This window comes from Prosopis cineraria, unplaced genomic scaffold (genome assembly GCF_029017545.1).
Source record: "Prosopis cineraria cultivar Desert tree isolate PC_DT_omini unplaced genomic scaffold, ASM2901754v1 PC7, whole genome shotgun sequence".
NCBI classification, from domain to species: domain Eukaryota; kingdom Viridiplantae; phylum Streptophyta; class Magnoliopsida; order Fabales; family Fabaceae; genus Prosopis; species Prosopis cineraria.
In genome coordinates, this window is record NW_026555338.1 from 8563250 (window position 1) to 8635338 (window position 72089).

The 72089-nt window shown below is 33.2% G+C and overlaps 3 protein-coding genes across 17 annotated transcripts; all 3 read right to left on the reverse strand.

Annotated features, from left to right (window-relative positions):
• Window positions 1-4824: 4824 nt before the first annotated feature.
• On the reverse strand, window positions 4825-12280 carry LOC129315561 (4-coumarate--CoA ligase 2-like). 2 transcript variants are annotated; one of them, XM_054959353.1, is made up of 6 exons: window positions 11009-12280; window positions 7795-8005; window positions 6787-6932; window positions 6053-6120; window positions 5766-5868; window positions 4825-5191 (listed from the first exon to the last, which is right to left on the reverse strand). In XM_054959353.1, exons 1-6 carry the CDS (start codon window positions 12089-12091, stop codon window positions 5066-5068), a joined length of 1737 nt encoding a protein of 578 aa, XP_054815328.1. In that variant the 5' UTR covers window positions 12092-12280; the 3' UTR covers window positions 4825-5065. The 2 variants fall into 2 exon arrangements, with proteins under 2 accessions (XP_054815328.1, XP_054815329.1); XM_054959354.1 differs by having other exon boundaries at window positions 7795-7993; window positions 11009-12275.
• A 2696-nt stretch (window positions 12281-14976) lies between these two features.
• LOC129315768 (secreted RxLR effector protein 161-like) lies at window positions 14977-19987 on the reverse strand. Of its 14 annotated transcripts, none has more exons than XM_054959797.1 (5): window positions 19659-19987; window positions 19109-19151; window positions 18839-18940; window positions 16311-17197; window positions 14977-16061 (listed from the first exon to the last, which is right to left on the reverse strand). In XM_054959797.1, exons 4-5 carry the CDS (start codon window positions 16338-16340, stop codon window positions 15441-15443), a joined length of 651 nt encoding a protein of 216 aa, XP_054815772.1. In that variant the 5' UTR covers window positions 16341-17197; window positions 18839-18940; window positions 19109-19151; window positions 19659-19987; the 3' UTR covers window positions 14977-15440. The 14 variants fall into 14 exon arrangements, with proteins under 14 accessions (XP_054815772.1, XP_054815774.1, XP_054815775.1 ...); XM_054959799.1 differs by having other exon boundaries at window positions 19633-19987; XM_054959800.1 differs by lacking the exon at window positions 18839-18940.
• Window positions 19988-69607: 49620 nt separating this feature from the next.
• On the reverse strand, window positions 69608-69976 carry LOC129316451 (protein PXR1-like). The gene is made up of 2 exons (XM_054960878.1): window positions 69888-69976; window positions 69608-69833 (listed from the first exon to the last, which is right to left on the reverse strand). The coding sequence occupies exons 1-2, from the start codon at window positions 69974-69976 to the stop codon at window positions 69608-69610; spliced, it is 315 nt and encodes a 104-aa protein (XP_054816853.1).
• Window positions 69977-72089: the final 2113 nt, after the last annotated feature.

The window sequence follows — 72089 nt, forward strand, 5'->3', positions numbered from 1 at the left end:
TAACTATTTGTATACGTTAATATAACTATTTGAGTCTCATTACATGGTTAATAATTTTCGGGAGAAGAGCCATAAGTAGCACATGGAAGAGCCTCTGAGACTTAGTTATGTAGATCCACTACCTTTTTTGAGTATTTGATTTATGATTTTAATAATATTATTATATTGTCAATGCTAGGGCTTTTATCTATTAATAGTTATATCAATGTAATGATTGTGGAAATTGAATTAAGTGTCTATTTTAACTACTTGTTTATAATTTGCACTTGTTAGGAGCATAATTTAAATATATATATATATATATATATGTATGTATGTATGTTTTTGGCTTAATTGTATGTGGGAGCTTATAGTTTGTTTGAGATATTGTGTTGCGCAAACTCAAGTCAAATATTAAACACTTCTTTGTTAATTTTATTGATATAAATTATATTAAGTGGCTATAGTTATAGATATATGTGCATGAATAGTAACAAAAGTTGTTTTGTGTTATTTGGAGAGTTTATTAGGTGATTATAAGATTTTGAAATGCATACTAACTATTTCTAATTTTCTATTCCATTTTATTTATTTTGTTTTATTTTTTTTTTAAAATGAGATCATATGGGCCTTTCACACTTATTTTTATTTATTTTTGTTTTTTAAATGTTTGGGAATCCAAAATTTTGGAAATGGCAATTTAATGAGTTTAATTCTATTTACCATGGTAGTATTTATTTAGTTTAATTCTTTCTTTCATGGTAAAACATATTATGTTGTGGTAGTTATTTTAAAAATGTGAAATATTTTATAAAATTATAGTTTATCCCTTTTCTATCATGGTAGTGTTCTAAGTTAAAGAATTATTTAAAAAAATATTCTATTTGTCATTGTAGATACTTTTCTATCATGATTGGAATAATTGTTTGGAAAAATTTTTGAGAGGGTTACAAGAGGTGGAGAGTGATAGAGGAGAGATGGAGTCATGTAGATTGAAAATGTGAGTGAGACTGAGTGTACCGTATGTGAGTTAAGACTTCTTAGAGTTTTAATATTTTAATTTTTTATTTATGCCCCCACCAATCTAACAAATGACATTATATATTGATATTTAGACAAAAAAAAAATAATATTATACGTTAGGGCAAGTTGGGCCAATTGGTTGGATACTCTCGTGTTAAATTTTGCCAACCTAAAGATTGAACTTAGTCAAACCATATCGGGAAAATCATTCTAAGGTCCCGTGGAAGCAATCAAAATACACTAAAGTCCCATGAATTTATCAAATAGCTACCAGATCCCAAGGGACTTAAGGGTGAATAAGTCTGAAAATGAAATTACTAATTTGTCCTCTACCATTAAAAAGGAAATCTTGCTTGAACGTAGATCTCATGAAACCCATGATCAACGAAACTGAAGATTGATGCATATCCATGATTGTTGATCACGGTAGGATAATTTTCACTTCCCCATATCTATAATTATTGTCGTTGTCTTCATCTAAGCGAGGTGGGAGTGTTCATCCACGACTGTAGTATTTCATCGCGCAACAGAAAACAATACAATGATTGTTGAGCGAGTAAACGATTTCTCATGCGTTAATGATTTCATTATTGTTTAAGGGTAGCCTAATATTTTCTGGGTATGCTTACGATCATTTGATTTGCATAGCTAATGGGTATGGATTCATCTGGTGCGACATTAATACATTGAAAAATATCTGATACGAACAACTCTACATGTTGTCAATAGTGTATTCTTGTGTTGTCAATATACTATCGATAGTTGTCGATGCACTGTATTGTGCAGGATGACTTATAAGAATGCTTATACCATCGAAAAACATGTATTATGTTATGTTTTTTTCATATAGGAGACATTTTATATAATATTCTCAAGCATGTGATGCAAGCTTCTTTTATTAAAAAATCTCTATTATGAAATAACATTGCTTCTTGTCAATAGTGGATAAATGCGTTGACATTATGCTGTGTATAGTTGTCAATACACTGTGTGTGGTGTTGGTTGACCTATAAGATGACAAGTTCTTCTGGAGAACATATATTATATTTTTTTCCATATCGGGAACATTTTCAAAATTATGACCAAGGAAATATGCAATATGTTGGGGGGAGTGTTAGAACAAGAATAATAAAGGAACGGATAACGTATGAAGAGTTGACAAGAATGATATCATCAAATGAGTAGCACATACATGCTCTTGTTTAGCATGGCAAATGAGTGGAATACCTTGTGTGCATGCATGTGCAGTAATCAAGCTAGTTTATGGCAATGTGTATAATTTTGTGGATGAATGTTACAAGTTTATCGCTCAACAGAAGATATATGCCAACAACATGAGGCCGATAGTCATACATGACTATCCATGTCCATAAGCATTGACGGTGACAAATTTATTAACCCAAACCTGATTGAAGCTACCAATGACTATAAGGCCTTCGAGTAGGCCAAAGCATAAAGGAAGGGAATCTTAAATCCAAAACAAAAGGGTTTATCATTGTGCAAGATGCCATGAGACTGGTCATACCTCCAAGGCTTGTAAAAATTTTAATCCATGCTAGAAAATATCAAAGACAAGTGTACTTTTTTGTTAATGTATTTGGAATTTATTTTTTTGTTTATTGCACCTAATGTATCAGCACTTGTCAACGAAGAATGCATAGCTTGGCAATTAAGTGATAACTTGTAATCAATGGCCAACGGCAAGTAGTTAGTCAGTTCTTGTAACTAGTTAATTTTTAAAGGGAATTATTGCACTTAATGTATCAGCACTTGTCAATGAAAAATGCAAAGCTTGTCAATATAACGATAACTTGTAGTCAATGGCCAACGGCAAATAGTCAACGGGTTCTTGTAACTGGTTGATTTTTAAAGGGAATAACAGCACTTAATGTATCAGCACTTGTGTGGTCAACGGGTTCTTGTAACTGGTTGATTTTTAAAGGGAATAACAGCACTTAATGTATTAACACTTGTCAATGGCGAATGCATAGCTTGTCAATATAGTGATAACCACTTCTCAATTGCCAACAGCAAATAATCAACTTGTAACTTGTTGATTTTTAAAGGGAATAACAGCACATAAAGTATCAGCACTTGTCAATAGTAAATGCATAGCTTGTCAATATAGTGATAACCACTTGTCAATTGCCAATGGCAAGTAATCAACAGGTTTTTGTAGTTTGTTGATTTTTAAAGGGAATAACAGCACCTAATGTATCAGCAATAGTCAATAGCGAATGCATAGCTTATCAATAAAGTGAAAATCACTTGTCAATCACAGTTGGCCACTTGTCAACATTTAATTAATAAAACAAACTATTTGCCACATTTACAAATTTGTAATTACCATTCATAATAACATTGTTTAAGTTAACTACACGAAATAGGCTAACTATATAAAAGGACATGATTATCAATAAAGTTATATCCTAAAGTTCTATCAATAATCTTCTATTTCCTCTTCTTCCTTTCCTAGGATCTTTCTAACAAGGGCATGGCTTTGTGCTCCTTCATGTTGTTACAATGACTCAATAACCACCACAAGAATTCTATCTTCTTCTTATAGAGGTCATCCTGCACCACAAGTCATCATTATGAGGTATAACAGAGATTTTACAACAAAAGAAGCTTGCATCATATGCTTGAGAATATTATATAAAATGTCCCCTATATGAAAAAAAACATAACATAATACATGTTTTTCGATGGTACAAGCATTCTTACAAGTCATCCTACACAATACAATGCATCGACAACTATCGATAGCATATTGGCAACACAAGAATACACTATTGACAACATGTAGAGTTGTTCGTATCAGATATTTGTCAACGTATCAATGTCGCAACAGATGAATCCATACCCATTAGCTATGCAAATCAAATGATCATAGGCATACCCAGAAAGCATTATGCTACCCTTAAACAAAATAATAAAATCATTAACGCATGAGAAATCGTTTATTCGCTCAACAATCACTATATTGTTTTCTGTCGCACGATGAAATACTACAGTCACGGATGAACACTCCCACCTCGCTTAGATGAAGACAACGACAGTAATCATAGATATGGGGAAGTGAAAATTATCCTACTGTGATCAACAATCATGGATATGCATCAATCTTCAGTCTCGCTGATCATGGGTTTCGTGAGATCTGCGTTCAAGCAAGATTTCCTTTTTAATGGTAGAGGATAAATTAGTAATTTTATTTTCAGACTTACTCACCCTTAAGTTTCTTGGGATCTGGTAGCTATTTGATGAATTCATGGGACTTTAGTGTATTTTGATTGCGTCTACGGGACTTTAGAATGATTTTCCCAACCATATCCAAATAGTGTCAGGCAAGATTTTTAGGGTTTGGATCATGAATTTTTATTTTTTTTATTTTCTCAGGCCGAGTCATGCATCTTGAGCTCCTGAACATCCTGCATGGCACTAGATCCAACACAGTAAGTATCATCACACATTTAGCAATCTTTGTGTGAGATTAGAGAGGATTGAATACTCTAGATATCCTCCCAAGTATACTATTTTTCATCTGACTTTGGGAAAAGATACAAGGGGATTTGACGTAACATCTCGACTTTTGAGGTGGATTTTATGCTCCACCTGTATCAGGATCGATAATAATGATTTATGGATCTTTTATCACTTATATATCCGTTTTCTAACTTAGATTTAATCTAATATAAGACTTCACATCATCTTCAATATCCATATTTGACTTCTCCCGCCTCCATGAAATACCTGTACATGAGCTCATTACGCCTAATAGCTTGCATAAAAAGCATATATAAGAATATGGATGCATAAGCTCTGTAAGCGAAATTAATTTATTTCAAATGACATTACAGGGTACATTCAAATGTACAAGAGATAAAGGGGGAAAACTACTAAAAGTCTAAGAGTACAATGATCAAATGAATTATGAGCCAACCATGAAGCTATATATATAATGTATCCTGGATTACACATGCATCACATAATTTTTCACAAAAAAAACCCCATAATAGCAATAATAATTAAATAAAGGAGGACAATTCTGTCCAGCTAAAAAATTTCAAGGCGTTTGGGTGTTGTTGCCCTCTAGCTTTGCTCTCAGATCTTTTCTCAATATCTTCCCAGATGGAGACTTGGGAATTGCATGAACGAAGTACACTTTGTGCAATCTTTTGTAAAACACTACCTGTTCGGAGTAAATACACATTATTCTATTAAGGGTTATACACAAAATAAAATAAAAACAAAAAATAATTTTGTTCAGAGTAAATACATATTTTATTCTTTTATTTTGAAAAACTGTTTTGCAATATAAATTTTAAAACTACTTTTTAAAATAAAACAAAAAAATCATATGTTTGATTAGTGTTAATTTAAAAATTTAAAAACTGTTTTAAAATTAAAAAATTGACTAAAATGATAGCCACCTGCAATTAATAATACTGACTTATAATAATGATTAGTTAAAATTTATGTTTCTATTTTTTATTTTTAAAAACAAAAACTAAGAACAGTTTTAGAAATAATTAAATTCAAAATACTTATCCAAATGAATTTTTTAATTTTGTTGTTTAAAAAAAACAAAAAACTGTTTTTGAGCATAGAAACCAAGCATGCTTTAAAACTTAATTAACTCTATAAAACTATAAGAACTAGAATTTAAAACATTCAAATGCTAAAACTAAGTAAATAAATCAAACCCAAAATAAAAGGGCATGAATTATGAAGACCAAATAATTAAATGATCTCAGGGAACATACCCGTTTAGCTATGAATTCCTTTACAGCCTCTTCAGTAAGGTCAAAGCCATTTGACCTTACAATAAAAGCAACTGGAACTTCACCGGCAACCTCATCCTTTTGCCTGTTCAAGCGTTTAATTGATAATAATAAATTATATTTAACAATATTATTTTTCACATCAAGAACGGAGCAATGAATTTATTAATTTATTCTTTTTTATTCAAAGTGTTGATATTTAAGTAAATAATTAATCACACCATCTATATTAATTAATCAAGTTTTCACCAAAAGATATATATACTTACGGCACGACAGCTGCGTCTGCAATGGAAGGGTGACTTACAAGAAGGCCTTCAAGTTCAGCTGGTGGCACCTGAATGAACAGAGAATCATAACATTAAGAAGGATTCTTCTTTGTCAATATCTTTTTTTTTTAGCCAAACATATCAGCGTGAAACTTATTTAATATTAAAAATAATGATAAGTGGTCTCAACTTAAAATGTTACCCGACTTCGAATTTTAAGATCCTTTAATATTGCCATGCATTGTTTTGATGGAATTTTTCCCAATTTTTTTATTATAAATTAAATTTAAATATCTAAGAATCGACGAATATATATATATATATATATTGCCATCCCTAACTTATTAATGGCATTGGCATGCGTACTGTAGGGAGGTCAAGTGGTAAGCACGTGTTTCTTTTTTTTTTTTTTTGGAAACAAAAGCAGCTTTTTGTTTTGTTGTTAAATAAGTAGGATAGGGAAGATGAGAAAATAATAGATTATAGATATAGAAGTTGAACCCTAAAAGACAAATGAGAAAAAAAACAAAAATAAAAATTATATAGATTATAAAAATCCAAGTCAATAAACCAAATGAACCGATAAATTATTAAATTAATATTTTGATCAATTTAATAAAAGTTTTCATCTATAACGAGTTTCTTGATTACGTTTTTTTTATCATTAATCATTAAATTAATGATTTAATCAATTCAGTTTGCGTTTTCAAAAGCCTTCAAAGAAGAGGGATTACCTGGAAGCCTTTGAACTTGATGAGCTCCTTAACTCTGTCGACAATGAAGATCTCGTCGTCTTCGTCTACATACCCAATATCCCCTGTGTGAAGCCATCCCTCTGCATCTATTGTTGCAGCTGTCGCCTTCTCATCATTCAGATATCCTATATATTTATACATATAACATAAACAAATTAGATGAACAATTAATTTGGATTCTCTTTTTTTATATATTGACTGACCGATCTAAGGGATAACCATGCAACAGTACTTTTTTTCCATCAATAAGATTCCAATTTCCAATCTTATTTAAAACTTCTACCTCCTACTTTAGATTATAAGAATCAGATCATATCAGTTAGTTCCATCGGAAAGCCAATGAAACTGATGTTTTGGTTCGGTGGAAACTATAATAAAAACCTGCTGTTTAACAAGGGCTCCACTAATAATCAAAGAATTATGCTTGCTTAATCAGTGATGTAGAATTCAAGTTTCAAGTAACTGTGCAACTATGCTAATTACTTATTGGAAAAGTTTGCCGCTCTAATGGTCATTTCTCGGTTGATATGAATTAGTCAATTGAATTTCAGTCTAAATTTTGAGATTAAAAAAACAGAAAAAAATATGTTATAAGTATAACTCTCAAGAGAAAGCCCATCTCAAAGGAACTAATTTATTGAACTATGAGTATATTTACTTTACTCATATGACTCGCCAAAATATGACTCATGACAATACTATTTTATTTGAGAGTTGATGTTTTGAAAGGTCCATTCCATAGCTACACTTCATTCAATCTTTTGCTGTTTAAAACCCGTCGCAAGTAGTCTTTTCCTTGACATTGGCCTTCTAATAAGAGTATTAATGTTATGAGCATAAAGTCCCAAAAATAAAGCCATTCCAAAAAACTACTCTATTAAATAAGAGAGCTACTCACATTTTATAAACCCTGCCTTATTTTTTAGGCTCTTCATATGGGAGTGAAGGTGGATCTGGATTTAAGATAGGGATGGAAGGGTAACATACCTTTCATGATTTGGTAGCCTCGAATGCAAATCTCACCAGGCTGGTTATAGCCAAGAGAGCGACCAGATTCAGGATCAACCACTTTGAGCTCCGCATTTCTGACGACTGTGCCACACGACCCCGACTTTGTTGTGAATGCCTCTTTTGCAAAGCCGAGGCACATTGACAACACAGGCCCTGCCTCTGTCATTCCGTACCCCTGTTTATTTAGCTGCCCAATTTCAGTATTTACGTTTTCATTTATTTTTTTAACCAACGAAATTAATTAAACAGGATTTAATTCTTCACAAGATGAAATGCGAATTATGATTTTAGAAAACACAATTTATCTTACCAAAATAAAAAAAACTAATTTTGGAGAAATAAATATTCACGTGTTATATTTAAAATCAAAACAAGCGTATCAACTAATTAATGAGATAGAGCATTTCATAATTCTTTTTATCTCATTCTAAGAACGCCCTCCCTAGTTCTCCCTCAGTTAATAATGGCATCTTTCAGCAAGAGTTTTTAATCTTTAATATAAGTTATTTGATAAAGCATTAATTATATTTTTAATATTATTTGTATTTAAATTCATTAACCATAGGAGAGAAAATGTGATGTACATTTTAAAGAAAATTAAATAAGAATAAAATTAAAAATTTATTCTGTTTTAAAAGAAAGTTAATAACTTAACTCTTTTGGTGAGGCACTTGGATGTGATGATAAATTAAGACACTAGAACCCACACCAAGTTTCCCATGGACTACTTTTCTCAAGTTTTTTTAGGCGAAAACCACTGTTTTTAAGTTGGCCTATTAAGTTTTGTAAGGTTAGTCTGAGTAATAAGTAACTCAGTTTCACTCAAGTAAGGTCACAAGTTTGAGCTTTATGTATGCGAAAAACTTCCTTTGGGGGGCTTAACCATCATAGTTAGGTGTGCGACGCGAGTCAAATTTAGATTAGTCAGGGTGAAACTCTAGATACTAAGTGGACAACCAAAAAAAAAAAAACACTTCTTTTATCATGTATATTCAAAAACAACAAAACAAAATTTCAACTTCCGTTATCAGGATTTTTTTTTTTAAAGTATCTATCATCTGAATAGGAAGTCAACTCTACTATCAATCGACAACAATTCAATAGGTTGGTCTAGTTTCTTGATTTTCTTCAAATTACAAAGTCAAACAAATTGTATGTAGTACTTTACAACCAAAATAAATAATAAAAGCATTTCCATATTGTTCTAAAAATTAATTAATAGGTATTATATGTATTGACAAATTTAATGTTTATATGATTTTCTTAAAATTAAAAGTATTTTCTATCAATAATAAATCAAAGACGACTAATTTTCTTTCAGTTATTAAAAACAAAAGATAAACACTGTCTCAACTAGGCTTGTTTCATATACCAATATTAAGAATTGAATTTTTATCTAGTTACTTAACAAGGTGAAAAAATCCTTTGGCTAAATTGAGCTGGTGTTTCTAAGAATTTATATCGGAAAAACTTTGCCTTGCTTGACAAATTACGTCGACTTCTCTAATCTTAGTTGGCATCACGCTTAGTCCACGTACTTTACCGACCAAACTAAAGAAAGTTGGAGTATACGTGACCAAAATAATAATAATAATAATAATAATAATAATAATAATAATAAAAAAGAAAGAAAGAAAGATGGAGTATGAATTGAGAAAAGCTACACATCACTATCGTTCTCATCATATATACTACTATTTCTTTAATTTTTTATTTTTCAAGAAACATTAAACTTATCTACCCTTTCATTTTATTTTTCTACAATATGAATATGATTTAATTTGTTGATTTAGTCTTTGAGTACGATAGAAAGAAGGTGAAAAAGTTGACTATATATCTTGGTGTCAATTCTTTCCTATTATTTTGGCCCCAAAAAAAAAAAAATCCTTCCTACCAAACCAAAGCATGACAAAGTCAACAAACGAAAAACGTTAGTTAAAAATGACAAAAAGTTCCTCCTTGTTATCCTAGGCATGCATTTTACCTGAAAATTAGAAATCTTCAAAAATTTCAAAGATAATTGAAAATTATATACTTTTGGCCAAACATGATTGAAAGAAAAAAATAATAAAAATTGATATTTTAAGGAAATATAAGAAATATTAATAATATATTTAAAATTGAATTTTTTTTTTTGCATTATTAAAGTTAGTACTTGCATTTTTAAATTACTATTTTTAAGGTTTTAATCTCCTAACACTAATTACGTATACACTTTACCTCACTCTGCTTGTCACCAATGTCTAATGTCACGTAGCTGAAATTACTATTTACATATTAATTTAAAACATTCTCTAACATTTAAATAGATGAAACTATCATTTTAAAAAATAATAGTAATTTAAAGATACCAATATGCAATGTTATTAAAACCGAACTGGACTGGATGGTCCGACCGCCATTCGTTGAACAAAACGGTCTGGTTCAACTAATTGAACCAATTTGATATTTGATCCGGGTTGATTCGGATTGAACCGGCCGGTTTTGAGAGAACCGACTTTGACTCGAAAACTAAACCCAGGTCAACTCGGGTCAAAGCCAAAAAAATTTAAAAAAAATTAGGCTGAATTACTTAAATTCACAATTTCTCTTCTCTAATCACTAATTTTCTCTTTTCTTCTCTTCTCTAATATCTAATATCTCTTTCATGGCCCAAACTCAATTTTTAACTTCTCCTCTAACATCCGCCTCCAGCTCTAAAGATCTAACCTTTAGCATCAAGATTGAAAGCTTGTGAGTCATGACATGAAAGCATGCCTCTAGCTCCAACATTTTCCTTTAAGATCACAAGCTTGTATTGATATGCCTCTACCTCTAGCTTCAATGATCAAAGCATTTAGCTTTTGGGGTCAAAATTCCAAACACCATTAACAAATAATATTTTATTTATATAATTGCGCATATAAATTTTAATTTTTATATTATTAGTTCGACCGCCGGTCTCATCGGTTAAACCATAAAAACTGTGACTCATTGTTCTGTCCGGTTTAATATTCGGCCCAGCTTTCAAAATATTGCCAATATGTACTGCATGTGGGCAGTTAAGGTTAAATGTAGTTTTTGTCATCACGCATGAATTTCCTTATTTGCAGTTCCAGGCGGTCCATCGCTAGTGTACCATTAATTAATGGCTAACTAAATTAAAACTAGACGACGGTGATGTTCATGTGTTTGTATGGGTTGTTCTTACCTGACCCAAAACGGCCTGAGGCACTCTGCTTCTTAGAGCGTCCTCCAGCTCCTTCCCAAGCGGCGCCGCCCCTGACAGCACCAGCCTTATCGAGCTCAGATCGAAGTCCGCCACCATCGGATTCTTTGCCAGCGCCAGCACCAGGGGCGGCACCACCATCGCCACCGACACCTTATGCCGTTGCGTCAGTTCCAGCAACGCCCCTATCTCGAACTTGTGCATCAGCAACACCGCACTTCCCGCCCTCAGAGCGCACAACAACACGCTGTTGAGAGAGAATATGTGAAACAGAGGAAGCACGCAGAGCAACACGTCGTCTGGTTTCAGGTACAGGTTCGGATTCTCGCCGTCGACCTGTTGCGCCACGCTCGTCGTTAAGCTCTTGTGCGTCAGAATCACGCCCTTCGGCAACCCTGTCGTTCCAGAAGAGAACGGTAGAGCCACAGGATCGTCCGGGTCGATCTCCACCTCCGGCACCTCATTCTCGTCGGCCTCCGACACCACCGAGAAATGCATGCACTTCTCTGGCGGATCATCGACGGTGATCACCTTAAGCTGATCCTCTCCGATGTCCACGCCGGCCTGGTGATCTCGGAGCTTGCTAACGTAAGCCGATTGGGTGACAATCAGTTTCGCTTTCGCCGCACGGAACTGCTTGAAGATCTCGTCAGCAGTGTAGAACGGATTCGCCGCAGTGGCCACAGCACCGATCATGGAAGCAGCAAAGAACGACAACGCGAATTCGGCAGAATTCTGGAGTAGTATCATAATCACATCGCCTTTCTTGATCCCGAGTTTGGAGAAGCCAGCGGCAATCTTCCTCGACTGGAGGTGAGTTTCCGCATAGGAGTAAATTTTGCCGGTGGAGCCGACGATAAGGCAGGGACGGTCAGCGAATTGAGAGAGATTCTCGAAGCAGTAAGTGTGAAGAGGAAGATGGTTGGAAATAGGTATGTCTGGTAATTTTGACTTGAAGATATGAGTAGTTTGGGGAGAATCTGCAGAATTCGAATCGTTTGGAGCAGGTTTTGGAGAAGGAGGAGAAGAGAGGCCTGGGTTCTGGTGGGATTCAACAGAAATCATGGCTGGCCGACCAGAAAGAATAGAAAGGGAATGAACGAAGAAGAAGAAATCAAGAAGTAAAATGGAGAAGACGAAGATTGAATTGAAATAAATACGATCGACCTGGGAGGTGAGAAAACTGGGAAGAAATTAAATAAAAGTCAAAATTAAAATATACCCGAGAGTATTGGGAAGGGTGAGAGAGGGTTAGGTGGAGGAATGAGGGATGATAGAGAGCGAACGCAGTTAGATGGTATACGTGCCAAGTCTCACGTTCAAAACCAAGCGTTCAATTCTCTGCTGCATATTCTCCTACTTACCAACCTAACACCTTTTCTGTCTTCTTCTTCCCCCATCACTCCCAGCCAACATTTAATTAAAAACTTAACAAAATTAATATATATATATATATATATATATTACTCTTTATTAGAGAATAATTCACATTACTACTATCATTTAACATAATAGAGCCTAGCTAAGATAACAAAGTCTCATAATATCAATCTCAACCCAAATATAGCCTTTTTACAAATTTTATAAAAATATAATTAGAGGCAAGTAGTCTTTTATATTGGTTACACTTTAAGAAATGAACTATTTTTTTTTCTTCATTTATAAATAGTACTATTTGTTTTAAATTTTACATCTACTCATCATTGTGGTGAAATTTGAGACATCAAAATTTGATTTTAATGATATAATTAAAACTTTTAACTTGTAATTTTCCATATAAAAATTAATATTTTAACAGAGTGATGGTCTTAAGATTATTTTTATTTTCAATTTCGTATATATTAAAACAATAATTTATTAAACATATCAACATAAAATTATATTAAATATAGACCATCAAGCTTTGATCTGGATGGTTGAGATTGGTGCTTGAAACTAATTTCGCTAATAATAACTTTGAAAAGCGCCATAGATTTTTGTAATTATATTATTGCCTCAAGTACATATTTAAAATGAAATTTCCACGATTTTGTAGTTAACTATTAAATTAATATATATATATATATATATTTATAATTTGTGATTAAAATTAAAAATTTTTTAAAACTAAAATATTAAAAATTCCAAAAAAAAAATACAAACACTATTTGAAGAAATTTTGTTAATAATATTTAGGGTCTTGAAAACGCTTTGTTCTTTTAAGGAAATTGTCGGGGTCGCTTGGATACCAACAAAACAAAGAAAAATTATTGTATTATGAGAAGAAAATTAATTATTTTGTTCTTATAGTTTTGACTTAAATAAAATGAAGTCTCTAATGCAACTTAATTCTTACAGTTTTAACTTAATTAAAATTAATTTTTAAATTTTAAATTACTACAACTTAATTTTTATAATTTTAAATGTTTAAAATGTTAGTCCCTACATTTTAAAAAAAATAAAACTATAAGAAATAAATTATTTTTAATTAATAATTAAACAGTGAAAAATATAAATATCAAATAATAAATTTTTCCTATTTTAAATTTATATATTCTTTCGGTTTGGATGTGGCCATGATTTAGACTGAAAAAAAAAAAACATCAAACAATGTATATCTATATATATAATATTAATTATTCTGTGTCCTTTACTTCGGTGTCTTTTGATGGGCTAAGATAAAAATTCCCTCTCTCTTTCAAGTATAATTGGGATAGATCATTCATTAAAAAAAAAACGTTTTTTTTGATGAGTTAGATCTTGAGGGTTTATTCGGGGTCAGGGCATACCTCTTAATTGAATGAATATTTATAAAGACACTTATAAATATACCTCATTAATTAATTTATTTTAGAGAGAAATAAATATGCCTTACTATTTTTCTTATTAATTATCTTATTTTAGACGAGAATTGGCAATTCTTAGGCATTTTTATCACTAACTATTTTATTTTAAAGAAGAATAAATATCCCTAACTATTTTTTGAGCTAATTATCTTATTTTAAAGAAAAATTGACAGTCTCTTGTTATTTTTCTTATTAATTATTTTATTTTAAAGAGTAATAAATATTTCTTATTATTTTTCTTGCTAATTATCTTATTTCAAGGGGAAATTGATAGTCCTTTACTATTTTTCTCATTAATTATTTTATTTTAGAGAGAAATAAATGTCTCTTGCTATTTTCATTACTAGTTATCTTATTTTAGAGGAAAATTGATAATTTCTTGCTATTTTCCTTGCTAATTATTTTATTTTAGAGAGAAATGAATATCCCTCAATATTTTTCTTGCTAATTATTTTATTTTAAAAAATAATTGACTATCCTTCTTTATTTTTTCTTGCTAATTTTAAGTTGAGATATAAATGTAACATTTATTGCTAATTTGACATTTTAAGGAGAAATAAACAATCACTATTTAAATTTACTCGTTGATTTACATTTTCTTAGTAGTGATGACCCATCAACAAAGTTATCGCATTGGCAATGGGATTTGATTTATTTAATTATGATTTATAAGTTAAATCCTTACTAGCTAATTGGACCAACATTTGTTGGTATATTTGCTTAACTTTTGATTGGAACAATGTTATCTTAAGAGTTAAAAAAAATGGTGTTACATTTTTCTTATGATTTAATGTGCAATAATAACCCAAAAATATTGTGTTAATTATTGAAAGTTTGGGATATCAATCTCCTTTAGAAAAACTTACAGAGTGAAATTTCTCTTTAATTCTAATAAGAATTTTTGAATTAACAAACAACGTTGGTCAAATATTATTATAGAATTTCAAAACTTGCAGTGTTATATTGTGTCAATAAAAGTTAAGAACATCAGTTATATCTAATGAAAATCTTCTTGAGAAAAAAAAAATTGTCCCTTTAACCCTTTTTCCAACTACCTTTTTTCGTGTTCTCCTCACAATATAATGAGCTTCAAATTCAATTGGCAAAGAACTCAATAGCTAGATCAGACCACTGAAAAACGTATCTTATAAATACAATTAATTATTGTCCATTCCATTTAACAACTATTTCAAACAGTTGGAAAACTAATGAAATGGATGAATAGCTCTCACCATGTGTGAGACGCACAGTGCCTTCATCACTATAAAGTGGAAACCGTTATAATGAGATGGACACGTCAGCCCTTATACAAAGAATAAACAATAAAGAATAAATCAAAATACAATCAGTGAAAATAGATAACAAATCATATGGGCTTCATATTCTATTTCTGCTTGACACTGGTGGACTTGGGCTGACACTTTAATACTTTATCATTCCCCCCGCAAACTGGCAGCGACTAGAAAAAGCCCAAGTTTGTTATGAAGCAGAACATATCATGTTGAAGGCAATGGTTTAGTTAACAAACCTGCAACTCGATCTTCTGAAGGAACAAACTGAATAGCAATCTTGTTGGATGCAACTAAATCTCAAACAAAATGCAAACCCACTTCAAAATGTTTTGTTCTCGCATGAAATATAGGATTAGAAGCAAGGGCAGCTGCACTAACATTATCACGCCAAATAACAGAGGGTAGATGATGATGAATCCCAAGTTCAGCAAATAGAGAATGAAGCCATAAAATCTCAGAAGATGTATGGGCTAAAGCCTTATATTCGGACTCAGCACTGGACCGAGCTACAACTGATTGCTTCTTAGATGACCATGCAACCAAAGAATCACCATAGTACACTAAATAACCCCCTGTTGAACGTCGATCATCAAGACATGAAGCCCAGTCTACATCAGAATAGGCAACCAAATCAAGACAACTAGACTTCTTGATATGAAGTCCAAGATTAATTGTTCCCTGTAAATATCGAAGTAGATGCTTGACAGCTTTCCACTGTAAAAGCATAGGAGCAGATAAAAACTGACTCAGTTTGCCCACCGCAAAAGCTATGTCTGGACGTGTTTGAGCTAAATATTGCAGAGATCCAACAGCTTTCCGATAAAGAGTAACATCATCAATTAATACACTATCATGTTTGGATAGAGTATGACCAGTCACCATTGACGTCTTACTAGCTGACATAGTGCCCATATGCAGCTGCTCAAATAAATCAAAAATATATTTGCCTTGATTTAAATAAAAACCAGTAGCATCTCTAGTGATTTCTATTCCAAGAAAGTAATGAATCGGTCCTAAATCTTTTAAAGAAAATATGTCATTGAGTTTAAGAATAAACTAATGCATGCTCCTTGAGTGACTTCCAGTAACAAGAATATCATCCACATAAATCAATATTATCAAAATCTGTGCATCATTTTGAAAGAAAAACATGGAAGTATCACTCACTATTTTTGAAGTTCCATGATAATAAGACATTTTTCAGCTGATCAAACCATGCACATGGCGCCTGTTTCAAACCATAAAGAGCTCTCTTCAAACGACAGATATGTGTGGGTTTACTAGAATGCCCAAAACCCTCTGGTTGAGCCATATAAACTGTTTCCTTTAAGTATCCATTCAAAAAGGAATTATTAATATCTAGTTGACAAACATTCTAGTTCTTCAAAGTAGCCAGTGTCAGTATCACACGAATTGTTGAAGGCTTTATAACAGGACTGAAAGTCTCTCCATAATCAATACCAAGAGCTTGAAGATAGCCTTTTGCAACCAAACAAGCTTTATACCTCTCCACAGTGTTATCAGGATTGAATTTGGTTTTTGAAAATCCATTGACAGCCTACAATGTTGAAGGAAGGATGTCATGGAACCAAATCCCATGTGTCATTATGTAATAAAGCAAGATATTCAGTTTCCATAGCTTTCTTCCAATGATCAAGTTTTAAAGATTGATGTACAATATGTGGTTCAACATGAAGACAGAAGGCATCTTTCTAAAGATATCCAATAAAAGGTGTCCTTGGTTTAAAAATCCTACTCTTAGATCGAGTAATCATGGGATGATTATTATGAGCAGCAATAATAGGAGAACCCTGTGCTAGAGAACCTGATGATTCATTTGAAGAGAGAGCAGCTGAGTGACTGAAATTCTGAGACTCTAATGGGTTGGATGATGATGAATTAATTTCGGTTTGATCAGTATTGGGCATGGAGTCCGTTATTTGTAGATCTTGTAAATCACATGAAGAAGTATTGTAGAGTGAATCAGACGGCATTGTTTCATTAAGTGATGAGGTATCTTCAACCTGTAAGGTATCATCTCGTGTTTCAGAAGTCTGCATGGAAGCACCACAAACAGAGTCACGACATAGTGATGGAAGCCATGACTGAGAGGCATTCTCAAAAGCATGAGATGATGAAGAAGAATTTTTTGCAAAAGGAAAATCATTTCATTAAACACCACATGCCAAGATATAAACATACGGCCTTTGCTGCTTAAGCATTTATAACCTTTATGTGAAGGGCTTGGACCCAAATAGGTGCATTTCTCAGTTCAAAACTGAAGTTTATGTGTATTATAAGGGCGTAAACATGGAAAGCATGCACAAACACCTTAAACCCTCCATAATTTGGCTTGGACCCAAAAAGAACTTCAAAAGGAGATTAATAACATAGATTGCATTCATAAAAGCCTCCAACCAAAAATGCAATGGCATTGAAGCTTGTGCAAGCATACTTAGACCTGACTCAACTATATGCCGGTGTTTCCTCTCAACCCAGCCATTTTGCTCAGACGTGTGTGGACAGGAGTGCTGAAACTTAATACCAGAATCTGACAAAACATAGTAAATGATCGGAATTCACTGCCCCAATCATTTTGGACTATTTTTATAGTTCGTTGAAATTGATTCTCAACTAGCTTTTTAAATTGTATAAAAGCTGATAGAGCCTCTCCTTTTGTGCGAAGAGGATAAAGCCAGGTGAATTTGTTGTGGTCATCTACGAATGAAATATAATATTTAAAACCTGTTTTGCATTGTATAGGTGCAGGTCCCCATACATCTGTATGAATCAAATCCAATGGGCCTTTAACACATGAAACTGACTGTGGAAATGGTAGTTTATGCAGTTTGCCCAATTGAAAAGCATCACAAAATGCAAAATCATCTTTCCTGTTAATATGAACATTACATTCCTTCAAAATTTGTTTAACAGTATTAAAAGATGCATGACCTAGACGTCTGTGCCAGGTCTCTAAAGCATCGAACAAAGCTACACATTTATTTTTCATACTATCATCAAGTAAGTGATATATCTGGGGTGCTCCATCTACCTTGTACAACCCATCATTCTGTGTAGCACGGATACTTCAAAAAAGTAAACGTACTTGTATCTGATACGTATCTGATACAATACTTGTAGGATACTTCTGTATATGTATCCCATATTCTAACATTTGTGAGATGATTTTTTTCAATAATTTTTTACTATACCACTTAAAAACTTGAAAAAACACTTAATATTTTAGTTAATTATTATAAATATTCTCATATTACTTTAGAAATTCTTGTTTAAAAATCAAAATACCTATACTTATATCATAAAATGTTGAAATATATATTATAAATATCCCCGTACCTGTATCCTAAAATTTTGAAAATTTCCTATATTCTCGTATCATCCTGTATCGTATCGGATACTTGTACCCGTATCTATGCAACCTAGCCCATCACATATGTATCCTTTAACCAGCACCTTGCTGGTTTTCAGATCCTTGAGAACACAAGTGTCAGAATAGAATTGAATCAGTATTTCATTATCAATAACCAACTCAGAAACATTAAGAAGATTTTTCTTAATTCCAAGGACTACCAGAACATCTTTCAAGATCAGGGGTTTACTGTTATTACAAGGTATATATCCAAAACTGTGACTAGAAATTTTGAGACCCTCACCATTGCCAACTATAAGATTACCTGAGCTATTTGACTGACTAGAAACTGATGGGGGCAACTGATTAGTCACATGATTAGAAGCACCACTGTCTAAATACCATGCAGGGTCCTGAACAGTCTCAGCTGAAGCATAATATGCATTAGCAAAGGTATTACCGAAATCATTTTGAGGAGGCATGAATGATTTATCAAAATGATGAAAATAGTTCATAATGGTATGTCCTGGACAACGACATAAATGACAAGAAATTTTGTTACTAGATTGATTATTTTTATATCGGCCTCTGTTACCTCTTCCTCTGCCACGCCATTGTGATCGACCCCCATTCGAACCCTGTAAAGAACTTGAAGAAAGATCAGACCGAAAAGATAGACCAGCAAAGGGTTCACTAACTGAATGAACACTATTCAGGTGCTCAAGATGACGTTCATAAGTAAGAATTTTGGATTGAAGAGCAATCCAAGTCAAGTTTTCTTGGTTAGCTAAATGAACAACCATAGGTATATAATCATGGTCAAGTCTAGCTAAGGTTTGCATAATCAAATCAGGTACTGGAATAGGGGCTCCTACAAGAGCTAAATTATCTGAGATCATCTTCATTTTATTGAGGTATTCTTCCATTCACATAGTTCCTTTCCTAGTTTGTTCAAACTCGATTTTCAACAATGTTAAACGCGATCATGTATTAACACAAGCAAGATTAGTAACAGCATGCCAAATCTAAGCTGTAGTCTTGAAATGAAGAACTTGTGAAGAAATATTGGATATCATTGACCTAACAAGCCAACTATAAACGAGTTGGTCGGTGGCGTACCAATCATCAAAGAGAGGATTTCATACCCATAATAAATCCTTCCAGACGATGTGCTCGAAGCACTGACTGAACAAAATTATGCCATAAAAGATAGTTGGATCGATCCAGCTTGATTGAGACTATTCAGAAGAGGTTGTTTTTGTTTGAACAGCAATAGGACCTCTAATAGACGGAATCATAGAAGAAGATGTAGGGATGACAGTGGAAGATGAAAACATAGGTGCACTCACAGAAGATGAAGGACTAGGAATGATGGGGGAGAAAAGAGGCGAGGACGCCGAAGTACAAAGGATTGGAAAGGTCGCCATTGTCGTCTTTGCTCTGATACCAAGTTGGAAAACTAATGAAATGGATGAATAGCTCTCACAATGTGTGAGACGCACAGTGCCTTCATCATTATAAAGTGCAAACCATTACAACGAGATGGACACGTCAGCCCTTATACAAAGAATAAACAATAAAGAATAAATCAAAATACAATCAATAAAAATAGATAACAATCATATGGGCTTCGTATTCTGTTTCTGCCTGACATTGGTGGACTTGGGTTGGCACTTTAATACTTCATCACAAACAATTATTAATTTATCTTGACACTTTAATTTGAAAGAAAATCATGTACAGACGTAAAATTATGAATATAATTCACATGATGTTAAGATACAATATTGTTTTTACTACATAAATCAAGATATGTAATATTTATTCTACCATTATTATTACCTACTAATAATTGCTGTTCCGGCCGGCTTCTTATATCTCATTTTCATTTCGGAACATAAAAATATTTTAAATCTAAACTATTACTATTCTCATTTGACACTATTTTGTGTATCAAAGGAGCCTTTGAAAGAGTGTGGTCTTACAGAATCGTTAGGTTGACTTTGAATTTTAGAGACTCACGCTCAAGTTCTTGGAAGCATTATTGGCATTTAATTTTATTCCACGAACGACGGCTAGCCTTCTAATTATGGATTTCGATATGAAGATTTCTATATATGTAAAATAATCTTGTATTTAATATAAATACCCAATTTGTAACCATATATAATTTAAGGCACATGTGAGGTTAAATATTAGCGTTTTTAGGAGGAATGACACATGTCTAAATAGATAATTATTATATATATATATATATATATATATTTGTTAAGGAAGGAGAAATCCTAAATTAGGATACACTGGTACATAGTGGTGATTGACCAACTGCTATTGCATCATTCTCTAAGAGACGTTGTAGCCCATCAGGAGCTCGATGTAGGTGATGCTTTCCAATGTCGAGGGACGGTGCAAAAGATGCCAAAAAAATCAGCACACTTATTCCCTTCATGATAAACGTGATCAACTTCAACCTGCCAGCTCTAGACGTAGGAGAGCATAAATCTGTCTCGGTATTCTGCTGTAACCATTAATTCGTGCATTATCCATAGAAATTAGCTGTACAGCAAGCAGCAATCAGCAGCTTGATCTTTCTGAAGCCACTCTCCCAAGCCAGCGTTAACCCATCTAGAATAGCCCAGAGCTCAGCCTGCAATGCTGTGCAAGCACCAATATTCCTACAACAGCCCTGAATCCAATCCCCTTCCGAGTTACGGAGAATATAGCCCGCACCTGCATTTTCACTCACATGTTTAACAACACCATCACAGTTCAAGGAAGTCCAGGAGAAGGGAGGTTTTTTCCATGTAACAGTGGTATCAATTCTCGTAGTGACACCGGTATGAGTTTTCCGGAGAGCCTCTTTGGCCTCGATATTAAAATCAACCAACATACGGATTTCCATAACCAATTGTTCGCTGCTCGTATGATTTCCTTGAAAGATAAATTTATTTCTTGTTTCCCAGAGTTTCCAGCAAGTGAGTCCAAAGAGAGAAGCCCAGGTGCTACTCACAGAGTTACTATCAATATGCCCACAAAGATTATTGAGCATCCACTTTTCAAAGGGTTCGTTGTAGAAACGACGCAATCTATATGAAGATATGAGCCTTCTCCATACCTCCCGAGCCAGAATACAGTGGCGTAGAACGTGGTCAATGGTCTCACAGTTCTCCTCAAATCTTCCGCATACATCAATGGCAGTCACATGACGTCGAAATCTTTCAGCATTTGTAAAAGGGCGCCACGTAGAGCAAGCCATAGGGTGACCCATACACGTTGTGCGCTTTCATGTTTCCAAATCATGTCCCATTTACTATCCTAGTCATCCCAGTTGTCGTCCAAAAATTACCTCATAGACTGACCGCATCGAGAAGGCTCCGTTCGAACTTTGATCCCAGAAGCATTGTGCATTGCCATCATTAGCATTGGGTGTCTTCGTGCCTGCAATGAGAGAGAGAACTTGATTCGGGAGATCCCCCACAAGAAGATTCCAGTCCTAATATCCGTTAAGACCCATAAAAGCGAGCTCTTCCTCAGAGATGTCGCGAGAAGCTAGAAATTTTAGAGGGCCCACATTAGCAAGCGAATTATCCTTCCAAAAGCGAACCTTTATTCTAATACACCAAATTTTTTTTTAAATAATTTAATTTAATTATAGTTGGGTTATAGCCACCCAACATATTTTATATCAATAATTTTAATATAAAAATATTTTATAATTAGCTTCAACTTACACATTACAATATTTCAGCTAAATTTTTACTTCCCACATACCATTAGACTAAATTACATTTGTCCATCCTTATACTCCCAACAAGTAAACTAAATCACATTTGTCCATCCTTATACTCCCAACAAGTAAAATAAATAATTTAGTCAATTTTCAAAATAAGCCAGTTATTTGGCCTCATAATCATACCATTTTAACCAATCCAAAGTAAACTAAATATTAAAATTACAGTCATCCAAAGTGTACCAAAAATAGAAATAGTTTGAAAGGCATGATTACATTTATATATTCATATAATTGTCAATAAACAAAAAGCCTTAATATTGACAATATAAAATATTATAAATCATAAATCAAATACCCAAAAGAGACAGTGAATCTATGCCACTAAGCCTCTGGGACTCCTCCACGTGTCACTCGTGGCTCTTCTCCTGAAAATTGTTAACCACATAATGAGACTCAAAAGTCCCAGTAACCAAAGCCAATTTATAATAGTGTATACAAACAGTTAAGTGTGTGCTTATTAAGTGAGAATTAAAAATAATATAATTCCAACAAATATAAGAAATATTTCAATACACACAAATAACCATCATTATATCATTTCATTAATCTCGAGCCGTAGCCCTCACTCGGTGCTAAATTACCCGGCCAAAGGTAGATTAGCCCGAGCCTTTATAAGCCACCTATTGAGCTTCAATAGGGGCGTACCACGTGGCACATAAATACAACAAAAATAGCAAGCCTCCCAACACCTCCCACAATAATCAAACAAATTCATAATAATATTGCACAATTATATAATATTACAAAATTTATAATTTTCTCAATAATCACCCAATTAACATGAAGTAACATTAATCACAAATTAAAAGCATGGTTACCTCGTGGTTTTTTCAATAAATTATTCCTTACAAATTTCTCTCCCACCACAATCTTCACCAACAACACAATCTACAAATAACATATTATTTATAAATATTAGTTTCAATTATTGAAACTAATAAAATAATTATAGTAATAGAATTAAAAATATAACATAATTTCTAATCTCAATCTTAATACAAATCTAGAGTTAATACTATTAAGTAAAATTTTTAACTCCTCTTTTAATTATCAATAAACATTAATAATCTAAAAATCAACTTCTAAACTAATTTCTATTATCAAAATTTTCTTTTTATTTTATAAATTCATACCTAAAATACCAATAAATTAAAAATTGAGTCTCTAGCTTAGAATCATAATCCTATAGCCATAATAATTCATTTCTCATCCCAACTAATCATCTAAACCTCAATAAATCAACGTATATTTTCAGATTTAATAAAAATCTAGTCTAGAATTTGATCCATAAGTCACAAATTCAAAGATCATCAATAAATTTATACTCTAGAACATTTATTATACTATTAACAACCTCAAAAATCATATTTATTCAATTTAAATTCATCCCTCTTTCAGATCTTAAATTTTCTACCACCACAAACTCAGAAACTAAAGAGGAAGGATGGCTAAGAATTTACTTAGTTTTGAAAAGCTTGAAATCACACCCTAAATATCCTATTAAAAACTCTTACCTCAAAACCCAGCACCAGCGAACTTGCGAACCGTCGCCCCCTCTGTTCGCACACGAAGAGAAATGAAAAAAAAAAGAAGGAGAAATGAAGAAACGAAGGAGGTGGGTTTTTTTTAAAAAAAATACTGTGGGTCCCATATTTTTTTATTATTTTCCTCTTTCCTCTCTCTTCTTTCTTTTTTTTATTATTATTATTATATAAACATAATCATTGCATTGGGAGAGCGCCGAAAGTTCACTTCTTCTTCCCTTTTTTTTTATTCATACCTTTTCTCTTTTTTTGTAATAATAATAATAATTTAATAATATATTTATTAATTAATTAATTATTTTAATTATTTTTTTAAATTTTTTAAAAATTTTAAATTTAGAATTATATCCTAAGTTAGATTTAATAATCATTTTCTACTAATTTTCTTACCTCTAAATATTTTTCAAAATTTTTATTAATCCAAATTAACTATTAAAATTTAAATTGGGATGTTACATTCATACCGTCACCAATCGGGAATCTAGAACAAATATCCACATCAGCCTAAATTTTCTTAATATTTCTCTAGAGAAGGGAACCTGACTGGTTGTTACAATTTGGTCCATTCAAATCATCCCACCCATACTTCTTCCAAGGACATGCACCCAAAGGAGGTTAGGTTCAGTAGCTAGTTTGAAGCCAATCTTCATTAAGAAAGCTCTATTCTATGGTTCAAGTTTTTTGAAGCCACTCCCACCACAGCTCTTGGGTTGACAAAAATCATTCCAATTTATCAAGTTAGACTTTCTTCCATCCTCAGTAGATCCTCATGTAAAAGCTTCTTAATACAGTCACAAAAGCCTCTTGGGTAACTTAGTGGTTTGCATAGCATAGAAAGAGAGGGCTTGTAGAATTGAATTAGCAAGAGTCAAACATCCACCAAGGGATAAAGTTCCATCTCAAGAGTCACTGCTTAACTTTTTCCTTAATATAACTATAAGTATCAAAATGGACTTTGTTATGTAAAAGATTAACCCCCAGATATTTCCCTAGATCATCTTTCTTACAAAAGCCCAGTTCAGTACTACACCAATCAATATGCTTAGTAGTCACATTACAAGAGAAATAAATTTGGGTTTTATTACTACTAACCTTATGGCTTGAGCTGACATAAAAGTCATACAAAATCTTCTTAATAATTTCAACTTGAGATTGATCAATAGAGTTAAAGAGCACCAGGTTATCTGCAAAGAAAATATGAGATAACAATAGTCCATTTTTGCAACATCCTGATTTTTTTTTGGTAGTAACAACATCCTGAATTTTTAGTTCTAGAATTAATCACTAATTAGGGGTCAACTAGTAAATTAATAGGTGATTAAGGTTTTGGAAGGAGAAGTGGTGTTTTAACCCTTTGGGATGTTAAATGAGCATATTTGAGTAGGATGATGGCATTATAGAGTGGAACATGTAAGTGTTGTGAAAATTTCTTCACAGAGTTCTAGCTTTAAGATCATGGATCAGACGTGAAGAAGGAGAGAAAGGAAGGGAAAAGAACATGCAAGAGAGGAGAAGGAGAAGGGTTGTGCTAGGGTAATAAATTTAAGGAGTTCAAAGGATATTTTTGGCCTATTGCTTATCAGGCAACTCTCGTAACATCCTAAGTTTCAAACCTTGAAATTTTTAATGTTCAGGAGGGTAATTTGATCAAAATAAGTGATTTATGAACTAATCATGTTTTGGAACACTAATAAGATTTTTAGACCTTTGGACAGCTCAGGAAATATGCTATGATAGTATACAGGTCAATCAAGCTCAAATAGGAGGCCATTTTAGAGAAGAGAAAGAAAGAAAATGAGAGGAGTGACAGAAGAAGGGCTCATGGCTTGGGAGTGACTTAGAGGCATTTTGAGCTTGCTACATCTTAGGTAAGCTTCTTACACATCTCCCTCTCCCTTTTATGCAAATTTTTGTATGATTAGGGTAATGTGGGACTTGATTTTAATTTTTCTTGGGTTGTGATAGAACTCATTACTTTAGTTAAGGTTTTAGGGAGTTAAATCAAGTTTTTAAACTAAAGTTTATGGATTGTATAGTGATTTAAAGTTTTTGAGTGCGGTTTAGACGAACCCTAATTAGGAATTGGGAGGTTAAGAGAAATGTGGATAGAGATTTGGGATTATTAGTGTGCTTGAATGTTAAATGAGATTATCAGAATGTGTTGGGAGAGTTGGTATTGTTAAAGTAAGGTTTTGGGTATAATTGATACCCATAATTGTGTTAGAAAGTAGTTAATTAGTGTGTGGATTGATAATCTTATAGATAAAATATTAATTGAGCATTGTTATGCTAGTGGAGACGTGAGGGGACCATTGTTTGACCATAGTAACCCTTTAAGTGATAAAAAGGTTGAGATAACTGGATTGTCTAAACTTTCTATTTGCGTGTTTGGATGGTTGTTTGGTTATTTTTAAAGCTAATACTCTTGTTTTGTACTAGTATAATATTAATATGAAACAATTAGAATTTAGAAATTTTATGTGAAGTGGAATGGAAAATTATGCTTTGAATATTATGGTTTTAAAGACTAAATCCTATATTTAAGTGTAAGTATTTGTGAAATTTCATGGTTTATGTGAAAATGATTATCATAGTGGAAATTATATATTATGTTATGTGTGGAATCATTGAGCATATGTTTAGTATGATTATTGTGAAAGGGTGTGAGTTCACCTTGGTGTGGTGTTGGGGACATTGTTTGGAAATTCATGTGGTACACTACCACTGTGGAGGCCCCAGTGCACCGTTCTATATTGTTTGAAAGTCCCAATACTATATGATATAAATTAGGCATCGATATCTTAAGTATTGATAGATAGGGGAAATTTACAATTCATAGTGGCTAAAGGCGCTCTTAGCCAAGGCTGCCTCCTTTGAATAGTGAGATTGAGCTAATCCAGTCATATAGATTTAGTCCTAATGAATAGTCAACCCATAGATTCAGTTGGAAGATATAAGAAGGATATAAGGTAGTGTGTTGATCATGAATATCATTTTATAGCTATATGTATATGTATGTAACTTGATCTATGTGTTTTAAGTGCCACTTCACATACTCACTACTATTCTCACATGCAAGTAGTTTGATTAGACTATTTTGTAATGAATTAAGTATGCATATGCTAACTTAGGAAACATATGTTATTTTGACTTGGATGAATTTTTGATATAGACTGTGGGTATCTTGATATGGAATGTTATAATTATGGTGCAATGGTTGTGAGAGGTTGAGATATTAGTGCAAGTATTGATTTTGTAGATTTGTGTATTTGAATGGCCATAAGAATGATTATAGTATTGTTGTTACCCTTTGTTGGGTTTATGCTAATTTGGAGTTTGGATGACCAAATTTTGTATGGATTGATATGTTAGGATAGGCTGGCATTCAAGAGGAGGGTGAATTGGGTGACACTTAAAAACTTTAAAAACTTAAAAGAGTGAAGGACTTAAGTGTAAAGGAAGAAGATAAGACACAAGATTTATACTATACCATCTTGAATTTCTTAATCCCGTGATTTGTTAGTAATCGAGGGTAAAGTGGTAATTAGTGTGGGATTAGAGATTTGAATGATTACTTGATGGTTTGACTTGTTGATGTGTTGTATGAGAAGATATAGGTGAAAGGAGTGCATTTTTGGTCGAAGCAAGTACGCATGGTGAGAATAAATCTCACTGTGCCATGCACTGCAGCTTGTGCTAAATGAGCTGTGGTGCATGGACTAGAAAATTACTTCTGAAGTCGTGAAATCAGGTGATTTTTAGAGGTGAAAATTTGAAAACACACAAGAGAGGTAGAGAAAAAGGGCTGAGGAGCAAGGACAAGCTATTTTAGGCCATAGAAAGGTGCTTCTATTCGATAACTTATCAGGTAAGCTACTTATAACTCCTACCTTCAATTCTATCTAAATTTCTCTGAAAATGAGTTATAGTGAAATTGAATCGGTGGAATTTGAGGGGTTTGATTCTTGCCCAATAGTAACAAAAAGGTTCTCAAGAGTTAAATTAGAGCTTTATGACTGGTTTAAAGTTGAGCGGTAGAGCATTAAACCTGTAGGCTCAATTTTAGCCCTTATAGAGAGAAAGTTAGGGTAGAAATCATGTTTGAGTAAAATAAAAGTAGTTGAGGTATGTAAAGTAGTAATTGAGTAGTAATGGATCTAAAATGGATAAATGAAGAAGAGTTTATGGATGAATATAACTCTAAGTAGTAAATATGAGTTTTTTGTCAAAATAGACCAAATGACTAAAATGTGTTCAAATTGGCATATTGGACGTTTGAGTAGAGAAAAGAAGCTTGAGATAAGTTATAGAGGTTGTTAAAATCCACGAGTAACCTTTCTAGTGATAGAAGAGTTGAGGTAACCGAATAACTTCCTTTGTTTGACAGTTTATTGCAATTGTGTGTGAGTATGCTATGTAGTGCATGAAATAGTTTTGAATTAAGCAGGTATTATAGCATTCTGTGATTGTTATATGAAATGACTTTTGATTGAAATAAAGAATTAAAATGTTTGATTTCAAATGGCATATATTATATATATATATGTTATGAGTAAGAAAATGTGTAAATTGATAATGAGGAACCTTAAATGGTTCGGAAAGCATGATCATAGGGGTGGGAGTTCACCCAAGTGTAGGAGTTGATAAAGACCATATGGCAAGGTTTCCTTAGTACCTGATAGGGAGCGGTGTTGGAAAATTCTCTTTAATGCCTTGTAAGGTACTATGTTAGAGAAGATCTCCTTAGTACCTATTAAGGTGCAGTGTTGGAGATGTGAGACTCCTTAATGTCTATGTGATATGGAGTTAGAGTTAACGATGCCCCATTGTGTATTGGTGGAAACCATAGAATATCTTTGGCTAGGTGATTCTACCACTGCAGGTGAGTTCAAGGTCGATGAGAGTGTACATTAGTCTAAGGTGAGCTTATGATTTCATGTCGTGTGATTTGGAGGTTTAGTCAGTAGTGATCATGCTATATAATGTTGTGAGATGCTATGTGATGTTATGAAATGTTATGGAATGATATGTGAAAGTAGTGAAAAGTAAGGAATGAGATATATGATATAAATATTATTTTAATGAGATTTAAAAGGTATGCTATGCTTTACTTCTATATTGTGGCATGTTATAGTCAATATGAGAGAGTTATTCTATTATTGAAATTTTTATCTCACCCCCGTGCTTACATGTTTATAGGACTGGGTAGTGATTAGAGCAAGGGAAGAGAGTTTGAACTAACTTGAGTTGTTGAAGCCATGTAAACTCTAAGTTGGTGTAATAAACTGGAAAACTTGCACACACACACACACACACACATATATATATATATATGTAAATAAGTTACCATAAGGTTGCATGCATGACTTGAGTAGTTATTTTGTGGAATCTTAGCCCAATTGAATATATGTGTGATAAAATGAATCAAAGGGCTATGATTTAAGTGTTTGAGATAAGATGCGTATATAGTGTTCTTTGCCTTTAACGGTGTATGATGGTGGAATTGAAAAGATCAGAGTAGTAAGTGAGTTCCCTGAGATATTTTCAGATGAAGTAACTGGATTATCTCTTAAAAGGGAAGTAGAGTTTTTAGTTAATTTAGTTCCTGAAACTGAACCAATATCAAAGGCTCCATATAGAATGTCACCATCAAAATTGGCTAAGTTAAAGAAGAAAATTGAATACTTGTTAGATGAAGGGTTTATCAGACTGAGTGTGTCACCTTAGGGGTCGTTAGTGTTGTTTGTGAGAAAAAAAGATGATAGTTTGCATCTTTATATAGACTATGGACAGTTGAATAAGGTAACTGTAAAGAACAAGTATCCTTTACCAAGGATAGATTATCTTTTAGATCAATTGGCTGGTGCCTCAGTTTTTTTCAAGATTGACTTGAGGTTAGGGTACTATCAATTGAGAGTCAGTGTAGTAAATGTACCCAAGATAGCTTTTAAAACTTGGTATGGCTATTATGAGTTCTTGGTTATGCCATTTGGTTTGACCAATGCACCTGCAGTGTTCATGGACTATATGAACCAAATCTTTAGGCCATACTTGGATCAGTTTGTAGTGGTCTTTATAGATGACATCCTAATCTATTTTGAGAATGAGGAGCAACATGCGAGGCATTTGAGAACAGTACTGTAGATTTTAAAAGACAGAAACTTGTATGGCAAGCTCGGTAAGTATGAGTTTTGGTTAAGAGAAGTGATATTTTTAGGACACATAGTGTCTGTGGATGGAATTTTAGTGGATTTGCATAAGGTTGATGCAGTGTTAAAATGGAAATGTCCTAGTTCAGTCACAGAGATATGTTGTTTTCTAGGATTAGCTAGGTATTATCAATAATTTATTTAAGAATTTTCCCAGATAGCTTCTTCTTTGACTAAACTAACTCAACAAGATCAGCCTTATATATAGGACAATAGGTGTAAAGTGGCATTTCAGAAGCTAAAAGAGAAATTAACCATGACACCGATGTTGATTATCCTTAATCCAAAGTTACCTTATAAGGTATACATGGATGCATCTTTGAAAGGTTTTGGTTGTGTCTTGATGCAAGATAGTCGAGTTGTAACCTATGCTTCACGACAATTGAGACCACATGAGGAGAATTATCCTACGCATGTTTAGAGCTTGTAGTAGTGGTATTTGCTCTAAAGATTTGGCACCATTACCTGTATGGTGTAGTGTTCATTGTGTTTAGTGACCATAAGAGTTTAAAATACTTAGTCAATCAAAAGGAACTGAATATGAGACAGAAAAGGTAGATGGAGCTTCTTAAGGTTTATAACTTTGAATTGAAATACTATTCAGGTAAAGCTAATGTGGTTGCAGATGCTTTGAGCAAGAAGGCTTTGCATGTAGCAAGTCTTATAGTTAAGGAATATAGATTGATAGAGTTATTTATGGAGTTGTAGCAGGATGCACCATTAAGGGCATTAGTTGGTACCTATTGCATTAAGATTAGCAATGATTTCTGGAAGGAATTGAGAATGGCACAATTAGAAGATGACAGTCTCTTGAGGGTTAGAGAAGAGACTGAAGCATATCAAGTTGTTAATTTTGGATTCAATAATGATGGTTTTGTGGTTTACCGAGATAGGATTTGTGTGCCTAACGATGTAGATCTAAGAAGAATTATCTTGAATGAAGCTCACTGTAGCAAGTACACGATCTGTCCGGGAGCTACAAAGATGTACCAAGATGTGAAAAGGTATTGGTGGTGGCCTGATATGAAGAAAGATGTAACGGAGATTGTGACTCAGTGTTTGACTTGTTAAAAGGTTAAGATAGAGCACCAAAGACCAGCAAAAATGTTACAACCATTAGATATTCTTAAGTGAAAATGGGAGAGCATTTCTATAGATTTTATAACTGGGTTACCAAGAACTCAATTTAGACATGATGCATTTGGATCGTAGTTGATAGACTTACTAAATTAGCTCATGTCTTAGTGATTTAGATTAGTGATTCTCTAGAAAAGTTAGTAGAGATTTATGTTCAAGAAGTGATAAGGTTACATGGTATGCTGAAGAATATAATTTCTGATAGAGATCTAAGATTTACTTTCAAGTTTTAGGGAGCTTTATAGTGTGCCATGGATACTGAGTTGAGATTCAGTATGGCGTATCATCCACAAATAGATGGGCAGATAGAACGAACTATATAGACCTTAGAGGATATGTTGAGAGCCTGTGTATTGGAGTTGAAAGATAGTTGGGATAGCCATCTCCTTTTGGCTGAGTTTGTTTGTAATAACAGTTACCACTCTAGTATACAAATGGCATTATATGAGGCATTATATGGGAGGAAATGCAAATTGCCTCTTTGTTGGATAGAGTCGAGGGAAAGGGGTATGTTAGGACTTGATATTGTGGATCAGACAACTCAAAAGATTGAGTTGGTCAGGTAAAAGCTATTAATAGCTCAAAGTAGGTAGAAGAGTTATGCAGATAGGCGTAGAAGGCTGCTAGATTTCCTGGTAGGAGACCATGTGTTTTTGAGGGTTACACCAGTGACAGGAATCAGGAGATCGATAAGAGCCAAGAAATTAACTCTTAGATTCATTGGTCCTTTCGAGATTCTGGAGAGAATTGGACCAGTTGCTTATTGGATCGGTTTGCCACCGTAGTTATTAAGTGTGCACAAGGTGTTTCACGTGTCGCAACTTAAGAAATATAAACCTGATCTTTCACACATGATAGAACTGGAGGAGATTGAACTCCAAGAGAATTTAGCCTATAAGGCTAAGCTATAGAAAATCATATATGTGAAAGAGAAGCAGTTAAGGAACAAGACTATATGATTGGTTAAAGCTTTCTGGTAAGGCATGACTCCTGGGAATGCTGCCTGGGAGATAGAGGATTGAATGAGGCAATAATATCCTTACCTGTTTCCATAGATATATATTTATATCTTTTATGAATTTTAAGGGAAAAATTCTTAAAAGAAGGGAAGAACTGTAACATCCTAAATTTCTTAATCCTAAGTTTAGAGGTTAATTGAGGGTGAAGTGAAAGTTAGTGTGGGATTAGAGATTCAGATAATTAATTAGTATTTTGACTTAATTGTATGTTATGTGAGTAGATATAGGCAATATGAGTGCATTTTGGGCCGAAGCAAGTGCACATAGTAAGAATAAATCTTACTGTGTCACACGTCGCGGCTTGTGCTACATGCGCCGCGGCACATGGACTAGCAAATCACTTCTGAAGTCGTGAAATTAGGTGATTTTCAGAAGAATGAAATGAGAAACACACGAGATAGAGAGAAGAGAAGGGCTAAGGAGCTAAGTCAAGCTATTTTAGAGTGGTGGAAGGTGATTTGGAATGGTAACTTGCCAGGTAAGCTACGCATAACTCTTGACCTTCCATTCTATACAAATTTCTCTAAAAATGAGTTATAGGGAAGTTGAATTAGTAGAATTTATGGGCCTTGATTCTTTCCCAATAGTAACAAAAAGGTTCTCAGAATTTAAATTAAAGCTTTGCGACTGGTTTAGAGTTGAACGGTAGAGCTTTGAACCCGTAGGCTTAATTTTAGCCTTTAGAGAGAGAAAGTTAGGGCAAAAATCTGATTTGAGCGAAATAAGACCGGTTGAGGTGATGTAAAGTAGTAATTGGGTAGTCATGGACTTAAAATGGATAAATGAAAAAGAGTTTACAGATGAATATAGCCCTAAGTGGTAAAAATAAATTTTTGATCAAAATGGACCAAATGACTAAAATGTTCCAAATGTGTTCAGATTAGTATATTGGTTGTGTGAGTAGAGAAAGGAAACTTGAGATAAGCTTATGTGATTGTTGAAATCTATGGGTAACCTTTCTAGTGAGAGAAGGGTTGAGGTAACCGAATAACTTTCTTTGTTTGACTGTTTATTGTAACTGTATGTTATATGCTATGTAGTGTATGAAATGGTTTTAAGCAAAGCATGTTTTATAGCATTGAGTGATTGTTATGTGAAATGGCTTTTTATTGAAATAAAGCATTGGAATTTATGATTTCAAATGAAAAGTATTAATTGTGTATTTGATGTGTAAGAATGTGTGAAATGGTAAATAGGAACCTTAAATAGTTTCGGGAAAGCATGATCATAGGGGTGGGAGTTTACCCAAGTATAAAAGATGATAAAGATCATATGTCAAGGCTTCCTTAGTACCCTGTTAGGGTGCAATGTTAAAAACAATTCTCCTTAGTGCCTTGAAAGGTGCGATGTTGTAGAAGATCTCCTTAGTACCTCTTGAGGTACTGTGTTGGAGATGAGAGACTCCTTAATATCTTTGCGATGCGGTGTTAGAGTCAATGATGCCCTATTATGTGTATTAGGGGAAACCATAGTCCATATTGTGCGTTAGAATATCTTTGGCTGGGTGATTCTACCATTGCAGGTGAGCTTAAGACTAATGAGAGTGTACATTGGTCTAAGATGAGCTTATAGTTTCATGTCGGGGTGATTCGGAGGTTCGGTTGATAGAGATCATGTTAGTATGTTATGTGATATGATGAAATATGTTGAGATAACATAAAATCCTTTGTGATTGAGGAAAAGTTGAGAAAGGAAATGAGATATGTAATGTAAATGTTATTTATGAGGTTTTAATGATATACTATGTTTACTTCTATATTATTGCATGTGATAGTCAATAGGAGTGAGTTATTTTGTTGCTGAGATTTTTATTTCATCCCTATGGTTACATGTTTACAAGATAGGAAGTGATCAAGGCAAGGGAAGAGAGTCTAGATCAGCTTGAGTGTTTTATGAAATTTGGGGACAAAATTCTTAAAAGAATAGGAGAACTATAACATCCTGAATTTCTTAATCTTGTGATTAGCTATTAATTAGGTGTAAAGTGGTAATTAGTATGAGATTAGAGATTTAGATGATTATGTGATGATTTGACTCATTGGAATGTTATATGAATAGGTATGGGTGGAAGGATCACATTTTGGGTCAAATCAAGTGTATGTGGTGAGAATTATTCTCACTATATTATGGTCCGTGGCTTGTGCTGTATACGCCGTGGTGCATAGATCAGAAAGTGACTTCTTAAGTCATGAAATTTTAGAAATTTTAGAAGGAAGAAATTGAAAACACACAAAAAGGAGAAGAGAAAAGTGAAGGGTCTACTAGGGCAAGAGATTTTGAAGCTGTGGAAAGTGCTTCTGATTAGTAACTTAGCGGGAAATGTAACCTCCTTTCATATTCACTCAATATAAAAGAAGATTACAGTGTTACCACTACCTCTCATCAATTACAATAATCTAATTACATTTCAAAAGCTTTGGCCGAAGATTTATTTTGTAAAATCAATCAATTCACAAAACAATTAGAGAGAAATACAACAGAAGTAAATCATACACACCTCAATACCTAGTGGACATAACTTACTAATATTTCTATCTCAATTGCATGCATTTCAACACAAAATAAAACTAAAATTTAGTACATGTGCTGTGGCGGGCAGTTCGTGTATTGTGACATGTGGCACAAAGCCACATGCTCGCCTTTTCTGTACCGTGTACCACGGCATGTGTCACCATGAGCCACGGCGTGCCTGTTCAAATTTCTGCTGTCATTTTGATAGCAAGAATGACGAACTTTTGGCATGTGCCAATTTCTCATACGACATTCGATTGGGTTGATTCAAGAATCCACATAAAGCTTAGCTCGTATACTAGCTAATGAGATAGGTTTGGACATGATCTAATAGTCTGATCAAAATTTAAACACCTAGGTGAAATTTTTTTTTTTTTTATGAAAATTTTGCGCACCCAAGTGCTCAATTTGATATCTTTCTCTCATTAGACCACACTAGGCTTTAAACTAAGTCTAAAAGGATTTAATACACCATATTGACCATAATTAATCACAATCATACTCATATATCAAAATTTGACCCTTTTACAGTCAATTTCCATAATTAACTAACTTCACATACTTTGCCATTTTTTTGGCATAACTTAGTCCACTTGGCTATTTCTCAACTCATACTTATACAATCATATTCACAATACAATCTTAGCCCCAAATTACTCATTTCATCATAATTTGTCCTTTGGCTTAAGATTTACCAACATAAACAACCATTTCATACATATACTCTAAATCATAGCCCCTTTTTGTCTCAAACAACACATATACACATAATTGGGTTTAATTTCACAAAAACTTAATTTGATGCATGCATGAAACCCTATGACAACTCATATACACTTATATATATAATTTCAGTTCAGTTCATTACACAAATTTAGAGTACACGGCTTCACCAAGTCAGTCCAGACTCCCTTCCTTTGCCTTGGTCACTTCTCGGTTCTATAAACATATAACTATGGGGGTGAGATAAAAATCTTAGTAATAGAATAACTCACTTTTATTAACTATCACATGCAACAATATGAAAGTAAACACAGTATATCATTAAAACCTCCTAAAATAGCATTTATATCGTCTCATTTCCTTTCTCAACTTTTCCTCAATCACAAAGGATTCTATGTTATCTCAAGATATTTCATCATATCTCATAACATACTAACATGATCTCTACCAACCGAACCTCCGAATCACCCCAACACAAAACCATAGGCTCATCTCAGACTAATGTACACTCTCATTAGTCTTGAGCTCACCTACAGTAGAAGAATCACCCGGCCAAAGATGTTCTAACGTACAATATGAACTATGGTTTTCCCTAATGCACACAATGGGGCATCATTGACTCTAACACTGCATTGCAAAGATACTAAGGAGTCTCTCATCTCCAACACTGTACCTTAATAGGCACTAAGAAGATTTTCTCCAACACCGCACCTTTTAAGGTATTAAGGAGAATTGTTTCCAACACTGCACCCTAATAGGGTACTAAGGAAACCTTGCCATATGATCTTTATCATCTCTTATACTTAGGTGAACTCCCAACCCTATGATCATACTTTCCTAAACCATTTAAGGTTCCCTTTTTACCATATCACATTTTTTTACATTACATACAAATAATATTTTTCATTTCAAAACACACATTTCAATGCTCATTTCAACTAAAAGTATTTCCACACATAATAATCACTCAATGCTATAAAAACATGCTTAGTTCAAAACCATTTCATGCACTACAAAGCATACTAATATACAGTTACAATAAACAGTCAAACAAAGAAAATTATTCAGTTACCTCAACCTTTCTATCACTAGAAAGGTTACCCGTGGATTTTAACTATCACAAAAGCTTATCTTAAGCTTCCTTTCTCTATTCACACATCCGATATGCCAATCTAAATATATTTGGCACCTTTTAGTCATTTGGTCCATTTTGACCAAAAATCATTTTTACTACTTAAGGTTATATTCATTCGTAAACTCTTTTTCATTTATCCATTCTAAGTTCATGGCTACCCAATTACTACTTTACATCACCTCTACTAGTCTTATTTCACAAAAATAGATTTTTGCCCTAACTTTCTCTCTCTAAAGGCTAAAATTGAGCATGCTGGTTCAAAGCTCTATCGTTTAGCTCTAAACCAGTCGTAAAGCTCTAATTTAACTTCCGAGAACCTTTTAATTATTATTGAAAAAGAATCAAACCCCTCAATTTCCATTGATTCAATTTCCCTATAACTCATTTTTAGAGAAATTTATGTAGAATAGAAGGTAAGAGTTTTAAGTAGCTTACTTGACAAGTTACCAATCCAAATCACCTTCCACCACTCTAAAATAACTGGTCTTAGCTTCTCAGCCCTTCTCCTCCCTCTATGTCGTGTGTTTCTCAATTTCTCTCCTTAGAAATTTTTGAAATTTCATGATTTATGAAGGAAAATTCTAGTCTATGCGTTGTAGCGCATGCAGCACAAGCTGTAGTGCGTGGCACAGTGAGATTTATTCTAACCACGTGTACTTGCTTCGACCAAAAATGCACTCCTATCACCATATCTATTCATACAACACACAAACAAGTCAAAATACCAATTAATCACTTGAATGTCTAATCCCATGTTAATTCCACTTCACCCTCGATTAACCTCTAAACTTATGATTAAGAAATTTGAGATGTTACAAGTAAGCTACATGTAATTCTCACCTTCCATTCTACCTAAATTTCTCTGAATGAGTTATAGAGAAATTGAGTCAATGAAATTTTAAGAGTTTAATTCTTGCCTAATAGTAATAAAAAGGATTTCGAGAGTTAAATTAGAGCTTTTGTGATTGGTTTAGAGCTGAACGATAGAGCTTTAAGTTTGACTCTAAATCAAGAGGAAATTAGGGTGGAAATCTTGTTTAACTGAAATGAGACTAGTTGAAGTGATGTAAAGTAACAATTGAGTAGTAATGGACCTAGAATGGATGAATAGAGAAGAATATACAAATGAATATAGCCGCAAGTAGTAAAAATGTACTTTTGGTTAAATTAGACCAATTGACTAAACTGGCCAAATGTGTTTAGATTGGCATATTGAGTATGTGAGTTGAGAAAGGAAGCTTGTGATAAGCTATAATAGTGGTTGAAATCTATGGAAACCTTTCTAGTGACAGAAGGGTTGAGGTAATTGAATAACTTCCTTTGTTTGACTATTTGTTGTAACAGTATGTGATTTTGCTATGTAATGTATGGAATAGTTTTGAACTGAGCATGTTTTGTAGCATTGAATATTTATTGCATAAAAAGAGATTTTAGTTAAACAAGTAATGAAATTTGGGTAATTTGATGTGAAAATGTGTACATGTATATATATGAGTAAAGTGGTGATTGGGAACCTATGAATGGTTCAAAAAGCATGCTCATAGAGGTGGGAGTTCACTTGACTAGAGAGGTGGTGGTACGACTATATGACATATTCTCCTTAGTGCCCGACAAGGTATGGTATTGGAGAATTATACCTCCTTAGTGCATTTCAAGGTGTAGTGTTGGAGATGGTCTCTTAGTGCCAATTGAGGTGCAGTGTTAGAGATTTAGGACTCCTTAGTGTCTGTGTAATACAGTGTTAGAGCCAACGACATCCTATTGTGTGTATTAAGGCAAACCATAGTCTGAAAGTGAGATAGAACACCTTTGGCCGAGTGATTCTACCATTAGATGTGAGCTCAAGGCCAATGAGATTGTATATTAGTCTAAGGAGAGCCTATGGTTTCAAGTTGGGGTGATTTGGAGGTTTAGATGGTAGAGATCATGCTTGTGTTAGAAAAGTGGTGTAAAAAGGTGAAATGTGAAACATTAATATGGTTTAATTGAAACTGGTGATATATGCTATGTTAATGAGGTTTGATTGGTATATTATGCTTTACTTTCATATACTTGCATGTGATAGTCAATAGAAATGAGTTATTCTGTTATTGAGATTTTTATCTCACTTTCGTGGTTACATTTTTACAGGATAGAGTAGTGATCAGGGCAAGGAAAAAGAGTTTAGACTAACATAGTGGTGTCATGTGTAACCTCCTTCTATATCTTCCAGATACAGGAGAAGATTAACATAATTACCACATCAAAAACACCAATCAGTAATTAAATTTTTTGTTTGAAAAGCTTGGGCCTAAGACTCATTTTACAAAACCATTCAAATCATAATGTAATCAGAGTAATACATAGCAGAAGAAAATCATATATTTATCTAATACATAGTGGATGTAACCTATGAGTACTCTCATCTCAATTGCATACATTTTCATCAGAAAATCAAGTTGGAAAATATTTCGTGCACCATGATGTGCAGTAAGTACGTCGCGACATGTGGCACAAAGCCACATGCTTAGCTTGTTTTATGTCATGTGCCACAGCATGTGCCGCTATAAGCTGAGGCATAACTGTCTGAATTTCTACTGTCATTTTGACAAGAAAAATGATGAACTTTCAATGTGCACTATTTTTACATACAACATCCAATCAGAGTAATTCAAAAACCTACATAAAGCTTAGCTTATGAGCTAACTAATGAAATAAATTTGGACACGATCTAACAGTCTGATCAAAATTTGGACACTTGAGTACAAAAATTCACTTTTTTTAAAAAAAATTGCACACCCAAGTGCTCAAGTCAATCCCTTTCTCTCATTAGATCACAAAAGGCCTTGAATTAAGTCCAAAAGGACCTAATATACCTAATTGACCATAGTATATCATACTCATACTCATATATTGAAACTTGACCCTTCTACGGCCAATTTTTATATTTCACAAACTTGCACAAATTGCCATCACTTAGCCTAACATGGCACACTTGGCCCTTTACTCAACATAATCACATACATTCACATGTAACACATGTACATCACAACCTTAGCCCTAAATTACTCATTTCATCATAATTTCTCACTTGGGCTTAAGATTCACCATCATTCAACAACTTCAACACAAACACGATCAAATCATAACCCCTTGATTCATTTCATCACATATATATATAATTGGGCTAAGATTCTACAAAATAAGTACTCAAGTCATGCATGCAACCTTATGACAACTCATTTACACATATATATAAAAGTTTTCTAGTTCATTACACTAACTTAGATTTTATACAGCTTCAACAACTTAAGTCAATCCAAATTCTCTTCCCTTACCCTGATCACTACCTAGTCCTGTAAACATGTAACCATAAGGGTGAGATAAAAATCTCAATAATAGAACAACTTACTCCTATTGACTATCATATGCAACAATATGAAAGTAAAACATGGTATACCATTTAAATCTCATTAAAATAGCATTTGTATCACATATCTCATTTCCATTCATATTCATATAATACATATCCGTTCCCCACTTTTCACTACTTTCACATAATATTCTATAGCATCTCATAATGTGATTGCTACCAACCAAACCTCTAAATTATCCTAACACAAAATCATAAGCTTGTCTTAGATTAATGTACACTTTCATTAGCCTTGAGCTCACCTGCAGTGGTAGAATCACTCGACCAAAGATGTTCTATCACACATATAGATTGTGGTTTCCCCTAATACACACAATAGGGTGTCATTGACTCTAACATTGTATCACATAGACACTGAGGAGTCTCATATCTTTAATACTGTACCTCAATAGGTACTAAGAAGATCTTCTCCAATATTGCACCCTACCGAGCACTAAGGAGAATATGCCATATAGTCTTATCACTACCTCTCCTCTCGAGTGAACTCCCACCCCTAAGATCATGCTTTCTAAATCATTTAAGGTTCTTCATTACCACTTGATATGCTTTCTTACTCATAACATATATAATACATGCCATTTAAAATCACACATTTCAATGCTTTATTTCAATTAAAAGCCATTTCATACAACAATAACACAATGCTATAAAACAAGCTCAGTTCAAAATCATTTCATGCACTACATAGCATACTCACACATAGTTACAATAAATAGTCAAACAAAGGGAGTTATTCGATTATTTCAACCTTTTTATCACTAGAAAAGTTATCCGTGGATTTCAACTACCATAAAAGCTTATCACAAGCTTCCTGTCTCAACTCACATATCTAATATGTCAATTTGAACACATTTGGCACATTTTAGTCATTTAGTCCATTTTGACCAAAAAATCATATTTACTATCTAGGGCTATATTCATCCATAAAATCTTTTTCATTTATCTATTCTAGATCCATTACTACCTAACTACTACTTTACATCACCTCAACCGGTCTTATTTCACTCAAACACACCCTAAATCTTCTCTCTCTATAAAGGCTAAAATTGAGCCCACGGGTTCAAAGCTCTACTGCTTAGCTTTTAACCAGTCATAAAGCTCTAATTTAACTTTCAAGAACCTTTTTATTATTATTAGGCAAGAATCAAACCTCTTAAATTCCACCAATTCAATTTTTCTATAACTCATTTTTAGAGAAATTTGTGTAAGATGGAAGGTAATAGTTATACGTTGTTTACCTAACAAGTTATCAATCAAAAGTACGTTTTAACAACCTAAAATAGCTTACCTTAGCTCTCTATCCCTTCTTCTCTCCTTCTCTCACATGTTTCTAAATTTCACCCCTCTAGAATTTTTGAAATTTCATGACTTATAAAGGTAATTTCTGGTCCATGTGGCATGTTACATACAACACAAACCACAGCCCATGGCATAGTAAGATTTATTCTCACCATGCACGCTTGCTTTGACTTGAAATGTACCCCTCTCACCTATATATGTTCACACACACACACCAATAAGTCAAATCATTAAAGAATCATCTGAATCTCTAATCCCATACTAATTACCACTCTACCCTCAACTAACCACTAATCTCAAGATTAAGAAATTTGAGATGTTACACCATGGTCATGTGAAAAGCTCTGATTTTATGTAATGAACCAATTTAGTATGAATTATATATATATAAGTTTCCATAAGAGTTTGCATGCATGTTTTTAGTTTAAGGCCTTGTGTTGTCTAATGAGAGAAAGGGATCGATTTGAGTGCTTAGGTACATAAAATTTTTATAAAAAGTGACTTTTTACACCCAGGTATCTAAATTTTGATTAGACTATTAGATCATGTCTAAAACTATCTCATCAACTAGCTTATGAGATAAGATTCATATGGGTGCCTGAATAATTTCGATCAGACATCGTATGTTAAAATAGCAAACACCACAAGTTCATCTTTTTGCTATCAAATAATAGTAAAAATTTTGGACTGGCTCACCATAGTGCATGTTGTCTTATGCCATTGTGCATGTCATAGAAGTTTGGGCATGTGTCTTTGTGGGAAATGCCGCGGTGTACATACTGTATGTCATGTCACATGGCCTATTTTCCAACCTGGTTTTGTAATTTGGGATGCATGCATTTGGTGCTATGAATGCATGTGATTTTATTTCATTGTGTATTGCTTAAATGTGTTATGATTTTATTGATTTTGTAAAAAAGTCTTTGGCTAAAGCTTATCAAACAAAATATTTTATTACTAATTAGTGTGTTTGATGTGGTGATTTTGTTAACTTTCTCTTGTATTTAGAGAATATAGGAGGAGGTTACAAAAAACAAAATAGAGATTAGGAAAAGAGGGAGTAGGAATGGAGAAGAAGTGGACCTTTGCTAGGGCAATGAGTTTTAGGAGAAAGGATGACATTTCTAACTTGTTACTTATTGAGTAAGTCTTATATTACCTTAACCTCTTATTGAGTAAGTCTCATATTACCTTAACCTCAAATTCTACCTTATTTTCACTTAGTTTTAACTATTAAGAAATTGAATTTGGAAGTTTCAAGAGTTGATTTCTTACCCTATAGTAACAAAAAGGTCCTGTGGGACTAAATTAGTATTTTATGACTGGTTTAAATCAAAAGAATAAAGCTTTAAAGCTTTAGGCTCAATTTAACCTAGTTTAGAGAGAGAGTAAGTAGAGAAATTTTATTAGGGAAAGGTTAGAGCTTATGTTGCATGGTAATTAGTTATAATGAGCATAAATGAGCATGAATAAGGGAAATTGTAGTGATTAGGTACTTGATTACTATAGTTAGCACTTTTTATCAATAATGAAATTGACTCTAGGTGCTTCAATTGTGTAGATTATCATGTGTGATGAGTTGAGTAGCAAGGGGAAGTGAGTAAGGTTGAGGAAAATATGGGTAACCCTTTCTTGCAAATAGAAGGGTTAAGGTAACCATATAGTTTATTATTTTTATTAACTATTATAACTGTATAGAAGTAATTGTATAATTGTAAAATCATGGTTTTATCAGTTTCTATGCATGATTTTGCATTGCAAATGGTTTTAACATGAAATTGATTTATAAAATGGAAATTTGATGATAATTGGTTTAGATTGATATATATAAATGTGTGTGTGTGTGTATGTGTGTGTGTGTGTGTAGTATAAATGGTGAAAAAGTAATTAAATACGTGTGAAAAGCATGATCATAGGGGGTAAGAGTTCACCTAGGGTATTTGTGGATGTGTGTGTGTGGAGATGTGAGTGAGCAAATCCATATAGTCAGGCTGGCACCATGGGACACTCGGTGAAGCATTATACAGGTTAGTACCATAGGTAATCCAGTACAACATTATATTGGGATGGTTACCATGGGACATGAGCTTCTTAAAGACTATAACTTTGAATTAAAATACCATCCAAGTAAAGTGAATGTGGTTATTGATGCATTGAGCCAAAATACTTTACACGTGGTAAGTCTTATGGTTAAGGAGTATAGGTTAATGAAATCATTTGTTGAGTTGTAAAAAGATGTATCATTGAAGGCATTAGTTAGTGTCTATTCTACTGAGGTCGGCAATGAATTTTAGAGAGAATTGAGAATGGCATAGTTAGAAGATGAAAGTCTTTTAAGGATCAAAGAAGAAGTTGAAAAGAATCAGGCCAATGATTTCAATTTCAATGATTACGGGTTTGTGGTTTACTGGGATAGGATTTGTGTGCCTGATGATGTAGATCTAGGGAAAGTCATCTTGAATAAAGCTTATTGTAGTAAATATATGATCCACCCAGGAGCTATAAAAATGTACCAGGATATGAGGTGGTATTGGTGTGGCCTAATATGAAGAGAGATGTTATAGAGTTTGTGACTTGGTGTTTGTCCTGTCAAAATGTTAAAAAATAACACCAGAGACCAGTGGGAATGTTGCAACCTTTGGATATTCTTAAGTGAAAATGGGATTGTATTTTTATGGATTTCATAACTGGGTTGCCAAGAACTTAGTCAAGGCATGACGCCATATGGGTTGTAGTTGATAGACTCACAAAATTGAATCATTTCCTAGCAATTTGGATCAGTGATTCTTTGAAAAAGTTGGCAAAGATCTATACTCGAGAAGTAGTGAGGCTACATGGTGTGCCAAAGAATAGTGTCTGATAGAGATCTAAGATTTACTTTTAAGTTTTGGGGAGCTTTGTAGTGTGCCATAGGTATTGAGTTGAAATTTAGTACGGCTTATCACCCACAAACAAATGGGCAGATGGAGCAAACTATATAAACCTTAGAGGATATGTTGAGAGCCTGGGTATTGGAGTTAAAAGGTAGCTAGGATAGCCATATTCCTTTCGTTGAATTTCTTTACAACAACAGTTACCACTCTGGTTTGCAAATGATACCATATGAGGCATTGTATAAAAAGAAGTGTAGATCACCTCTTTATTGGACAAAATTGAAAGAAAGGAATATGTTGGGATTGGATATTGTAGATTAGATGACTCAAAATATTGAGTTATTCAAGCAAAAGTTATTGATAGGCAGAAGAGGTACACATATAGGCATAGAAGGCTGTTAGAGTTCTGGTAGGAGACCATGTGTTTTTGAGCGTTACACTAGTGATAGAAATTGGGAGATTGATAAGACCTAAGAAATTGACTCCTTAATTCATTGGTCCTTTTGAGATTCCAAAAAGGATTGGACTAGTTTCCTATAGAATTGATTTGCCATCACAGTTGTTTGGTATGCATGATGTGTTCCACATATTGCAGCTTATGAAGTAACAACCTAATCCTTCATATATGATAGAACTAAAGAAAATTGAACTCCAAGAGAATTTGTCAATTAAGGCTGAGCCAGAGCGAATTATATATGTGAAAGAAAAGTAATTAAGAAATAAGACCATATAATTGGTTAAGGTTTTCTAGCGAGGCATGGCTCCAGGTGATGGTACCTAGAGATAGAGGATAAAATGAGGCAACATTATTCTTACTTGTTTCCTTAGGTATGTGTTTATGATTTTTGTAAATTTTGGCGACAAAATTCTTAAAAGGAGGGGAGAACTGTAACATCTTGATTTTCCTAATCTAGTGATTAGATGTTAACTAAGGGTAAGGTGATAATTATTGTGGGATTAGAGATTTGGATAATTACTTGATAGTTTGACTTGTTGGGATGATGTATGAATAGATATATGTGAGAAGATTGTGTTTCAGGTTGAAACAAATGCATGTGGTGAGAATTTTTCTCACAATGCCACGTGCCGTAACGCATGGACTAGAAAATGACTCCTTAAGTTGTGAAATTTTAGAAGGAAGAAATTGAAAACACATGAAAGGGAGAAGAGAAAAAGGGCTGGTGTGATAGGGTAAGGGATTTTAAAGTGATGGAAGGTACTTCTGATCAGTTACTTAGCGGGTAAGCTGTAGATAACCCTTATCTTCGATTTTACCCAAATTTGTTTGAAAATGAGTTATAGAGAAATTGAATCGATGAAATTTTAAGGGTTTGATTCATATCTAATAGTAATAAAAAGGGTCTCGGGAGTTAACTTAGAGCTTTACGACTAGTTTAAGGCTAAACAATAGAGCTTTGAACCCTAAGCTCAATTTGGCTATAGGAGAGAGAGATTTTTAGGTAAAAATATAATTTAACTAAAATGAGACCTGATTGAGGTGATGTAAAGTTGTAATTGAGTAGTAATGGATTTAAAATGGATAAATGGAAAGGAATACATGGCTAAATATAGCCATAAATAGTAAAAATATGTTTTTGGTCAAATTAGACCAAATGATTGAATCGTGCCAAATGTGTTCAAATTGACATATTAAGCATGTGAGTTTAGAAAGGAAGCTTGTGATAAGTTGTTGTGGTAGTTGAAATCCACGGGTAACCTTTCTAGTGACAGAAGGGTTAAGGTAATCGAATAACTTCCTTTATTTGACTATTTGTTGTAACTATATGTGAATTTGCTATGTAATACTTGAAATAGTTTTGAACTGAGCATGTTTTATAGCATTAAGTGTTTATTTCATAGAAATAGATTATGGTTAAACAAGTATTGAAATTTATGTAATTTGTTATGAAAATGTGTATATGTATATATATGAGTAAGGTGGTGATTGGGAACCTATGAATGGTTTGGAAAGCATGATCATAGTGGTGGTAGTTTTTCAAAGTGGAGAGGTGATAATAAGACCATATGGCATATTCTCCTTAGTACCCAACGGGGTGCGATGTTGGAGAATTATACCTCCTTAATGCCTTTCGAGGTGCGGTGTTAGAGATATGGGACTTCTTAGTGTATGTGTGATACAGTGTTAGAGTCAATGACACCCCATTGTGTGTATTAGGGGAACTATAGTCCAAAAGTGAGATAGAACACCTTTTGCCAAGTGATTATATCGCTAATGGTAAGCTCAAGGCCAATGAGAGTGTACATTAGTCTAAGGCGAGTCTATGGTTTTGTGTTAGGGTGATTTGAAGGTTTGGTTGGTAATGATCATGCTATGCAAAGCTATATGTTGTGTATGTGAAAAAGTGGTGATTATAGTGGTAAAGAAGTGAATTGACACATATAGTTGTGAATTGGAATGGAATATGTGATATATTATGTTATATGGTATATTATACTTTACTTTTATATAGTTGTATGTGATAGTTAATAGGAATAAGTTGTTTTGTTACTAAGATCTTCATCTAACCCTTATGTGGGCGCTTGAATTACTCCAATCGAATGTCGTACATGAAAACAGTGCATGTTGTAAGTTCATCTTTTTGCTATCGAAATGACAGCAAAAATTTTAGACAGGCGCACCACGGCACATGGTGTCACATGTCATGGCGCATGACACAGAAAGTTGGGCATATAGCTTTGTGCCACATGCCATGATGTATGGCCCTTATTCCAACTTGATTTTGAGGTCTTAAATGCATGCAAGGATTGAGATGAATGTATATAATTTATTTCTGCTACATATTCTCTTATGCATTATGATTTTAGTGATTTTGCAAAACAAAATGTTGGATTGACTTAAAATGTTGAATTACTAATTGGTGTATTTAAGTGGTGATTTTGTAATCTTCTTTCGTATTTAGAGGATATAGGGGGAGTTTACATGGCTAATAATATACGATTTCATTTGGAAATGCTCAAGTGGCAAATTTTGACTTAAAATGGTCAAAATGCACTTGGGTGTCTAACTTTTAAATGAAATATTAGATTGAAATGAAACCAGTATCATTGGTTAGAATATGGAAAAAACTTCATGTGGGCACTTGAATTACCCCAATAGGACATGGGATGTGAAATCGGTGTATGACCAAAGTTCATATTAGAATATGCAATTTGACAATAGATTCTGATATGTGTGTTGTGGTGTATGTGTCAATGAAGGACAACATGCCATAGTGCATGGCATAAAAAGTGTAGTTGGGGTCTTTTTGCTAAGTGTCATAGCGCATATGGCATAAGCCATGGCATATGGCCTACTTTTTGTCTGAATTTTGATGTTTTGAGTTGCTATTTGATGTGTTTATGTTTGGTACTTTCGCTGTGTGCTATCTTGAATAACGTAAATGGTTTCTATAAAGAGATAGTCAAATGTTTTATTTTGGGATCCTAAAGCTTTCAAATGTTATATTTTGATTAGTAGATTGCATAAAGGGCTGTATGGTAATGGTTTTAAAATTTGGATCCCTTTTTTAAAGCGTTTTCTACTAAAATTGAAATTGACTCTTTTAAACCTTGGTTATTCTTAATGATAATGGATAGTGAGTGTTTGTGGGTTAATTAGTAAGAAAAAGCTTACAAAAAAAAAGAAATAAAACTCTTCTAGATATGGCTTGGTCTATGATGGCACAAGTGAATCTTCCAATCTTGTATTGGGGATATGCTTTGCTAACTGTAGCCTTCATGCTTAATTATGTGCTCTTAAAGTTAGTCATTTCCACACCCTATGAGTTATGGACAAAATGCAAAATAGATTTAAATATCCTAAGACCATAGGGGTCAGCTTCATATGTCCATAATGATTCCTACAAATATCAAAAATTAGGTCCAAAAGGGAAGAAATGTATCTTTAGGCAATCAAAGGGTTATATTTTCATAGATGACAACAAAGATGGAACGGTAACTAAAATTGAATTTAGGAATGCCACATTTTGGGTATGAGTTTTCTAATGGGGAAGAAGTTGACCGTATTATATTTATTTATGAGACATGGGAGAAAAATAATACAGAACAAATTGATAGGCTAAAATCATTACAATATATTGATATGAGTATGAGCTCTAAAAGGTCTATAAAAAGGTCTAAATTGAATCAAAATTCGCATGAGACCCCGTTTTAGAGAAGTAATAGAGAGTGTACCTAAAAGACACTTCTAAATTGAGGGCGAAGCATTGATTGTAACTCTTCAAGATGATGATGAGTTACATTTTGTAAATGAAGCTTTGTTAGGACCTATTAAAGATAAGTAGAAGAAGAAATGGATTTCATGAGGACTAATCAAGTGTCAAAATTATTTACCAAAATTAAAAGAAGAGTAGATGGATCAATTGATAAATACAATGCTCGTTTAGTTGCAAAAGGGTAAACATAACAGGAAGGACTAAATTATGATAATACTTTTTTCCCTATTGTGTGCTTCAATTCTATTAGACTAATGCTAGCAATAGTAAATAGGCAAAATTTAGAGTTACATCATATGGATGTAAAACTTATTTTTCTAAACAATTATCTAGATGAAGAAATTTTTATTAACAACTACTAGGTTGCATTGAAAAAAGAAAATAAGATAAAGTATGAAAATTAAATAGATCAATTTATGGACTAAAACAATAATCTAAATAGTGGTATTTGAGGTTTTACAAAGTGATAACCTCTTATGTCTTCCAAATGATTGAGGAAGACCATTGTGTTGTTGGATGGGGAGGCACGGTGGAAGAATAAAAATTTTTAAGTCCCTATCCTAATATAGACCGAACGAACTCGTTCAAGTCAAGGTGGATAGAAGAGTTACCTTTTAATTCTTCAAACTTGATGCAGTTTGGATCTCAGGAGCTGACAATGTAAATTTTCTCCCTCTACCAATATCCACACGAATAGCTCTATAACTCAAACAATGTGCTAGTGCTCCTAGCATTTATTCTTCCTGAACATTAGTTTTCCTTTCTATAGGGTATTTTGTGGCTCTCTAAGCATTTTTGTCATTAGAACTTTTCTAACTATCTCTTTTTTCATAAAGAACATCCCTATCTATATATAGTATATGGATTGGGATTTTCGTCTTCCATTTAAAAGCCTATGAAAATTTAATTTAATTTATCTCATAAATTTAATCTATGATATCATATTTAATTTGAATTTATCTTATTAATTTGAATTATAAAATTGACATGATATTCTCTCATATCATGTTAGTTATTAAATTTAATCTATCATATAAAATTAAATGTAAAACTAATACAATATAATATAATATAATATATATAACATATACATATTATATTATATATATACACGAATATATATACATATATATATATATCAAATATATATACATACACATATGAATATATATATATTACAAAAGTACGCACATACACACATATATATAATTATATTTTAAATTTTATATTTCATATAAATATAAATATATATATATATATATATATTCATATAAATATATATATAAATTCATTCACCCTATATTATATTTATTGAATCTAGACATATTTCAGATTCAATGAACTTGGACATTATAACCCAAGTTGGGTTGTTCTTGTGTGTGACCCTGTAGGCCTATATGAAATTGGTAGTAAGCTAATTATGCTATTAGCCTACAAGTCACAAGTGGCCTCTAGCAAGACATTGCAACTACCCAATTCACATAGGGATTGATAATTTGATATAACCTATCATGTAACTATATCACATTCCTTTTGTCACGTGATATTTCGGTCAAGTGTGAGACATGAAATTATCATTCTCCTCTACCTGACCATCACTTTCTCAATCTTTGAGTGGACTGATTGTAGTAATGGAAAGACCCTATCCATTATTGTATGGCCATATGTTTTTTATTCTTACTCATTAAGGGGCCTAGTAATATCTCTCACTTAATGTGAGGGACAAATTTCATCTTGAATACTCATATTCCTCAGCATGAATATCACTAAACTCAATCATAGCCTTTATGATCACTCGATCAAAGGTGACTTTTGACTAGGTTAAAGTTCAGTGGTCATCATGTAGGAATTCATGATGATCATAAGTCAAAGAGCTTAGTGATATAGTTACATATGAGATAAGCTTATTACTTGTACCATATAGCTTTCTTATAGTAGGTCGATCCAGCACTTTGTACTCTTTCAAATTCCTATGACTTTGATTTATATCTCTATAATTAATCAAAGTTACACTAGTCTTATTTCATCTATGATTTCTCATAGATGACCAACCAAGGACATTTAGGATAATCACTATGGTTTGTCCAAGGATACAGTTATCATAGTGAACATGCAATTGATATGATAACAAAAGAGAAATTCATTAAACAATAATTTCATAGTATAATGATTGGCCCTAGGGCACAAATTTTAATAGTGTTTACATCAAGAGATTCAAGGGGAACTTTGTAATATTATCCCTTTAACTGGATGATATTTTATTAGCTGGAAATAGTATAGACTTGATAATTGCTATTAAGAATGGCTTTTATTGAATTTTGAAATGAAGGACATGTGTGAAGCATAATATATTTTTGGAGTTAAAATCTAAAGAGATCACTCTAATAAGTTCCTTTATCTTTCACAGTAAAATTATATAAGGAAAATGTAACATCCTAAGTTTTTCAATTAGTAATTATCTATGTTTTCAATGGTAAATTGGTCAATTTAGATTAATTATTTATTAATGAGGTTTACGGGAGACTAATATAGTTTTTTGGATCCTTAGGTAGCCTTAGAAGAGGGCTTGGTTGATGTTTGAGTGGGCCATGGCACGAAAGGAAGTTTAAATTTTAGTGTAGTTTTCTGTGCGATGTGCCAAGGTGGGTGTGTCAATGTGCTGCGGTACATGTGCAAAATTAACACCTATTAGTTCATGAAAACAGACCAAAAGCAAAAGAAAGAAAGAAGGAAAATAAGAAAGTGATGGAGAAGAGCTCATAGTCTGCTAGGGCACAATCCCTAGGCCATATTGGTACCATTTGGAGCTTGAATTACCATTGAGTAAGTTCCACATTCCCTCTTCTCTCTCTTTTATGCAAAAATCTAGACATTTGGGGCAATGGGGGCTTTGATTTTGGTTCCCTTGGGTTTAGACCAAAACCCATTGGTTTATCTATGGTCTTGGAGAGTTAAATCAAGCTTCTAACCCTAGATTTGTGAGTTTTATGGTGGTTTGAGATTTTTGGTTAGGGTTTGGATGAACCCTAGGTATAATTTAAAGATTTTTAGACAATATGGGGAATTGGATGTTGATTTTGGTGTGTTAGGATGTTTAAAAGGATGCTTAGAATGTTTTGAAATGGTCGGTGTGGTTAGGTAAGGAATTTGGGCATTATAGGCACTTAGAACCTAGTAAATTCAAGGTTATCTGGAGTGATAATTAATGATTGTCACTTGATTGTGTAGATTGAGCATTGCTCGTGCTATATCGTGTGTATAGAATGTGTGTAGCTAACATTGAGCTACGATAAACCTTTTATGTGACAAAGAGTTGAGACAACTATATAGTTTATGTGTTTATTAACTATTATAACTGTGTAGAAGTAAATACAAAGTGATGAATTTGTTATTTAAGAATTTTGTGCAAGATTTTATATTGAAAAATGATTTTAGCATGAACATTGGCTTGTGAAATAAATTTCAAAAAGCATTGATTCCAATGTATATGTATATATATATGATATGAAAGTAAATGTTGTGAAAATGTAGATAAGCAATGATAAGTATGGAAAAGCATGATCATAGCGGGTGGGAGTTCACCCGAGATATGTAGGGATGTGTGTGTGTGAAGATATGTGAGTGAAAAATCCATACGGCCGGGCTGGCACTATGGGACATCCAGTACGGCATTATATGAGACTATTACCATAAGACATCCAAGTAGTCTGGCAACTCTCTAGTTCTCGTTAGGGTACGATTTGGAGTTAATGACACCTCTATCATAAGTGTGTGAAGAGGGAAAAAACCATAGTCCGTAGGTAGGTTAGATTACCTTTGGATGGGTATTTCTACCACAAAAATTACGCTCAGGTCAACAAGTGGTTAATCCAGGAGAGCCTATAGTTTCATGTTGAGGAGCATAAGAGATTCGGTTGTTAGATGATGATGCTAGTATGTAATTGTGTGGAATTGTTGTAAAAAGATGAATTTATCTCATAATTTGATATACATGATATTACCTTAGTTTTGATACTTTAACATGGTTATTTATGGTAATAAGTATTTGACAAACTATATTAGTTACTGAGATGTTTATCTCACCCTGTAGTTATATTTTATAGGTGAGGGCTCTGGTAGGGGCAAGGGAAAGGAAAGGGTAATTGAAGAGTGAAGAGCATCGTAGTATAGCTCTTCCGTTTCCCCCTTTTGAGTTTGTAATGAATATTTCCATTATATATTGCCAACTTAGGGGCATGATATTATTTTGGGATATCACTTGTATGAATTTGTGATAAGTGTGCATATCTTGGTCTAAGGTTGATGTGGTGGATTAAGTGTGTGTGTTGGGCCAAGTTACAATTACAAGTAATATAATTGAAGTGATTTATGTGCCAAAATGACCAAATTGATATGTGTGTTAAATTCAATCCATCCTTTTATATTATTGTCAAATGGGTGTTTGGTGGTCATTTTGTGTGTGATTGCTTATTTGTGTGATATGAATGAATTGTCATATTGTGTGTGGTCCATTTGAGGTGGTCAAAGTGTCTTTAGAACTAATGGCATTTGGTATTGTGAGTTGGACACTTTTAAATGTGTTTTGAGATAAAAACAAACCAATTTGGTTTCAGGTGTCCATATTTTAAACAGATGATTATTTGAGTGTGAGACTGGTGCCATGAGTTAGAAGGCTCGAAGAGATTCGTGTGGACACTTGAATCACTCAAATCGGATGTCAAATGGAAAAACAGCGCGCGCCTCAGTGCATGGTAGTTGCATCGCGGTACATGTGGCTTTCGAGGGACTCATCTCTCTGTGCCATCTACCACGGTGGATGGGTTTGATTTGTTTTTGAGAAATAGCTTGTTTTAGTGTATTTTGAGATGGTTTGATTTTCATGCTTCTGTATTTATTTTTAATTAATTTTTAATCATGGTTTGAGCTCAAATAATATTTTAAAAAGGGTTTTTCTTGGGATCCCATTATTTTAACTAATTATCTTTTAAACCCTTGGGTTGTGATAACTCCTTCTTGAGATTTAACTAATCCTAGTTATCACAACAGTGTGTAAGAGTGATATCTTCGTAATATCAAGGCGGATATTATAGAAAACTCTTGACCATTTTAATAAGAAAGACTGTAAAACCATTAATGTTAAACCCTAGTTTTGATGATAACAAATTATAAAAAAATTTTATTCAACATGTTAAATTGTGCTTAAGAAGAACACAATTAAAGTATAAAAGGGGCATATGTGCATTAAACTAAAACTTTTGCCTCTCAGTAGTGTTAATATAAGCACTAGTATGATACTACCAGTATTGATATGAAATTCTTCTAAGCCATAAGTCTTTGATTCATTAGTTCTTCATGGGTAATGTATTTGACAATACCTAAATTCTTCTAAAGGCTTATTTTATTCCACTCGTTAACACTTAGTGTAGAAAATTATTTTTGCTAGTATCTAGCTTTACTGTGATTTCATATTACTTTGGGTATTACACCTCTTCTACTAGTATAAAAGACTTGGTGAGTGTGTCCTTTGGCATTACCAGTATTTATATGTTACTATCATTATGTTTGTGTTAGTACTTATAGTATTTGCTCTCTACCCGTATTGTTCCTCATCTTTCATTCTTAGTGTCTTTATCGGTATTCTTGTCATTCTATTAGTACTATATCCTCAATTTTGGTATTCATCAAATTCTTCTAGTATTGTGTGATTTATGAACAAACATCTTTTCTAATGAAGATTACCGATAATGTTTCCATATTATTGGTACTATTATCTCAGCTCTACCTATATTCTTGTAACACCACTTGTATTGTCCTAACTTCATATTTTCATTATTTTTTTGAGTTACTATGGTATTAACTGTAACCTCTCCCCATATTAAATTGTCATCCAACTACTAGATTGGTATAAGGAGGGGTTAATGCAATTACCACATTCATATATTGTGCTTAAGTGAAAGAAAATTATTTAAAATGCTATGGAACCCAAGACTATTCTAAAATTATTTGAAATCAATCACACATCAGATAATGCACAGTGGAAAATAGTTCTTGCATTCATCTCATTCCCAACACATGATCTGAAACCAAAAGAAATAAGACCAAAAGAGGGGCCATATATTGCGGCATGTACTACATGTACCGCGAGCTCCTTGTCTGTGCCATACACTACGGTATGTGGCACCATACACCATGGCACACATAATAGAATTTTACTGTCATATGACAATTGTAACCTCCTCTCATATATCCACTTAATATAAGAGAAGACTACGGTGTTACCATTAACTCATCATTTACAATAATCAAAATCATGTCAAAAGCTTTGGCCGAAGATTTATTTTATAAAATCAATTAAATCTCAATTCAATCAAAGAAAACACAGCATAATTAAATCATACACTCCAGATACATAGTGGACATAACCCACAAGCATTCCTAACTCAAATGCATGCAATTCAGCACACAAAATAAAACTGAATTTTGGTACGTGCGCCACAGCAAACGGTCAGTGCGCTGTGGCATGTGCCTCCATGCGCCACGACACGTTGTCCAAATTTTAGCTATCATTTTGACAGCAAAAATGATAAACTTCAGGCATTCGCCAATTTCTCATACGACATTCGACCGGAGTGATTCAAGTGCCCACATGAAGCTTAGCTCGTATACTAACTAATGAGATAGGTTTGGACATGATCTAATGGTCCAATCAAAATTTGGACAGTCAGGTGCCAAAAGTCACTTTTTTAAAAAATTTTGTGGATTCAAGCGCTCAAATCGATCCCTTTTTCTTATTAGACCATACTAGGCCTTGAATCAAGTCCAAAAGGATCTAATACACTTGATTGACCACAATTAATCACAATCATAATTATATATCAAAATTTGACCCTTCTACGGCCAATTTTTGCAATTCACTAACTTAACATACTGTGTCATTTCTTAGCATAACTTAGCTCACTCGGCTAATTCTCAACTCATACATATACAATTGTATCCACAATACAATCTTAGCCCTTAAATTATTCATTTCATCATAATTTGTCCCTTGGCTTAAGATTCACCAACACATAATCACAATACAATCTTAGCCCCCAAATTACTCATTTCCTCATAATTTGTTCCTTTGGCTTAAGATTCACCAACACATAATCATTGCAACATAAATATACTCAAATCAAAGCCTCTTTTGTCTCAAACAACACATATACACATAATTCAGGCTTGATTTCACAAGAACTCAATTCAATATATGCATGCAACCTATGGCAACCCATATATATACTTATATATACAATCTTTCATTTTAGTTTATTACACAACCTCAAGGTACACGACCTCACAACTCAAGCTAGTCCAAATCTTTTCCATTGCCCTGATTACTTCCTGATCTTGTAAACATGTAACCATAGGGGTAAGATAAAGATCTCGGTAATAGAATAACTCACTCCTATTAACTATCACATGCAACAATATGAAAGTAAACATAGTATACCATTAAAACCTCATAAAATAGTATTTATATCATATCGTATTTCATATTTCACATTTCATTAATCCCAAAGGATTTTGTGCTATCTCAAGATATTTCATCATATCATAAAATACTAGCATGATCTCTACCAACCAAACCTCCAAATCACCTTGACATGAAACCATAGGCTTATCTCAAACTAATATACACTCTTATTAGTCTAGAGCTCACCTCTAAATCACCTGCCAAAGATGTTCTAACGCATAATACGGAATATGGTTTTCCCTAATACACACAATGGGGCATCATTGACTCCCACCCGTATCATAAAGATACTATGGAATCTGTCATCTTTAACACAGTACCTTAATGAGCACTCAGGAGATCTTCTCTAATATAGCACCTTTCAAGGCACTAAGGAGAATTGTTTCTAACACCGCACCCTAACAGGGTACTAAGAAAACCTTGCCATATGGTCTTTATCATCCCCTATACTCGAGTGAACTCCCACCACTCAGATCATGCTTTCTCGAACCATTTAAGGTTCCCTTTTCACAATTTACTTTTTCTTATACATAACATATATATATATATATATATATCACTTTACATTACAAAACACAATTCCAATGCTCATTTAGATCAAAAATCATTTTACACACACAATCACTCAATGCCACAAAACATGCTCAATTCAAAACTAGTTCATGCATTACATAGCATACTAACATATAGTTACAATAAACAGTCAACAAAGGAACTTATTCAGTTACTTTAAAATAGGTTACTCATGGATTTTACTATCACACAAGCTTATCTCAAGTTTCCTTTCTCTACTCACTCATCCAATATACCAATCTAAACACATTTGGCACATTTTAGTCATTTGGTCAATTTTGACTAAAAACTTATTTTACTATTTAGGGCTATATTCATCCTTAAACTCTTTTTATTTATCCATTTTAAGTCTATAACTACCCAATTACTACTTTATATCACCTCAATCGGTCTTATTTCACTCAGATCAGATTTTGCCCTAACTTTCTCTCTCTAAAGGATAAAATTGAGCCTTCAGTTTCAAAGCTCTACTGTTCAGCTCTAAACTAGTCGTAAAGCTCTAATTTAACTTTCAAGAACCTTTTTATCACTATTGGACAAGAATCAAACCCCTCAAATTCTATTGATTCAATTTCCTTATAACTCATTTTTAGAGAAATTTGTGTAGAATGGAAGGTAAGAGTTATACATAGCTTACCTGGCAAGTTACCAATTCGAATCACCTTCCACTACTCTAAAATGACTTAACCTGTCTTCTCAGCCCTTCTCCTCTCTTTATTTCGGGTGTTCCTCAATTTCTCTACTTTGAAATTTTTTGAAATTCATGACTTATAAAGTGAATTTCTGGTCCATGCGCAACGACGCATGCAGCACAAGTCGTGGCGTGTGGCACAGTGAGATTCATTCTCACCACGCACACTTGCTTCGAGCCGAAACACACTCCTATCTCCCATATCTATTCATACAACATACAAACAAGTCAAAATACCAATTAATCATCTGAATCTCTAATCCCACTTTAATTTTCACTTTACCCTTGACTAACCTCTAAACTTAAGATTAAGAAATTCAAGATGTTATAACAGTTCACTAAGGTGAACTTCTGACATGCACTATTTTCATATACGATGTCTGATCAAATTTTAGGAGTTAATTTCTTAGCTCTAATTGACTTCTTGATTCCTACCACTGGTGTAACCTTTAGAAATACATGGTCACCTACCAAGAATTCTAATGGCCATATACTCCTATTTGTGTAACTCTTCTCTTTACTTTAGGCTATTAAAAATTTTTACCTTATTAACTCTATCTTCTAAGTCATATGATCCATAATGTCTTATTCAATTTGGTCTAACATAGAGGTGATCTATACTTTCTCCTATACAATGCCTCATATTATGCCACTTGGATACTGGAGTGGTAACTATTGTTTTAAGCAAATTCAGCCTAAGATGGATGATCATCGTAGCTACCCCTCAACTATAATACACACGCTCTCAACATATCTTGCAATGTTTGTAAAGTTTGCCCCATCTGACCATTCGTCTGAGGATGATAAGCTATATTGAATCTCAACTTAGAACTAATAAAACACATTTGTTACCCACTTTTATTTGTGAATTAGGACCCTTTTATTAGTGATTTATCACCTTTAAGTGCACATATTGCATTAAATTTAGAATTTTGCCTAAGTTTTTAAATTTAGTGTATTGGGGGCATTTTGGTCCAAAAATTGAACTTTTGAGGAAACATACAAGAAAATGTAGAAAATTTCATTTTATGTCTAGTTGATGAGTGGTAAAACTATATTTTTAAAATTCATTTTAGTTTGAAAGTAATTAAATAAAAAGTTAATACTTTCTAAAATGTCTTAGTTTGACCTAGTTTTTGATTTGATTTTGTGTGAAAATTCTTATATAATTTTGTACAACCTAGAAATTTATTATTTTAATAAATTTTCCCTTGTAATTATGAATTTAATTATATACATTAATTATATTTTATTATGTCACATGTTATTTAATTGAATTATATGATTTATGTGCCATAGGTGGCATGTGACTTATGCATTAATAGGGCAAATGAAGTCAAAAGTCCATGGGGTAAAAGGCTAATGATTTGGACGTGTAAGGCTCCTATTTGGTGGTTTAGATAAGCTAAAATTGTTGATGACACATGGGATTAATTGTACACATATTGGAATCATCTACAAGCTAATAGGAGGGTGCCACCTTACAAGTATGACAAGGCTCCCATTTTCTTTTTATTTTCTTTTCTTATTTTCTTAATTGAGTTATTAGCTGAAAAAAAAAGTAAGGCACGTCTCATTCACCCATTTTCAGATTCATTCACCCATTCACTCATCTTCCACGTTTTCTCTCATTTGTTCATAATATTCTTCATTTTCTCTCTTTTGTTCTTCAATTTCTAGCACCCTAACCTCCATTTTTAGCCACCAAACCTCCTCAAAACTCACACCATTCTTCTTCTCTCCTCAATTTGGTCCTAACCCTCTCACTTTCATATGGATTGAAGCTCATTTCCATCATTCAATAGCTATTGAGTTTGGCCTTTACAAGCAATTACTAGGGTTCTTGAATATGATGAAGATTGACTAATTTCTTTAGTGGAATCCTAGAGAGATGAAGACAGAAGATGAGTCTTGAGCTTCAAATTGGCTAAGTTCTTTTGTTTCCTATCCTCTTCTCTTTTTACTAGATGGTTAGATTTCTTAATCTAGGGTTTAATCATCTTAGCTTTTAAATTCTAATTTGAATTAGATGTTGATGTAAAGAGAGAGGAATGTTTCATTCAATTCGTTCCTTGGACAACCATGACTGAATTTGGCTACTCTTGATTTTGAACATAATCCTGTCATTTTCAATTAATAAATTAGATGTGTTAATGTTGCATAATCTTGTGATGTTAATACTTGAGTTGTTAAGTAGTATGACATAATCTTGTGGTTACTTAATTCCTTATCTTGTCTGTGGCATTTGAGGGAGAGTTTTGAGTGATTCATTTGGCTAATTTTTATACCAATTGGTTAATTGAACTAAGGAATTTAATTTAAGACCTAGGGAAGTTAGCTAATTAGGTTAATTGGCTTAGGATAATTTTGTTAAGTCATGACAACTTTAGTCAAGTGGAAAGGGAAGCTAAACTTAGCCTAATTATGAGAAGATAGTAAGTCTAAAATCAACTAATATCTAGGGTTTTACTCTTGTGAAAAGGGAAGTTCATTTCACTTACTTTATTTAGCATTTTATTTGCTTCCACATTAGGTAATTAGTTTAGATAATTAGATAACTAAATTCCTACAACTTTGAGTGATTTATTCTACTAGATAACTTTTAATTAGACTAAGACCATTCCTTAGGAGATGACCTAGGGTTGACCCTATATTGCATTAGGGTTAGCTTTAGTTTAATTTTGAGGATAAGCGACTAAATCCTATCAAGTACCTATAGCTCATTGCAAAGCTCCCCAAAACTTAGATGTAAATGTTAGATCTCGATCAGAGACTATGTGTCTCAGCACACCATATAGCCTTATAACCTCTCCAATGTAAATCTCTACTAACTTTTCTAGAGAGTTACTAATTTGAATAGCCAAAAAATAAACTGACTTAGTAAGTTGATCCCCAACTATCCAAATGGCATCATGTCCTTCTTGAATCCTTAGTAACCTAGATATGAAACCTATTAAGATGCTATCCCGTTTCTACTTAGGGATATCTAATAGTTGTAATATTCTAGCTAGCCTTTAATGAACTATTTTAACTCTCTGACATGTCAAACATCAAGATACTAAACACACTGAATACTTTACCATACAAGAGACATTGTCTATGCTATTGCACTATCAGACTTGCCATATGTAAAACCTTTCTACTCAATGCATCTGCAACCACATTCATTTTAATGAATGGTATTTCAGCTTAAAATTATAATCTTTGAGAAGCTCCATCCAACTTCTCTGCCTCAAATTTAGCTCCTTCTAATCTACTAGGTATCTCAAACTCTTGTGATTGCTAAATACACTGAATACTATACCATACAGGTAATAGCGCCAAATTTTCAAAGTAAACACCACTATTATAGGTTCTAAATCATGAGCTGGATAGTTCTCTTCATATAGTCTCAATTATCAAGAAGCTTAAGCTACTACTCACCCATCTCATATCAAACACAGCTTAAACCTCTCAATGATGTATTGGTATACATCTTATAAGGCAATCGTGGATTAGGAAAAACTAACATTGGCACTGTAGTTAATTTCTCTTTCAACTTCTAAAACGCTGCCTTACACCAGTCATCCTAAATATGTGGTTGATATTTCCATGTTAATTTAGTTAAAGGAGAAGATATTTGGGAAAATCCTTGGATAAATTTTTGATAATACCCAGCTAATCCTAAAAAACTATGTATCTCCATTGTAACATTTTGAACTTCAATCTAGAAATCTAGCTGATAATTAAGGATAAATTAATAATTAGTTGATTGATTATGGTTTTAGATAGTGGGTTAATGTGTGGTATTATTTGGTTGGTATGATCATAGGATTGAATGGTAGAACTGAGGTTCAAGACATGATTCGTGAGCATTAGTGAGGGTTATCTTACTGTGCCATATGCCACGGCATGTGCTGCATGCATCGTAGTGTATGGCACTGAATTTAGATAAGTTGGGACATGGATCAACTTGTGGCTCAGATGGAAAAAGGAAGAAAAATGTGTGTGAGAGGGAGAGAAGAGCTTAGCTCTGCTAGGGCAATTGTTAGAAGTTTAAGAGTTTGCTCGGACCAGTGACTTACTATGTAGGTTTCATACCATTTTGTACTATGTTTCCACCCTAATTTCTCTAAGTTTAATTGATAGAGAAATTGAATGAGGGAGTTTTAAAGGGTTAAAATCTGGGGAAAAGGTTTCAAAAGAGCTCTTGGGTGTGAAACTAGGGTCATGTAACTAGTCTGGGTTTAATGGCTGAACTCTAAAGATATAGATTCAATTTAGCCTAAATGGTTAAGCTATTAAGAGTAGAAATACTAGTTGAATGAATCAAGAGGGTGTTTTGGTCATTTGATGATTTAAGAACAAGTAATTATTATAAATGGGGTAGCTTGATCTAAGAAGTGCCATTAGAGTTGTTATAACTACTGAGTGGTGTGGTTTGGTTAATTTGTGTCTTGCCTTAAATGTGAAAACTAATTAAGGAAATCTCATTGTGTAGATTGAGCAACTGAGTAACTACTTGTGGAAATCTATGTTCTTCAAGTGAAGTTGTGTGAATGGTAACCCTTAGTAATAAGGGCAAAAGTTAGCTGGAGTAACCATCTTATCTATTAGTTTGTAAAATGATTTACATGTATTATGTATAAATTGTATGCATTGTGTTTTATCAACTGATAGAATAGCATTATTATGAAAGAAGTATGCATGTGTGTGAGTCATGCCTGCGATGTATGCAAGGAGGCATGTACATTTACATTTGTGAGTGTACCCTAGACTAGGATAAGGGGTTGCGACCCTATTCTATGTAAGGCTAGAAAGTCTTAAAAGGTCTTAAGCATTGATGATGATCTATTAAGGAGGACTCAGGAGTATATGCATCCACGAGTGTACCCTAGGCTAGGGTAGGGGGTTGTGGCCCTACTCTATGTAAGGTTAAGAAGTCTTGATAGTCCAAACATTGAGCATGCTTTATTAGTGGGGACTTCAGAGACTACTTATATTTGTGATACCTGGTTTAAGGTAGTGGTTTAGTGGGCCCTATTTTGTATAAGGTTGGAAGTCATGATCTAAGTGTTAAGCTTGCTCTGCTAGTGGTAACTGGGAGTGCATGAGCATAGTGAATGAATGAGCATGACGTTGTGTGTATACAAATTTATGCCACTCTTTATTAAAATTAATGCTACTCTTTCTCTTGTATTTGATTTTATTTACTAATTGATAATTGGGGTTTATTCAAGTTACTAGAATGTATATCTCACTCTATTACCTTTATATACAGGTGAAGAGAGTACAAAAAGGCTAAGAAAGGAAGTGAGGAAAGATTAGCTTCATTTGGTAGTGGTATAACTACCTTTATATGTAATAAATATATATTTATAGTTAAGGAAAGGATGCATATGTGTATGTATATGTGTATTTGTGGTGATATTGTGTGATAACTTACTTGTATGTCTGATATTTCATCTTACTGAGTGTATCATAGTGGTGAATACATGGGTAGGCCTAGATGCTATTCAAGCAAGTTTTTGTTATGTTATATGACTTGTTCTACTAGTAGTCAATATAAATTGTTGTGTAATATGGTGTAATTATGTGAACTTAACCAAATGGTAAGGCTTGGCCCCATTTGTACTAGTCAAGTATATTGTGAATCCTAATTGTATGGTAAGGTGTAACCTTATAAGTGTAAGTTAGAGGTGTAAAGTGGAACAAGTGTTATTGTTGTTTGTATGGTTATGTGATGTGCCTCATATAAGACCACAAGTGCATAATGTGAAATTGAGAGATCAAATTATGAATATAATGTGATATATGTGATATGATGTGTCAAACATATGTGTTTAGTCTTATTAGACTTAGTTCAAGGCCCAAAGTGGCCTAATGAGGCAAGATGTGAGAATTGAACACTTAAGGTGCTCAATTTTGATAAAAAAAAGTTGCTTTTTGCATTTAGGCATCCAATTTAAGATTGGATCATTGGATCAATTCTAAACTTTTGTTATTAGATAAATTATGTTATAAGCTTTATGTGGATGCTTGAATCACTTCAATCAGACGCTAGATGTAAAAATGACGCTTGGTGGAAATTCATATAAAAAATTTGCCATGACAACAGAATCTGATACATATGTCATGGCACATAGTGTGCAAGCCGCGCTATATGTCAGAGGTAGAACACGTTGCTTTATACCACATGCCGCAACACACGTGGTAATCGTTGTGATGCATGGCCTGATTTTGGGAGGAATTATTTATTTGATTTTCTTTAAGAGTGGGTGTGAGTCTACACTTTTGTTAGCCCTTTTTATTGAACATGTTTTCTATAAAGTCAAGATCCTGCATTTTAAAAACAAATTAAGGATATATTCTTGATTTTGTATTGTATTGCAAGTTAAGGTATGGATGTATAGGTAAAGCTTAGGGTAAAAATTTAGACTTTACATTCGTGATCAAACTAGGAAGCTCCCACTTTAACAGTGTATCAACCTTATGCAGATCCATGGAAATCCCATTCACAGAGACCACATGTCCAAAACATCTGACCTTTCTCAGCCAAAACTCGTACTTACTAAGCTTTTCATACTACTTATTTTCTCTCAAAATCTAGAGCACAATCCTCAAATGCTTCACATGCTACTTCTCATCTTCTAAATAGATCAAGATGTTGTCAATAAAGACCACAACAAACTAATCGAAATATGACCTAAAGATGTCAATAAAGACCACAACAAACTAATCGAAATATGACCTAAAGATACAATTTATGCAGTCTATGAATACCGAGGCATACTGGTCAATGCAAATGGCACAACCAAAAACTTATAATGATCGTATCGAGTTCTAAAAGTTGTCTTGGGCACATCTTTGGCACTAACCCTTGATTAATGATACCCTGACCTTAAGTCTATTTTGGAAAAGACTGAGGCATTAGCCAATTGATCTAAGAGATCATCAATTCTCGATAAAGGATACTTGTTCTTCACAGTCACTTTGTTTAGTTGTTAGCAGTCAATACAAAGATGCAAACCGTCATCTTTCTTCCTTACAAACAGAACTAGCAATCCCCAAGGTGACACACTCAGTCGAATAAATCCCTTATCCAATAATTCCTTTATCTGCTTCTTCAACTCTATTAACTCTAATGGCAATATCTAATACGAGGCCTTAGACATTGCTTTAGTTCCAAGAACTAAATCAATCAACAACTCCACTTCCTTTTCTGGAGATAATCCGGTCATCTCATCTGAAAAAACCTCAAGGAACTTACTTACTACCTTGATCTTCTTAATACCAACATTATATATCGTGCTAGTAGTAAAGAATACCATATAGGTGTCACAACCCTATCAGATAAATTTCTCTGCACTAACTACTGACAATAATTTAGACTGCTTAGACAAACCTATTGTTATAGACAACATTAGTAATGAAACTATCTTCCTGGCACAATCTACCATAGCATTATTCGCTGCTAGCCAATCCATGCCAATAATCACATCTGTTCCTTTTATAGGAATACAGATCAAGTCAACTTTAGAAATCTTGCCTTCAAATTAAATTTCTACCCTTTGACAAAATCTACTTGTGATACAAGATCCCAAAGGTGTAGTTACTTTAATAAGCACTGAAAATTCTTGCAAAGATAATTTTAGTCTATCTACACATTCCTTGGATACAAAGGAATGTGTTTCACCAGAATCAAATAATGCCTCAACTTGGCAACCACAAATAGAAATCACATATCAGATCAGATTTGAAAAGGCTATGGCCTCTTCCTGTGTCATTGTAAATACTTGACTAAGAATGGTAGAATGATACTCTGCTGTATCAGCTTTACCCTTTAGGCATTATCTTGCTAAATGTCTTGATTTGCCACATTTAAAACATGCCCAACACTCCTTACATGACATCAGCTATAAATATTGCAGTAGGGAAATCTTCCTGTACCTAATATTGATGCTAGAACATTTGATGCTTGTCTTAAACATTACAGAGGCCTAATTCTCACATCACTGCTCTTTTGAACTAATCCCCTCTGAATCGATTAAAATTGATTATCCTATAGTAAAACCTTTTCTACCTATTGATTTGGAATTGCTAGAACTGTATCTAGGCTTCTTCAAAACTCTGCTTGTTAGACCCAGTGGGGATGAGAACCTCCCTAGACTATCCCTTTTCCTCTTTGCCTCTACCCTTCTACCTCTCCTGGTAGCTACTCTCAACTTGTGACACATTTCCTCATACATCTCTACATCAAGCAAAGGATCTGTTGCCTATATTTAGGCTCTATCTTCTCCAACAATCTTTGAGCCTTCCTCTTTGTATCATTATTGTGCTGGAGATAGGTGGAATAGGCAGATAAATCATTGAATCTCCAAACAAATTCCTCGTCGCCTAGATCTCCTTGCCTGAATGCATGAAATTCTTCTTCTTTCTCTGTTCTAAAAGAGACTAGAAAATATTTATCAAAGAAGGTCTTCTTAAATTCTTCCCAAGACAAATGAACCGCAATAGTAGGCCTCACAGACTCCCACTATCACTTTGTAGCTCCCACTAAGTGCACCATCACCAGGTGACCTTTTGCTTTGATGTGCAAACTACCTCCTTGAAAATGGTCTTGAGTCGTTCAATCTATTACTTCACATCCCCTTCTTTCATATTTCCATCAAAAGTAGGCAGTCTAAACTAGATTAAAGTCTTTCATGGCTGATCTATTGATGGATTAGTATTAATACCAACCTCTAGTCTGCTACCTAAACTATGAGACGGTCCAAGTCTACTATGTGCTTCCTTTTACAATAGTCTATCTTGGTTCTCAACCCTTTCTCCTTGTTGTCTACCTCTTAGTATTGTATTATGGTCCTAGATAGCCTGCCTTATGTTTATCATCATGTTTCTCAATTCTTATAGCAACTTATCTTGCCTGTCCTTAGGCGGTGACTCAACTAACAAAACTTTCGACTCTTGGTTATCGTTTATTAGTACTTACTCATTTACATGTCTAGAGAGAGAACCTCTAAAGCAAGCACCTCTCTTCAATATATTCCTCTTTCTCCCCTCCCAAGGATGAAAAGAAGAAAAGAAAGTGAGCAAAAGGGAAAGAGTTGTGTAATGAATAATGATAAGTTACCATTTCTAAGGATGAATGTTGAAGATAAAGATAAAAACTAGATCTCGAAACTTGAGAAACAGATACCAAACTATAACCTCTCCCAATACCAAACTGTCATCCAACCACTAAACTAGTATATAGAGGGGTTAACATAATCACCATATACATATACAATACTGAGGTTAAACAAAATTATTTAAAATACTTAGGAACCCAAGTCTTCTCTAAAATCATTTGAAATCAACCACACATCAGATAATGCATAGTGAAAAACAGTTCTTTTATTCATCTTACTCCCAACACATGATCTAAAACTAAAAGAAATAAGGCTAAAGGAGGGGCCATACACCCCGGCGTGTATCACAAGCACTATGGTGCACATGATAGAAATTTACTATCATATGACAATTCACTGAGGTGAACCTCTAGCATGTATCATTTTCACATGCGACGTTTGATAGGAGTGATTCAAGGCCCCACACAAAACTTATTTCATAAGCTAACTAATGAGATAGGTTTAGATAGATTCAATGGTCTGATCTAAATTTAGACACCCAAATGCAAAAAGTTACTTAAAAATTTTAAGCATCAAAGCATTCAAATCTCAGTCTTTGCCTCATTAGGCCATTTCAGGCCAAGACCCAAGTAAAAAAGAACTATTCATATCTAAATGACCAACAATATCATCATACAAACACATATATCAAGACTTAGCCCCTAAACAAGTCATATAACACAATATAGGCCTATTTTGGGAACTATACACAATAACACATTTTTGGCCATTCAATTCACCATTTCATCATGAAATCATCATTACAAACATACCTACATTCATACACGACTTCACATAACACAATCCTAAACCCAAATAACTTTTCACTATAATTGGGTTAGGATTCACCAATCTACCATGTCACACCCAAAAAAATGCGATGCGGACGGTGCGCGAGCAAAGGTTCCGGCCTTCATAGTAGGAACTAGATGAACGAGGAGTCGCCACCAAAATTTTAAGAAAAATCTTGAAAAATCGTTAAAAGGAGGATAAGAATGGTTTGCGAAATCAGAGAATAGGTTCGGGAGTCGATTGAGTGTGGGGAAGGTGTTAGGCACCCTACAACACCCGTTTGTGAGAACGGTTACCTGAAATTTGTTGTACTATATTAATATAATTTTAAAATTATTTTAATTATCCCTTTTATATTCATGTGTTTCATATAACAATGATAAGAATTAAGTGAGAAATATTTATTTATTTATGAGGGAAGATTTGACTCAGAATTGGACTTTAAGGCTTACGTACCCTACAATGGGGATCACATTCCACGTAGTTCGGGCTTGAAAATTGTTGGTGAAAATATTTTTTTGAAGAGAAATTAATTAGAAATAATTCACTATTTTGCAAATGAAATAATTTCTAAAATTTTGATATGTGTGTTTTAAGTTGCAAAAAGTAATTTAATTTCAATTATTTTCTCAATTTTTGAATTTTTGGAATAAAGAAAGAAAAGAGTTTAAAATTATTTTTCTTTTATGTTTTATGATTGGGAATTTAACTGCTATACCTGCAGTGCCTTATTGACTCATACGATAATACAATCGTTCTAAATATATATGGAGATTTCAAAATCTCACTCGATAAAAGAGTTTAACAATTTAATTTATTTATATTTTTAAGTGTTAGTAATACTTTTTTTAAGTATGTGTGTATGTTTTTAAAAAATTTTAATCATCATACCTGCAAAGCTTTATTGACTTATATGGTAATATAAGTATCCTAAATATCTGCGGAGATTCCAAAATCTCACATGATAAAAGAATAATATTTATTTAAATACATTTTTAATTTAATTAATTTAATATATAATTTATATATATTTTTTTAAAAAAACTTAATCGTTATATCTGCAGAGTCTTATTGACTTATATGATAATATGATGATCTTAGAAGTTTATAGAGATTCAAAAACCTCACGTGACTAAAAAATATAGTCAGTAAATGTGATTACAATTTAAATATATTAATTTGGTTAATTAATTTTCTAAATTGTGTATTATAGGATTATTTACAAAAATTATTTATTTATTGTAAAAATTGAAAATCACTACATCTGCGAGGACTTATTATCCTACACGATAATGTGATTAATTTAAGTCTCTACGAAGATTCTTGAAATCTCACAGGAGACTTAAATAAATTATTAATTTGGATTATAAAAAAAAGAGTTAATTTTTATGATGGGCCTTTAGAAGCCACATTAACATATAAGTTTTGCTCTCTCATATCTATGAAACCTTATTAATTTATATGATATGAGATTATCCTGAATATCTATAAAGATTTAAAGTCTCACATGAGAAAAGGATTAAATAATATTTACTTTGAATATATTTTAATGCGTAATTATATAATGCATATTTTTTAATATAGAAATCTTAATCGTTATATCTGCGAAGTCTCGTTGACTTACGTGGTAGTATGATTATTCGAAAGATCTATAGAGTTTCAAAAATCTTATATGACCAAAAGATCTAATTAGAAAGTGTGATTATAATTTAAATTTATTAACTTAATTAATTAATATTATAAAAATATTTATTATTTTATTTACAAAAATTCATTTATTTATTTACCATACAAATTGTGAATCACAATATCTATGAGAATTTATTATCCTACACGATAAGGCAATTAATTTAATTTTCCATGAAAATTCTTGAAATTTCACGTGAGACTTAAATATTTATTATAAAAAAATTAATTTTAATAATGAGCCTTTGGAACCCATATAAATACCTACAAGATGATCCTCATACCTACAGAATCTTATTGATTTATACGGTATGAAATCATTCTAAATGCCTACGGAGATTCTTAGAATCTCACACGATAAATAAATAATCAAAATATTTTCATTTACAATCGGTGTATAATATTATAGTTGGCTAAACAATTTATGCAATAAAGGTAATGGAAAGAATAAATTAATTTGATAATTCACTATTCTTTCGACTTGATGATATATTCTAAAAAACATCAGTTTTGGCATAAACTTTTAGCAAGATCATAACCATGATAGACACGGCTCCAAACCATAATCAATCTCACAAATTATCAATAATATTTTCACAGGCTCTTTCTCTGTTTTTTTTGTCAGACACCTCTCAGGTATGTTCTAAATTCTACATAAAAAAATTAATTCCTAAATTTTTTTAATGCCTAAACATACATCTGGATTAGTCTACACTCTAAATATCTATCAATATATATATATATATATGTTCATTAGTGAATCCAAATTAAGGGAGATGACATGATTTAAATATTACCTAAGTAGCCAGTGATTTCAGATATGCATTCTTCTTCCTTCTCCTCTCTTCCTCAGAGATACTATCATATTCATCACTGCTAGCATCACTAGATTCTGAGGACCATTTCTTTGCCTTTTTCTTGGATTTCTTCTCTTTCCTTCTATCATGGTCACCCAAGTCAGAGTGAGAATGCTTCCTATGCTTCCTGTGAGCTCTTCTACTGGACTTCTTATACTCATTGTCACTGTCATAATCCGAGTCAGAGCCAGATCATTTTTTATGTTTTACAGCCTTTAACATCCTCTCTTTGGCTTTAGCATCAGCTTTGGCCTTAGCAGTAGCTTCCAGCTTTTGCTCCCACTTCAAAGGAGCCTCCTTTTTGTCCATAATTCTCTTCTCTCCTTCCGTGGTTTTCTTCTCATCTCTCACTCTCAGTATTCTACTCTTCTTTTTCTAGTTTTTTCTTCTTTTGATCTCTCTCTTCTCTTCCTTTTGCGCCTCCTTCGTTGGTCTTTTCACCATCTCTCTCTCTCTCTCTCGCCCTTAGCTCTCTCTTTTTTTCAGTTTCGAATTAGTGCTCTCTCCTTCCTCGGTGCTCTATTTTTCTCTCTATCTCGGATATGTCCTCGATCTCTCCTTCTCGGTTTTCTACTCTTCTTTTTTAGTTTTTTTCTTCTCTCGGTCTCTGTCCTATATGCCTCTTGCCCCTTTTAAAGCAGAAATAAGGAAGAGCTTGTGTGTGAAGAGCTTATGTGCTTGCAACTTGTGTTTCTGTTCTTTTTCTGTGCATTTTTTCTCTGTGTGTATCAGCTAGCGTGTCTGGTTCTTCTGTGTTTTCTCTCTTTTTCTGCTACATGGCCGAAGCTTTGGCTCTGCCTTCATATCTTCTCTTTCTGCTCTTTACTTCTGGCTAATCTTACGTCTATGCTCATTTACTTTTTATGTTTTTTCCCCATATTAGCTGCATGTAAACCACATAAGGCTTGTGATGAAACGCTAATCCATCAGCATTTCATCCAACCTTTTTTTGGTTTTAATTTTTTTAAATTAAATTAACACACACACACACACACACACATTTAATGAAAAATAAGATTTAAGGAGAGAAAGTTAACTCTTAAAAGTTGACTTCCAATATTTTTAAATGATTGAGATAATTTGGGAGAGATTTTAAAAATTTAAGCAAGATTTATTTTATTTTTTTGATAATATAATCCTAAAAAAGGATTAAATTTCATTTTTTATTTTTATATTTATTTTTTGTTTTTTTGAACTAAAAGAAATAAAATCTTAATCAACAAAAGATTATCTATGATAAAATAAAATTAAACCCTATTAATTATTTTTTTAAAAAAGTATAATCCTAAAAAGGATTAAATTTTATTTTCGTATTTTTATATATCTTTTTGGTTATTTATTATTATTTTTATTAAATTAAAAAAATGCTCGAACAAAATATAGTGTTCACATACCACATAATTACTACTTACCTATTCACAATTAAATCTTTGCCCATTCTCACATTTTTCACCACATATAACACACATTCACTAATACAGGGCTAAGAATCACAAAATCATCACTTTTAACAACTAAACACATGTATATGAATCCTATGGCAATTTAATCATCTATAACATACAACTAAATGAAATTCATTGCACAAGCTCTTGATCTTCACAGCTATAGCATTACTACGTCAGCCTTGAATCTTTCGATTTCCCCTACTCACTATTAGCACCTATAAAAATGTAACCACAGGGTGAGATAATAATTTCAATGACAAAATAACTCGCTACTATCAACTATCATAGGTTATTGTAAACAATTATTGCTTATAGATAACAAGTAAAACAAAATAACATACTTTTACTTCATAAAATCATTTTCACTTAAAACAATCACCACTATCATAATCACTACCATCCGAACCTCTGTATCACCCTTACTAAAACTATAGGCTCTTATTAGGCTAATACACACTCACTGACCTAAACACACCTTTGATAGTAGAATAAGCCGGCTAAAGGTGTTCTGTCCTACTTTTGGACTATGATTTTGCCTTTATAACGCATAATGATCGAGGTGTCATTACTACAACACCGTATCTCACAGATGCGAAGGAGCTTTGATCTCTAACACTACACCCCACATGGGTACTAACGAGATAATGTCAAAGATTGCACCTCAATAGGTACTAAGGAGATAAAATTCCCTAATATTGCACCCTGTCGAACACTAAGGAGAATGATGCCATATAAACTTCTTACTATTTCTCTCTATGGGTGAACTCCCACCCCCTATGATCATGATCACATACAACTAGTAGTTTGTATTCAAATCTACATATATAATTATCTAATCATATATTTCCATAAACTTCCTTCTTTGAAAACCTTTACATGTAATAATCAAATGTTTTCTCAAAACATGCACATTGTAAAGAAATTTCATGCAATAGCTATAATACTTACAAATAGTTATAATAGATAATCACATA

Bases quoted from the DNA above. Each gene is read 5' to 3' on its own strand.
- LOC129315561 (XM_054959353.1), bottom strand. From the start codon at position 12,091: ATGATTTCTGTTGAATCCCACCAGAACCCAGGCCTCTCTTCTCCTCCT. The intron at 8,006-11,008 runs GTAAGAACAACC...GAAATTGGGCAG, and splicing joins CTCAGGCCGTTTTGGGTCAG to CTAAATAAACAGGGGTACGG. The intron at 6,121-6,786 runs GTAATCCCTCTT...CTGTTCATTCAG, and splicing joins TCAAGTTCAAAGGCTTCCAG to GTGCCACCAGCTGAACTTGA.
- LOC129315768 (XM_054959801.1), bottom strand. From the start codon at position 16,340: ATGTCTTATTATCATGGAACTTCAAAAATA. The intron at 16,062-16,310 runs GTGAGTGATACT...TTATTTGAGCAG, and splicing joins ATCATGGAACTTCAAAAATA to CTGCATATGGGCACTATGTC.
- LOC129316451 (XM_054960878.1), bottom strand. From the start codon at position 69,976: ATGGACAAAAAGGAGGCTCCTTTGAAGTGGGAGCAAAAGCTGGAAGCT. The intron at 69,834-69,887 runs GTTAAAGGCTGT...GGATTATGACAG, and splicing joins GCTAAAGCCAAAGAGAGGAT to TGACAATGAGTATAAGAAGT.